The sequence below is a fragment of the Canis lupus genome, chromosome 28 (genome assembly GCF_048164855.1).
Source record: "Canis lupus baileyi chromosome 28, mCanLup2.hap1, whole genome shotgun sequence".
NCBI lineage: Eukaryota > Metazoa > Chordata > Mammalia > Carnivora > Canidae > Canis > Canis lupus.
In genome coordinates, this window is record NC_132865.1 from 17,721,891 (window position 1) to 17,793,979 (window position 72,089).

At 33.9% G+C, this 72,089-nt stretch overlaps 2 long non-coding RNA genes across 5 annotated transcripts; one reads left to right on the plus strand and one right to left on the minus strand.

Moving 5' to 3' along the window:
- Nucleotides 1–8,546: 8,546 nt before the first annotated feature.
- LOC140619965 (uncharacterized) lies at nt 8,547–13,875 on the minus strand. Its single transcript, XR_012019722.1, has 3 exons — nt 13,745–13,875; nt 13,392–13,468; nt 8,547–9,381 (listed from the first exon to the last, which is right to left on the minus strand). It is a non-coding gene; the product is annotated as an uncharacterized lncRNA (long non-coding RNA).
- Nucleotides 13,876–24,352: 10,477 nt separating this feature from the next.
- LOC140620242 (uncharacterized) lies at nt 24,353–52,363 on the plus strand. 4 transcript variants are annotated; one of them, XR_012020030.1, is made up of 7 exons: nt 24,354–24,453; nt 24,540–24,564; nt 34,772–34,901; nt 36,187–36,364; nt 40,205–40,308; nt 40,877–40,956; nt 52,047–52,363. It is a non-coding gene; the product is annotated as an uncharacterized lncRNA (long non-coding RNA). The 4 variants fall into 4 exon arrangements; XR_012020031.1 differs by lacking the exon at nt 24,540–24,564 and having other exon boundaries at nt 24,353–24,453; XR_012020033.1 differs by lacking the exon at nt 40,877–40,956.
- The last annotated feature ends 19,726 nt before the right edge of the window (nt 52,364–72,089 follow it).

Consider the following 72,089-nt stretch of genomic DNA (forward strand, 5'->3'; position numbering starts at 1 on the left):
AGAAAGGCCTTATAAGAAATCGACCCAGCCAACACTTTGATCTCAGGTTTCTAAGATCACCTAATTTCAAAGACTATGAAAATAAATTTCCAGGGACACCTGGGTGGCTCAGTAGTTAGCACCTGCCTTCGTCCTGGGCATGATCCTGGAGTCCCGGGATCGAGTTCCACATCAGGCTCCCTGCATGGAACCTGCTTCGCCCTCTGCCTGTGTCTCTGCCTCTCTCTCTCTCCCTGTGTCCCTCATGAATAAATAAATAAAATATTAAAAAAGAAAAAAAAGAAATTTCCAATGTTGGAGCCACTCATCTGCAGTACTTTGTTATGCAACTAATATACAACATAACAACATGAAACTGTGAAATGTGGAAGGTTCAAACCTCTTTTTTTATGTTAATGCATCTACCTCTAAATGTTTTAGTAATACGTTAATAATTGGACTCCATATCAAGCTATTCAAATGGTCTATTGTTCAGTTCATGAAAACTAAATTCTTATCAAGTTTATGGAATCGTGTATTCACAAACTGAGCCAAATTAGTGGAAATTATATGCATGATCTAAATCCTATAAGTATATTGGTACCCACTGATTTACATATTATTTTGACCATGTCATCTATAATATGATTAATTGGATATTAATAAATATTCACTTCATATTGTGCTAAACAAAAGCAACTTTGTCTACATATATGTAAAGACGGGTTTTTTGTGGGTTAATCTAATTTTCACCAACTTGATTTTGGTGGTTAATACAAATTAAGAAAGTAATTTGAATTAACAGCATGCCACAATCTCAACTGCTGAATAATAATTAACACTAAAAGTAACAATAGCTATCATGAATTAAGATAGAATTTATAGGGACACCTGGGTGGCTCAGTGTTTGAGCATCTGCCTTTGGCTCAGGTTGTGATCCCAGGGTCCTGGGATGAAGTCCCACATCAGGCTCCCAACATGGAGCCTGCGTCTCCCTTTGCCTATATCTCTGCTTCTCTTTCTCTGTGTCTCTCATGAATAAATAAGTAAAATCTTAAAATAAAAGATTGAATTTATCAAAGAAAAATAATTTGTATTAGACACTGAACTGAGCATAAACACATTACTCCATTTAATTCTTGCAACTGTATGACCCAGATATATGTTATCCACATTGTAAAGAAAAATAAGTTGAGACTTTGTGAAATGTAATAGCTTGTCTAAAAATCACATAACTAGTAAATATCAGAGTTTAGAATCAAATCTGAGATGGTATGATTGGAGAGTCAAGCTTCTAAACAGAATCCCTTAGTGAAGAAATGAAAATTATAGTTCATTAATTCCCTTTATAGTTCTCATGTTAAACAAATTTAGGGAAAATCCTCCTCCCTTAAATTTGTTAAATTAAATAAAGGAAGTTAAAAACTTAGGTAACCATGGGAACAATATAGTACCAAATCTACTTCAGATAGTTAAAACTTGAGGAGACAGGCAGCAATTAATCCACCAGAAGATAAGAAAAACATTTACTGTAGATTATATTGACTAGTGGTTTAGAAAGATGCACTCTTAGGGGCACCTGGGTGGCACAGTCAGTTGATTCTTGGTTTCAACTCCAGTTGTGATCTAAGGGTGGTGGGATCAAGCCCTGCAGGAAACCCCCATCTAGCCTCACATCGGGCTCTGCACTCAGCATTGAAGTCTGCTAGTTTCTCTCTCCCTCTCTCTCTGTTTCCCCAACTCTTCTCTCTCTCTGTCTCTCTCTCTCTCTCATAAATAAATAAATCTTAAAAAAAAGAAAAATGCGCTCTATTAGAAACACACTAAAAAGTATTATTCATTGAACTTGTTAGAAGTTCAGTGAAAAATGAAAAATGGAGTTTACTCATCTATTCTGTCCTGAGTGTCTTCTACTTAAGGAAATGAATTAATATATCCTTTCCTAGGAGTGGAGGTTTTGAATAAATTTCTATTTCCAGAGTAGAAGTGCCAGTAGGGTCTTCTGTTATATAAGGCAGTCAGAAATTATGAAATAGAGAATATATTTGAATCAGATACAGATTCATTTGACTGAAAGCCAAAGAATATAAGTAGAGATGGCTGAAATTATTATTTATCCATCTCATTTTAAAAGAAGCTCAAATGTAGGCAGCCCCTAAGGTGCACCTGCTCAAGGACCCAGGGTCAGTGATCCAGGCTGTATCATATTTCTGCATTGTTGGAATTTAGACATTATCTTAATGTTTCTGACTTTGTTGTAAGGTGGTATCCATGCTCTAAGCATGAAATCCAAATTTTTAAAAATTTTTATTTAAAAAATAAATAAGCCAAGGTTAAAAGTCCCAATGGTATCTCGTTACTTTTTTTTTTTTTTTTTTTTTTTTTTTTTGGTATCTCGTTACTTTTAACACATTTTCCCATAAAAACCACCTTATGGCTTGTGTTTGCAGTTCATTGTATATGTCTAACTGTAAGAAAATGTATAGCTGTAAGGGAGTCTGAGAAAGTGATATTCTCACTTTCCAGTTTGCATAATACAGGGAGTTAAGAAAGAAAGAAAGGAATATGACTCTCTTTTGGATAACTAATTCAAGTTTTCCTCAGTTGCTTATAAAATTAGCAAGTATTATAACTACTCCATTGAAAACAAATTCCCTATGTAGCTTCTTCACAGCAAAGTAAAAAAGCATTTGTGTTTGCCTTCAGAAAAATAATGGAGGAGAAAAACAAGGAGTTAAAAGTTTTTCATGCTGGAAATAGTCACAGAGTACTCAGACATTTGCAAAGTAGGCAAATGCAACAAATCCAGCCAATTGCAGGAACCTGATGAAAACAAGACAAAAATGGGTGTAGGAAGCAAACTTGGGTCTAAGAAATAAAAGTAAAGATTATTCATGAAAAAGTTTGAGTATGAATAATACATACTTTGTGGATGGATAAGTAAATGAATTATGAGGCTTGCTTGACTGATTTGAAATCTATTCATTGGCTAATTGCATTTATACTTTTAGGGATCCCTGGGTGGCACAGTGGTTTGGCACCTGCCTTTGGCCAGGGTACGATCCTGGAGACCCAGGATCAAATCCCATATCGGGCTCCCGGTGCATGGAGCCTGCTTCTCCCTCTGCCTGTGTCTCTGCCTTTCTCTCTCTCTCTGTGTGTGACTATCATAAATAAATTAAAAAAAAAAAAAACTTATACTTTTAACACTAATTTGCTTGAGCTTTGTGTATTACAAGTTTTTTTACCTGCAAAATGTAGCAAATGATATAATCCATGAAAGGCTTTTAAGGTTTTTTAAAAGAAACACATTACTGATGGTATTGAGAATGAAATTCCAATAATTTTAAGTTACAAAACTGGGATTTTTCAGACTATTAAAAAATGAGTCAAAATTGATTTCAAAATTGATGTATTCCTTGTTATTTTTAAACATTTAAATTTCTGAAAAATATTTAGGAAACTTTTCTTTTTAAAATCCTTTTGTTTAGCAATTTAAAAAATAATTTGTAAATCTTGCTTCCACTCATAAAGAAATACTGTGGTACAATTTGCTCTTCGTTGGCTAACTAGAAGGGGGGGGGAAATGAGATGAACCTTACCCTAATGCTCATTTTCTGACTGGAGGCAATTTGCCAATAGGGGCAAGAGAGTATAGAAAAGCAGAGTTTGAAGTCTCACTGAGTGAAAAAAGCAAAGCTTAGTATTTAGGGAGGCAGTTTTCTAGAATTTATAGGCCAGAGTACCAGATAGTAGGGAGCAGAACAGAGAAAGAGCTTCATTGTGGCTTCACTTGAATACCAATCTGTCACATGTGAAATTCCATGAAGCTAGCATAGAATAACTATAGGAAAAAAATAGTAAAAATCTATAAGCATAATAATTCTAGAGCTCAGGGAGATCTGGGAATAATTTAAAAACCCACCAACTAAAGTGAAGATAATATACATATGAGGCTTTTTGTAGTGACTCAGAAAAGCCTGGCTTGTGGAGTGGAGAGAAACTAGCTATACACTAATGGTATCTAGATTCACTTTGTAAAAGCTTAAAATGAGCCTGAAGCAACTCTCAGAAAAACTACCTCCCAGAATAAAGCACATTCTTTAACGAAATATAACATAATTCGGCACTCAACCTTATAGAATTCCCAACATCTGGCAAGCATTCAAAAATTTATTGAACATCTGATTAATTAAAAAAAAGTAAGGGGCACCTGGGTGGTTCAGTGGTTGAGTATCTGCCTTTGGCTCAGGTCATGATCCCAGGGTCCTGGGATCAAGTCCCACATCAGGATCCACATGGAGAGTCTTTTTCCCCCTCTGCCTATGTCTCTCCTTCTCTCTGTGTCTCTCATGAATAAATAAATAAAATATTTTTTAAAAAGTAAAACAGGGCAGCCCAGGTGGCTCAGTGGTTTAGCGCCGCCTTCAGCCCAGGGCATGATCCTGGAAACCTGGGATCGAGTCCCACATCAGGCTCCCTGCATGGAGCCTGCTTCTTCCTCTGCCTGTGTCTCTGCCTCTCTCTCTCTCTCTTCTCTGTGTATGCTCATGAATAAATAAATAAAATCTTTTAAAAAATAAATAAATAAAAAGTAAAACATATCAAGAATAAATAGTCATTAGAAACAAACATAATAAATGATAGAATTAGAAGATAGGAACTTTAAAACAGCTGTTATAAATATTATAAATGTGCTTCAGAATTTAAAGAAAAACATGTACATAACAAGGAGAGAGATATAAGATATCAAAAAGAATCAAATTAAATTCTGGAGATAAAAGATCTGGAATTAAAAGGTTTTGGAAATAAAAATGTAACATTTTGCTGTCAACAGCAGAAAAACATTGCAAAATAAAAGGTCAATAAACTTGAAGACATCACAACAGAAATGATTTTTAAAATATATCATAGAGGGGTGACTGGCTGGCTCAGTCATGTAAGCATCTGACTTTGGCTCAGGTCATGATCTTGGGGTTGGGATCAAGCTCAGAGTCCAGCTCCCTGCTCAGCAGGGAGTCTGCTTGTGTTTCTCTTCTGCCCCTTGCTTGTGCTCATGCTCTTGTGCTTTCTTTCTCTCAAATGAATAAATAGAATCTTTTTTTTTTTTAAGTGTAGCATATAGAGATAAGAGACCCAAAACTAACAATAGTCTAATGTATATGTAATTAGAAATTCAGAAAGAGATTAAGGAGAGACATAAAAAATTTGAAAAATTAACAATAGAAAATTTTCTAAATTTGGTAACTATAAATATCCAAGATATCAAGTAACTTCAAATAGAATAAACACACACAAAAAACGACTTGTTGAAAAGACATTTAATTTTTTTTAATATTTTATTTATTTATTCATGATAGACATAGAGAGACAGAGGCAGAGACACAGGCAGAGAGAGAAGCAGGCTCCATGCTGGGAGCCTGATATGGGATTCGATCCTGGGACTCCAGGATCGCACCCTGGACCAAAGGCAGGCACCAAACCCGCTGAACCACCCAGGGATTCCAGAAATTTAAATTTTTTTAAACACCCATAAAAAGAAGGCACATGCACAAGAACTGAGATCAGAAGTTCAGAGTTTTTTTCAGAAATTATGCAAACAAAACACAATGAAATATCATTTGAAAAGAGTTAAGAGAAAAATCTGACAAATTAGAATTTCTATAGCTTGTAAAAATATATATACCAATAAAGATGACAAACTGAAGGGTTGTTCTATGAGTAAGGATGATAAAGTCAGTTGCTGCTGGATGTATATTATAAGAAATGTTAAAGGAAGTTCTTTAGGTTGAGAAAAAATGACTCTAGAAAGAAACTAGAATCTACCCAAAGACTGATGAATGTTAGAAATTGTTAATGTGATAGAAGGGGATAAGAAAAAAGAATGGAAGAAAGAGGGAAAGATACTATTGTAATATTCTCAAAGTGTACATTGAAGGAATGTAATATTATTTGAACCTCAATTATGATCAATAAAAGATGTATATTTTAATCCTTTGAACAGCCACAAAAAGAAGATGGATATAGCTAATAACCCCAAAGTAATCATTAAATAAAAGCTTTAAGAAAAATTCAATTAATTCAAAAGAAGTATAATTAGAGGAGAAGAAGAATAAAGAAAATATAGGACAAAAAACAAATTTATTTAGCAAACCTAAATAAATGAAAAGGCATCTGTGTTCATAGATAAGAAAACAATATTGTTAAGCTAGCATATTAACAATATTGTTAAGATACTCAAAGTGATCTATAATCTCTATGAAATCTCTATCAAAATGCTAAAGGTCTTTTTGGTAAAAATGGAAAAGCTGTCCTCTAAGTTCACATGGAATTTCAAGGGTTCCTAAACAGCCAACACAATCTATAAAAATAAAAATTAAAAAAACTGGAGGACTCAAACTCTTCATTTTCAAAACTTTCTGTAAAACTATAGTAATCAAAACAGTGTGGGTGAATGTATAGACCAATGAAATAGATATGAGACTCTAGAAATGAACCCATGGGTTCATGGGCAACTGATTTTCAACAGAGGTGCCAAGATTACTCAATATTACTCAATGGGGAAAAGAATAGTCTCTTCAACAAATAATTTGGGGATAACTAGATATTTATATGCAAAAATATAAAGTTGGACCCTTAACTCTTATATGTCAACAGTAACTCAAAAAAGATCACAAACTAAATAAAACCATAAACTCTTAGAAGAAAACATAGGGGCAAATCTTACTGACTTTGGACTTGGCAAAGGATTCTTAGATATAAATTCAAAACATGAAGAAAAAGAATAGATAAATGAGACTTCATCAAAATTTAGAACTTTCACCCATGAGGGAACATTATCAAGACATTATCAATACAACCTACAGAGTGGCAGAAAATATTTACAAACCATATATTTGATAAGAGTTTAGTATCCCAATATATAATTAATTCTCACAACTCAATAAAAGGAAGCACATATGAAGATGCTCAACATCCTTAGTCATTAGGGAAATGGGAATAAGCCCCAATGAGATACTGCTTTGTACCTACTAAGATAAAAAGGGTGAAGGGAGGAGTGACAGGTTTTGGTGAGGATATGGAGAAATTGCACCATTTGTTTAAAAGGCTACCATTTCTCCATTGAACTACTTTTGCTCCTTTGTCAAAGATCAGTTGGCTCTATTTGTATGATTCTGTTTCTGTTCTATTGTGTTCTGTTGATCTATGTGCTTCTTCTTTCACCAATGCCACTTTGTCTTGATTACTGTAGCTTATTTTAAGTCTTTAAGTCAGGTAATGTGAGGTTTTTCTACATCAGTAATATGTTGACTCTTCTGTGTCTTTTGTTTTTCCATGTATTATTGTGTAATAACCTAGCATCCTGCAAACTGGATATATTTGTTTATTAGTTTCAGCAATTTTTGTCAATTTCCTAAGATTACAATACATAGACAGTTATCTCATCTGTGAATAATGATATTTTTCTTTCTTCCTTTCCAGTCAGTATATTTTATTTTTTTTCTTATCTTATTTCACTAACAAGGACTTCCAGTGCAATGTGAAGAAAGATAAGAGAGAACATTAAGAATATGTCCTGTTCTCAATTTAGAGAAAGACCTCCAACTAACATTAAGGTAATAGTCCATAGATATTATGTACAATGATAGCTATCGGCCTTTTGTAGATGTTCTTTATCAAGTTACAAAGGTTTTATTATTCCAAATTTGTTGAGAGTTTTTATCAGGAAGGTATGTTGGACTGTGTAATGCTTTGTCTTATCAATTGATATGATTATATGATTTTTCTTTTTTAGCCTTGTTACGTTGGATTATATTGATTGATTATCAAATGCTGAACCAACCTTGTATATTTGGAACAAATCCCCCTTAGTCACAGTATATAATTCTTATTATACGTTGTTGCTTAGCTTTTTAATTGAATATTCAATAATAGGCAGAGACCCCAAAGAATTCTTACATAATGATGTCTTACACCTTTAGTTTATGAAGTATGTCAGGTAATACACTGAATTGAAAGTTCAAGAAGAAAGTTGGATATTCTTCAAAAAATACAAGAACATTAGGATTAGTTGGGGAAAAATTATTACAAACATAAGCGTTGACAAAAAGTGATTAAAGATGGTAGGAAATATCAGAAAGGGAGACAGAACGTAAAGACTGCTAACTCTGGGAAACGAACTAGGGGTGGTGGAAGGGGAGGAGGGCGGGGGGTGGGAGTGAATGGGTGACGGGCACTGGGGGTTATTCTGTATGTTAGTAAATTGAACACCAATAAAAAATAAATTAAAAAAAATAAATAAATAAAATAAAAATAAAAAAAATAAATAAATAAAATAAAATAAGTATTATGTGCAAAAAAAAAAAAAAGATGGTAGCAATAGCAAATTGTTAGACACAAGGATTCAGGTGATAAAAATAAAAAAGAATATTCACAGCAAGATCAAAAATGAGAGCCAAATTTTGAGAAACTTAAATTTGACTGTATTGGAAAAGCATATCTCAACTCAATTATTAAAACCAGTATGCCAAGCTCACAATTTCTCTCTTAAGATTCACTTAGACCTTTTCACTTTTATTCTTTACAAAACTGTACATTCAAGAAGGAGAATAATTTTTACATTCATAGAAAATATACAAATGCTTTTATAAAATTCCTTTGGCTGGAGGAACTGCTTTTATGCAGGTATTGATTGACATTTCTTTTCAGAAGTCTTCCTTTACAGGAGGTGAGGGCTTCTTATTTGAGAAAAGATGAGATGACACAAATAGAGCTATTCTAACTTATTTTCCCCAACTCATCATTTCATGATAATTTAGAAAAGAGTCATATTATAGTTCCTTCCTTTGCAGAGTTTTGATGATGATGACGATGATGATGATCCTCATTTTGTCACTTCCCCCAGCCATCAATATATCATATACTATCGCAATTTGCTAACGGTGACCTAATGTTTCACTTGTACTTATGCCTGAAAAATAAAATGCTTTACTTCTGGTTTTAACTCTGACATGTAAAAAAGCTTAGGAGTTGTCACTCTGTCCTTACAATAAGAAAAAAGTTGAACTAACTGAAAATCAACAACTTTTCTGACACCCACCAGAGAACTAACATTGTAGGGCAAACCACCACCCAACCTAGAGAGATGGACAAGTTGAGTGCTTATCTAGATATGCTTATCTAGAGTGGAAGTACCCACTAGAAACAAGTTACTAGGAGTACTTAACTGGAAATTTTGATAAATTGCTGGAACATAGAGTAGCATCAAAGTGAGATACTTGGGGCTGTAGTCTTGGACTCCTAACCCCCCAACACACACTTTGGGGGGTTTCATCACCCAGGTACCATACCATTTAGGAACAAGGGATTCCATCTGAAGATCGAAGACAGGTGTTCTTGTGGCTGTGGCAGAGGAAGGTGAAAAATAATCATTCCAAAATATGGTCAGTACATTCCACATAATAAATGCCTACACCTAGAATAAAAGCCTTTGCCAGAGTTTATCCTACCTGGAGAAATATCATTTTTTCAGCTCTATCCCCCTCTTGCTTCCTCCATGATCTGAGGGAGCTACAAAGCTACAACAATAGAGAAACGCTTCTATAGGTCACAGTGCAAAGACAAAAGACCACAAATGATTATGATTTAATCAGAATTTTATATAAAACTTCTCCTCTTCCACATATAACCACCACATAAACAAGGTATGATAATAATGGATTACGTATAAAGAGATCCAAGTGCAAACTCTCTGAAGAAGAGTACTCAGAAAAGATAAGAGAGGAGATGGAAAGGACACTAGAACTTTTGCACTTATAGCTACAGTAAATATTAAACACAGTTCAACTCATAAGCAGATGGAAATAAATCCTCACACTAACAGTTTATTAAAATCAGTTCCTAATACCTGATACAAAATATCCATCTTTCAACAAAAAATTGCAAGTCATGCCAAATACAAAAAAGGAAGGAAAGAAAAAAAAGAAAGAAAAGAAAAGAAAAGAAAAGAAAAAAGAAAAAAGAAAAGAAAAGAAAAGAATAAAAAAGAAAAGAAAAGAAAAAAGAAGGAAACAAACAGAGGGGAAAAAAAAAAAAACAGTCTAAGGAAACAAAACACTATCATAACCAGACTCAGACATGACACAGATGACAAAATTGTCAGAGTTTAAATTAACTGATTAATGTGCTGAAGTGTCTAAAAAAAAAAGTAGAAAATACATAAGAATAAATTGGCAATGAAAGCAAAAAGATGGAAATTCTAAGAAAAGGAAATGCTTAAAATAAAAAATGCTGCAGCAAGAATGAAATATGCCCACAGATTAGACACAAATAAAAAATCGATAAGTGAATGCAGGTCATGAAAACTTCATAAATTGAAATATAATGGGAAAAAATAAGAATAGTGAACAGAATATTCAAGAACTGAAGAACAATTTCAAATGATGTAACATACATGTTATCAGAAGAAATAAGAATGGAGCTAAAGAAATATTTGAAGTAATAATGACAGAGAACTTTCCAAAATTAATGGTAGACACAAAAGCACAAATCCAGGAAGCTTAGAGATAATCTAGTAGGATAAATATCACGAATACTGCACAAGATATTAAGTATTTAAACTGCAGAAAAACAAAAAATAAAATAAAAATACAAAAATAAATAAAAAATAAACTGCAGAAAAACAAAGACAAAAGAAAATCTTAAAAGAATCCAGAGGAGGCAGCCCCGGTGGCGCAGCGGTTTAGCGCCGCCTGCAGCCCAGGGCATGATCCTGGAGACCCTGGATCGAGTCCCACGTCAGGCTCTCTGCATGGTGCCTGCTTCTCCCTCTGCCTGTGTCTCTGCCTCTCTCTCTCTGTCTCTATGAATAAATAAATACAATCTTAAAAAAAAAAAAAAAGAATCCAGAGGGAAAGAAAACTACTTCATAAAGTAATAAAAATAAGAATTACAGTACATTTGTTGCCAGAAACTATGCAGGCAACAAAACAATGGACCGAAATATTTAAACTATTCAAAGAAAAAAAAGCCTACAATTATATACCTAGAAAAATCATACTAAAAAATGAAGAAAACTTTTCTCTGACAACCAAAAACTGAGAAAATTCATTACCACCAGTTGTCCTTGCAAAACGTTAAAAGGAACTCTTCAAGCAGAAGTAAAATGATATAGGCCAAATCTCAGATCTACATAAATAAAGGAAGAGACATTGACATAATACTCCATTCAACAACAAAAAATGTACATTCTTCTCAGGCTTACATGAAGCATTTTCACCAAGATAGACTACATTTGGGGTAATAAAATTCACCTAAAGAAATGTATAAGAATGGGCAGCCCAGGTGGCTCAGCGGTTTAGCATCGCCTTCAGCCCAGGTGGCTTTAGCGGTTTAGCACCGCCTTCATATCCGGCTCCCTGCATGGAGCCTGCTTCTCCCTCTGACTGTGTCTCTGGCTCTCTCTGTCTCTGTGTCTCTCATGTATAAATAAATAAAATCTTTTAAAAAAAGAAAAGTATAAGAATAAAAATCATACAAAATATGTTCTCATATCATAATGAAATTAATCTAGATATTAATAATAGAATGAAAGCTTGGAAATCCCCAAATATTTGCAGAGTAATCCACATACTTCTAAATAACACATGAGCCAAGTAACAAGTTCCAAGAGAAATTCAAATTTTTCAATGTAAATGAAACTATAACATGTCAAATTACGTGCAGTGTAGTAAAAACGAGGTTTTGACAGAATTTTATGGTATTAAGTGTATATAGAAGAAAAAAAGAAAGATCTAAAAACCAATATCTTAACCTTCATCATTAAGAAACTAGTGAAAAAAAAAAGAGCCATTTAAGCCTAAAACAAGAAGAAGAAAATAATAAAAATTAGAGCATAAATCAGTGATATTGAAAACAAAACAGTAACAACAAAAAGAAAATCAACACAACCAAAATCTGGTTCCATGAAATAATAAATGACATAATTAATAACAAATAATTCTCTTAAAATCTCATATAAGGGTTGCTAAAATTTAAAGAAATGATAGTGAAAATGAATGGTAGAACAACCGGATCTTGTTCATTACTAGCGGAAATTAAAAATGGTATATTTACTTTGAAAGTTTGGCAATTTATCATTTAGTGATAAAATGAAGTGACCTATCATACCACAAAAAGACACGAGTGAATCTTAAGTACTCATTGCTAAGCAAAAGAAGCCAGTGTATGAAGTCTCTGTAACATATGATATTCTGCAGAAAGCAAAACTATGCACATGGTAAAAAGATCAGCGGTTATTAGGAGTTTAGGGGAGAGAGAAAAGGTTAAATAGGTAAAATGCAAATGGTTTTTTATGATGGTGAAACTATTTTTTTTTTATAATACTGTAATGGCAAATACATGACACTATGAATTTGTCAAAAACCATAGAACTTTTCAGCACAAAGAATGAATCTTAATGTATGCAAGTTTAAATAAATATCATTTTGGATATCTGGAGCTCCTAGTATGGAATAAGAATGTGACAAACAAAATAACTGTATCACAAATATGTGAAAAAAAGCTCACGGAAAAGGATAAGGTGGGGGTAGGGGGAAAGTGTTGGCCAAAGTAAATTTGGAATTCATTAGAGACTGTATGATTAAAGGTAAAGGCAACTGTACTAAACACGGTACTCTTAATTGATAAAGTTATTTCCCACAACAATATGTGTTCACTATCACTGTTATATATATCAAACTGAACAATAAGTAAACGTAAGGTTAATGATGGGAGTCAAATTATTCACTGTTGGATTGGAAGGTTACATATAAGCAGATGCTATAGGAGGCTAGAATGATCCATGGATTAGAGTTGTAATCATCAGTATGAACTCATTTTGCTTAATATGCATGCAGATGGTTACATACAGAAATTATGTGTAACATACGCACTGGTATGTGAATATACAGGGGTTGGTATACACACATGTGTTTCCTTGAACTGTCAAATCAGAATAGTTAGAAGCAACTAACTCTAAATCATAATAGTACATCTCATTATGAACACACGTAGTACTCAGATACTATTTTTATTACTATTCTCCAATGGAAAACAAAACAGAGCTCCTTGAAGAAACTCTAGAATGGAATGGGAAATATACAAGATGAGCCTAGAGCACTGGTAGTGTCAGAAAATAAGGAAGTGTAAACACACTTACACACACATAATGGTGGAAATGTGTCAAAGGGACACAGGAGCCAACTGGAAGAGTTATCAATGGCCAAAACTGAAGCAAAAAAATAAACAAAACTGTATTGGATTATAACTCTAAATATAAAATAAATCTCTGAGTACATAATATAAACAAGTGACTAAACAAATAAATGAGGGAGAATAGGCAAATCTCATACACAGAATTCTAAATAATTTACCTATGTACACATTCTTCTGTAAAGGAGATGGAGCATGACTCCTCACTCCATAAGTGTGGGCTGGGCATAGTGATTTCCTTCCAAAGAATGATATGAAAAAGAAAAAAAAAATAGTAACCTTATAATGGAGAAACCTGACAAACAATATCTCAGCTCGCGATCAAGATTAATATCCTCAGTGCTAAGTCAGATTGACAATGTGTTCCTTGATATGATAATAGTGGGTACACTGAAGTGATAAAAATGACACTTTACTTCTGTGGTCTCCCTTCCAAGAACATGTAACTTTCGTCTAATTATGAGGAAAATATCAGACAAATCTCAATGGAAGAACATTCAGCAAAATACCTTACCAATACTCCTCAAAACTGTCAAGGTCATCAAAAACAAGGAGAGTAGGGAAAACTATCACAGGCAAGAGCTGCTTAAGGAGACATGAGGACTAAATGCAATGTGGTATCCTGAACGGAATCTTAAAACAAAAAGAGACTTTGTTAGAAATCAAGGAATCTGAATTAAGTATAGGCTTTTGTTAATAGTACCATATCCATATTGCCTCATTAATTGTAACAAACGAACCATCATGTTGAATGATGGTAATAATAGGGGAAACCCAGTATGGGGACTATGAGAAATCTCTATTTTATCCTCATACTCTTTCTGCAAGTCTAAAATGTTTATAAAATGAAAACTTTAACAATGTACTTGATTTTACACTTTCCTTGAATCACTTTGTAACATATCTAAAATACTTCAGACAAATAAAAATGAAAGAAAATTTCCAGTTTTGGGGGGAATCAATTCTTCCTGAGTCTCTGTTTCTACACGTCATGTCAACAGGGGAACTGATTATCTTTTATTCCAGGCTATCTTTTCAAGGATTTTGTATAACGAACATTTTTTGAAGGTGGAGATAGTGTCTGCCTCCACAGGGAAGTGCCCACAAGTTTCCTACTCATTTTTAAAGATTTGTTTGGGGGCACCTGGGTGGCTCAGTTAGTTAAGTATCTGCGTCCGGCTCAGGTCATGATCACAGGGTCCTGGGGTCCTGGGATGGAGCCCTACCTCAGGCTCCTACTCAGTGGGGGGGGGGGGGTGGCTGCTTCTCCTTCTCCCTCTGCTGTTCCCCCTGCTTGTGCTTTCTCTCTCTCTACTCTCTCTCTCTCTCTCATTCATGAATAAATAAAATTCTTTAAAAAAAATATTTTTCTGGTCGAAATTCAGAATTCTTTTGTAATCCAGCCCACTGTGCATGCAGGCTTTAATCTGGGCCCATTGACATTGCTTAGTGTGACTTCAGGACAAGGGATACTGAAACAAATGTGCTGATGCTCCTGCTGCTTGCAGGACCATGAGTAATAATGTCTTTGTGCTTTGACCCAGTGATCACATGTCTACCATCAGCCTCCCTAAAACCATGGCAGTTTAATTTGTTAGCTTTCAAGTGGGACAAAAATCTCAAACCTTTCACAGTTCTTAAGAGTCTTTATATTTGAATATTACCATTGATTTTTTTCACTTATGAGCAAATTAAACTCTAAAACATGTAGAAATTTTGTCTTAATGTTATTCTGGCTGCAATTTTCTACTAAATATGAACTTTCTTTCATTTCCCTCTGTTTTCCATTTTATTTGACATTTTATTTTTACCACAAATTTATCAATTCACTTTTATGAACCATTTTATATATGCATTACCCCCATGTGATCATCACACTAAACAAAAGTGGCATTACTGTCTTATGCACCAATTAAATGTATATGTATTTTTAATTTGTTACTGGTTAGTTAATAGCTATAGTTCCAAAACTTTTCTCCCCAACTATTCCCACTGCTTCTGACCCCCAGGTACCTTCCCAAGATTCCCACACCACAGTCTGTTGTAGCAACTAAAAGGTTAACATTGGTTCCAGCCCAAGGTCAAGAATGACTTAAAGAGTTACTGGCTTCCTGCATCCATAAGTTCAAATTCTTCAAAAGTGATAGCTAAATGTTTAATATTACATCTGGTAATTTCCACATTGTATTGACAATAAATCTGAGGATCAGAAAGGTTGGTAACGTACCAAGTTGCTTAGCATAGATATTCTGACGCCAGGATTTAAGTGGCGAACTGATTGAATCAAAAGACCTTACCTTGTCTTCCATGTCCTTTGCCTCTGCTATTCTAAGCAGGTATGTTCTCTTTTCAGTCTTTTAAGTGAGAAATGCTTATTTGCTTTACTTTATTCATATCTGTAAATATGTCCATATTAAATGACTCAAAATTCTCATTACAAGAAAGCCCTAAATGTTAGGTCAACAGTCTATAGGCTTAATACATGATGAGGAGTGTAAGACCTTAAAATGTAAAGCAAAAAAGTACAGAGCTTGAAGTATTTCATATACCAGAAAACCTGCATTTCATCTACCATGGTTTATGGTCCTTTTTCTTAATTAATTTGGTCTAAGAAACAAATACCTAGGCAAAATGATAGCACTACTGAGACTTGATGAATAATTAAGACCTAAAAAAAAAATTTCAGCCATTTGAGCTACAACATATTTGCTACTAACTTGAAAAATTTAGTATTTTTTTAAGTCTACCTATAACAAATGTCCTTTTCCTCAAGCACTAAAATATCTTGGAAAAGATTTCACTTGAAATTATTATGGTTTTTCTTTTTTCTACTTTCCAAGGCTCTAATGGAATTTTGCATAGGTTAGCTGCAAGCAGCGTTTGGTAGAAAAGGCCTTTGATAACCTCTTCCACAACCAGATAGGCTCATGTAAATCTATGAAAATCAAATGACAGAATGAATGTTTGTGTTCTCTTTTTACTCATAGAGGGTTGGAGGGTAGATGTCTGGAGATTCAAAAAAGCAAAATTGAGTTCTAGATATAAAAGTCCAGGACACCAATTTTCAAGTAGAAATTAAGGTATTGAAAGAGGTTATTTAATCTTGAATTTGCAAAATTACACAATGAAAAGTAATGATTTCAATAAGACTGGCAAAAGAGGAGAGTAGGCAGTAAATATCTTTGGCAAATTCCCTTTAGAAATTAACTCCTGGACATAAGCCTTACCAAATAATCAGAAATACATGTATGATTTCAAAAATACTAACACTTAAAAAACAACACTTCTCATGAGGGGCAATTTGATTCTGTATTAACCAACTGTATAATTCAAATATGAGAATAAGCGTGTCACCAATTCATGGTTAAAAGACTGAACTGTAGCCCTCCCTCTAGACTCAACTAATTGGTTTATTGCTTTGAAGAGCTGGTCACAAGGAAAACAGTTGGTAGCAGGGGCTTTCAACATAGGTTGTTATATGAAATAACTAATTTAAGCCTTCTCAGACTCAATTACCAGCTGGTCAATATGAGACCACATCTTCAGATGGATAATGAGAGGAATGGTGCTCTAGTTTAGAATCAACAGCTACACTCCAACCTAACCTTTACCACCAATGTCAATAGATCTCAGGAGCTCTCTATTTCCTGTCAAAATCCTTAAATTGGTTTATATGATTTGTCCAAATATATGTACTTCCTCTTAGCAAAAACAAAAACAAAGATGATGGTATTAATATCAAATGAAGAATCTTTTCAAAGAAGATGCATCACATTATTTTTATCAGACTATATTTTTCAAAACATTTTATCATAGTTCAAATTTGGATTCACAATCTAGCTATGTCATGCAGACAGGAGATCAGAGGGTAGTGTATTTGCTGATTTTGAAGAAGCAAAGACAGTTTTTGTTCATTAGTATATTATGATTTTAGAAAATTGCTATGGCTGCTAATAAAATGCTGTTGACTTTCTAAATGTGATTAATCCAGTTGTTTTCAGGTTGTCCACCTATGACTGAACATATAAGGTTTATGACTAATAGGTAAAAGATGATCAATGATGTTTAAGTCTACAAAACCATTTCTGTGGATTCTTGACCTTCATTGCTACTGGAGCAATGCCTCATAATCTTTAAAGTGCACATGAACTGCCTAGGGACCTTGTTAGAATAGAGGTTCTGATTTAGAAGATCTGAGATGGGACCCATGATTCTGCTTTAGTTGTGATGCTGCAAATCCATGTATCACAGTGTTGGCAGCAATGCGCTAGTGAACACACCTGAAAAAACTAGCTTTCATCTGATACTCTGAACCCAGTAGGTGTCTTTTCAAACAAGAGTAAGTGATTACCCACCCCCGTGATACTAGTTTATTTTCCTGCTTGATGAGATTCTAGGAGAGCTTTCTCACAAATATTATAAATGTGCATGTGAATTCTAAAATCATTACTTGTAGCACCAAACTTAATTAGGGCTTTAAGATATATTTTAATCTTATTTTTATATGTATCTATCTCTTAAAAGTCACCAGTTCATACTAATATTCCAAAAACAAAGAGCTCATTCTCATCTTCCCCCTTTTCTTAGTGCTAACTTCCTTTCCCAACAGAGACCAGCCTGTTTCTTACTATCCAAATCTATTTACTAATTTGCTCAGTCCTGAACGTAACACAGGGTATTTCAGAATTGCTAACAATTCTGGTTTCAGAATTGCTAACACAAACTATGGTGATAAATACTTACGGATTGGAGTACATTTACAATTTGATTTGTCTTCAGTCTTCAGTTATATAGTCAACACGCTATTCCAAAATTATTTAAGTCCATTTTTCCTGAGTACCATCTTCTCATCTTTATGGAGTAAGTAATATTTACTTGAAATACACTTCGGCTTACTTGTTTCGGTTGATATTCCATATTTTTTCTTTCAAGTCCTCCAATTTTTGCTGATATTATAGATCTATTTCTTAACTATGTGAAACATATGGTTCTAAAAATCAGAACTTTATCAAATTTACACTCAGAAAAGTGTCATTTCCCATCTCTTTCACTCAATGCCCTTCCCTCCATCTTCTCTACCCTACTCCCACTTCTTCCTGTGGGGCACCAATCTCAATCATGTTGCTTATCTTGCTTGTGTTTCTTTTTGGATGAATGAGCACAATCTATGTCCCAGAGCAATTTATTAAAAATTATATCTATGAGAGGACAATTTTATCGTTTACTTAATTTCCATGTGTATCTGTTTGAGTTTTGAACTTTGTATTCTATTCCACTGATAGGTTTGTCTCACTATGTCCCAGTACCTTATGTTTTAATTACAGAGGTTTCTAGTATGCTTAGTATTTGGTAGGAATCAGCTTCTTCATAATCTTTTATGGAAAGCTAACATATTGAAGATACTATTTTGCTTTTTCCTTCCTCATTTAACTGTATATCCCAGAAATCACTCCATATAGGTTATAAGTTCTTTGTAATTTTTTTCAATGTAATAGTATTCGCATAATTCAATCAATTACTTGGTTTTATATGAGCATTTTGTTTGCTTTCCAATATTTTCAAACCAAGCCATACAGTGAATAACCATATGGAATATCCATTCCATATTTTCAGAGATGTATCTTCAGGATAAACTACTGGAAGTAAAATTACTTTGCTAAAATGTGAGTGTTTAAATAGTTTTGTTAAACATATTTTTTTATTTTTCTTTTAAAATGGTTTACCAATTTGCTTTCCTCACAGCTGTAAATGAGAGTATCTCTTCCCATACAGCCTCACCAAGGGAATGTGTTGTCGTACTTTTTAATTCTCATCAATGTGATAAATGAGAAATGGTTTGAAAGTATAGTTTCAATTCCCATTTCTCTAATTTATAAGTGAGGGTGAACATCCTTTCATGGACTTAAAATGATAATACAGACTTAAAAATCTATGAATTATCTGTTCATATATTTGCCCTCTTTTCTATTAGTTTTTTGGGCTTTTTTCTCTCATGTTTTAACAATTTGAGAAGTGCATCCATAATTCAAGGAGTTTCTAAGTGCACTCAGTATTTACTTTCTACTGTCCATGTTGGTTCTTCACTGCCCATGTGTGCCGGCTCTCTCTCCCAGCAATGAAAGAATGTCTAGAGAGCAATCAGAAGCTCCCAGAGTTCTAAAGGCCTTGGCTGGCACTGACACAGATACCTGCCACAGATGATATTCATCAAAGCAAGTCAAAGATTCAACAAAACTCAAAGTATTGGTCATAGAGAAGTATCCTTTGTTCCACCCCTGGAACAAATTTCTGTTGCAAAGCAAGCAGATACATCAAGGTCAGGGAACTGAATCACTTTTGCAATGTACCACCAGCGATCTTAAAAGAGAGGTGATGAGGGAAGGTAACAGATTGGATGATTATAATTTACATTGGAAAATAATTCAAGACATTTTCAAGGAAGAATTTTTGAAGATGAGATGTAAAATTTAAATAAGAACCACAATAATTAAGAGGATAGTAAGACCCGGGCATAGGAACCCAAGGCAGGAATGATTATAGTGCTAAAAATCTGATGAGCTAACTATAATAGAATTTACAAAAGGCCTACTTGCACACTAATCACTTGACAAACAATTCCCTGTAACATAAACCTCATAACAATCCCATGAAAAAGGATGATAACCCTTTCTTTATGAATGAGGAAATGTGTTCTTGCCTAAGATTACAAGCTTGACCCCATAATAGAATTGGAATTTTAAATCAAGTCCTTAGTTTGCTAAACCCTATATGAATCCCTCTGTATGAGGAAATATCTATTTCAAGCAATATTTCCTCCAGAGACTATCTCACAGTTCAAACATGTCTTGTGAAGTGTGTGAATGATTTTTTAAATAGCAAATTACATACTTGTTCATAGTAAAGATTGTCTTGGGTGCATAATTATATTGAAAAATCTTCTTCAACTAGCTCTCTATTTAGAGGAAGAATCCATGGGATCATAACCAGTCGTTATTTTGGTCTGGTATACTTTTCTACCAGTGGCTCTCTACCTCAGCTAAATATTTTAATCATATAGGGAGCAGTTTTAAATAATCTAGAGGGAAGGGCCAAAGTGAAACATATCAAATTAGAAATTCTAAGGTTGGAACACAGGAACTGGTATTGATTTTTCAAGCCCCCAGAATACCTACATGAGCATTCATCGTTGAGATTCTGATCTAGAATGAAACTAACCCACTGGGAAAATAACACTGATGAGCCCCCTAAAACAAAACATTAGCCTGAATTCACCATTTATAATATTCTATTCCCCAGGAAATAAGTATAATCTTCATTCCCATGCAAGCCATCATATCCCTTATTTCGGCACTTTTTTATTCATTTTATTCATATTTGTTGATTTTACATTCTTAATTCAAAAAATAATTATTATATTTATTGCAGGAGTTTTTATTGCGTATTTGATAATATTTGAGGGCCCAGTACATAAAAGGCATTGTGAGAAAATCAGTAATGAAAATTCCTCTCAAGAATTTATTGAATAGATAAAGAAAACACATACATGAAAAGAGTGCAAACATTTTCACAAAATAGAACTATATCACAAATTGGCATAAAATGCTATGAGAATTGAGATTGAGGTATATAATACTGAAGGTATTAGGGAGTTTTTGGAGGAAGTGGCTTTTAAGCAAGGCCATCAAGAATAGATAAACTTGCTGACATTATATGGATTAAAATAATCATGTTCTATATAGATCCTTACTTATAATAGCAAGGTATCTGCCATTTTGAATTGTACAGACAGCCGGAAATGTCCATGCTTCTCAACTTTCTGTAGTGGAAGTATCTAATAGTGATTTAGAAAAATCAATAGCTTTGGAAACTCTATAGCCAGCATCAGAAATTCTAAGTATTAAATGGGATGAATGAGTTTTTCCTTCTAACATGGAATATCATTTATGCTTTATTACAGTGTTATCAAACTAGAGCTTACTTTATTAAAGCAATACAAGAAAAAAATTCAGAATTAATAAAAAGTCTAAATTTTAAAAAATAGCCTTTAATTCACTTTCAATTGCTCAGTATATCAAAATACTTCATTACATGTTTCTAAGGAGTACTGTTTGGATAAAAAGATGCCTTTTGCAATTATTATATTATTTATCTGTAAATTTAAAGAAGAAAACAGTATTTGGAAAATGGTTGCTATTTTGAATGATCATCTATCCTGATCTTTTTTGCACTTCTTACTTTGTTTAAAAAATTATTTTTTATTCTTTTGTCATAGTGTGCAAAAAGGTTATCTTAATGGCTTTATATATGTTGGTTTTTAAGTATTTCTAAACACATTAGAAATACATAATTTCTTATATTTTTAGTGCTCATGGGGCTTATTCCTCACTTACCAAGAACTAAAATAAATCATATAACTGCTGAGGATGATGTTGTACAGAGAAGCTCCCTATATAAGCATAAGTTCAATTATCTTCTAAGTCATGTAAGAATTATGGAAGATCTTCCTTGGAAAGAATAGTGACCCATAGTCCATGTTAGATATTTGATTTTCTTATAAAGAGGTTTTTGAGGACCTTCAATTTATGTAATTTTACAAATAAATTGAGCAATAATATCTTAGTGAGTTTTAAGTGTATTTTCTTATTTATCTATTGAACAAACACCTAATAATCATCTACTATATGCAGGAGACTATATTAGGTTATGTTCACTATTTAGAAGAAGTTAATTCAAGATTGATAATTTTTTACAAAAAGAAAATTGGATCATCTGGTCATTTATGATTAACTGAGGCTAATATGTATGAATTGGGTCAGTAGGCAATAAAATACAGTTGGCTTAAGTTAAATCATTGATTATAGTGCTCTGAATGAAGCTAAAACACCATTTTCACTAGTTTACTTAAAATCAGCATAACCATTATATTTTACATTAAATTTTCATTCAATAAAATTACATTAAATTTATCTAAATCACAACTTAGAGAGTTAACAAACTGATGGAGATTGGCTACACTAACTTAATAAAAGAAACATGGTTTGAGACTTAATTGTTTTTAGAATAGCTACAGTTTTCTCAAGAAGGCCTAATAACCTTTTCAATCAGAATCCTATTGTCAGTTTCTTTTTCCTCTTTCCAAAGAAAAGAGCCCATCCCTAAATAAACATCTCTTACAGAAACCAGAATGCCATCTACTGGCAGCCGCCAAAATTTTAACTTTTAAACAACAACAACAAAAAAGTATTCTTAATCAGTTTAAAAAATATATATTTTAATGAAGAAATGCCTACAGTTTGAAATAAACACCTATGTTAAATGTTTGTATGTTTAAAAGTTGAGATATTTTCTACATACAAACTGCATTTATTTCCATCATAGGAAAACCACTTTCATTGAGTCATGTAAATAACATAATTATCAAACACCTAATACCATCCCAACATTCTTAATAATTGGGAGAAGTAACACTCCCTCAAAGAAAAAAGATGCTCTGAGTGGGAAAATACTGTTTGATATTTCTAGATATTATTAGTCACATATTTACCTCTTACCTTAATATTTAGTTCCAAAGAATATTGATGGAAATTGTATATAGCATAGTATTGAGAACTTTATTGAAAACTGATTTTGTGATAAAAGACTCCAGTGAAGCCACAGTGAAATTCTCCCATACTTAGTTATAGAATTAATTGACTTAATCATATTTTTTGAGGTAAGGCTTTAAAAACATATTGTTACCAAATATATAATCATTATTTTTAAATAGATAAACTTAATATTGAATTTATACTGTGATGTCATAAATGTGTCTGTACCTATATCTATATATAGTGTATATATACATGCATATATACCAGATGTTTCATTCAATTGATTCTACAATAAAAGAAGGTAATGAACATGGAAAATCAACTTTAGATTTTAAAGTACCAATAAGCTCTTTCAAAAATAATCCATGCATCATTTTAATGGTTTACTACAAGCATATTCTTATCTTTTTTATTGTTCTTTCAAGTATAATTTTGCACACTTACAAGATTTAATTCCATGAGTAGAATTCACACAGAGATTATGAAAGCTTGGAGAATGGATGCATATCATAATCTGTCTCATAAAGCACCCAGTCCCCCTATATTTTGCAGAGGACTTGTTTCCTCAGTCACGAGTAGGAAGCTTGATAAGGAAAGCCCAAAGGCAGCAGTCAAGCCAGCCTAGGAATGTGCATAATTCATGCATAACAATGCATTTCAGGAAATCTTGAAATCTTGTCATGTCTTTTTCACTTAAAGTACGAGAGGAGTACTTAAAAAGTAAGTCCTATCAGTCCAGAAAGGCATTTTTAAAAGGCCATTATAAACGAAGTTCTCAGAACTCTGGCTCCAGCGAAGACATAAAGGTTAAAAATTGCCCAGGCAGCCCCTACTCTATGATCATCTTATTTTAAATGCAGATTGTCAGCAACTTTGAACTATGCATGTTCATGAAAAAGTTTAGAGAAATGAAAAGATATGGTAGTAAGAACAAGAGCATTTTCTTGCACAGAAATTTGAGAGCATAACATACTGTATAAGCCAGCCTTGGGATTGTGATGATTCTTATACAAGACAAAGAAGATAGTATTATTAATACATTACTTTATTGCCCACATACATTAATATTGTGTATGTTTTTAATTTAAATATAAGAATTCCCAGAGAACGTATTCTTTAGTGACATACTCAAATTTTGAATGATCTATATAAAACTCTTTTATAAGAAAGTTTTATAAGCCGCTTTTAAAATTGTAAAAAAGATCCTGAAAATTAATCCATGAAGAAAATTCAAATTAACTTATGCATGTACACAGATACATGTATCACCTGTATTGCTTAAACAAAAACAAATTATAAAGAAACTAGACTATCTTGCCTTTGTAAGAGACACTGCACTGCTTTAGATCACTGAACAATTTTTAAAATGAATTAAAATGTTACATATCATCTGCTCTCCTCTCCATCCTGAAAAAATTTTGAGGTAGCCGACTGTTTTGAAATAAATTTCCCTGCAGTTGCTATAGTGATGATAATAAAGTTCTTGCTTCTATTTGTGTGACAGAGGTTCCTAGCAGAACACTTGAAAAGGTAAGCTAATCAAAATGAAGACACTGTTAGTTCTCCTCTTCAAGTCAGCCTTCTTAAAGATGATTCACAATTACAAGACTCAACCATTGTCAACAATTTTATTGTATGTACATTATCATAATCTTTCTCAACGTAGCCCTAAAAAATTATACAGCAGAGATGAGTCCTCCTTTTTTTTTATTATTATAGGTCAAAGTCATTGGACAAAGGATATGTAAGTTAATTTTGGATATTTTTGTATGAAAATTAATGATTGAATCAAAGATACTGGTCCATTAACAATTTTTGTCCATTACAAAGCTTTATTTTTCTAACAATACAATGATTGTATGATATTTTGCTTCAATAGTATACGTTGTTCAAGTCTCATTTCATCTCAGTGTTGATGCAAACCAAAGAGCTCAAAAGCAGACAGCTACTTGTCAGACTGGATGAATCATCAAAGATGTGTCATGGATAAAGCAGCATGGCTTAGATACATGTCCTACTGCATCGATGTAAAAGTCTAATAATATTTACCTTAAAACATTTGAGAAATTTAAATAGCTTTAAAAATTATTGGTTCAGAGAGAAAATATGCAAAAGAGCTCATATGAGTATAGAAGGTATTTTATGTCTTTTTGATAAATAAGCAGAAATATTTATCCTGACTCCCAAAACCCAAATAGTTAAAAATAGCAATCACAGTTCAAGGAAGTATTTTATTAAAATACTCACCATACTTCCTAATCATGGCAACATTAAAAAGATGCATAACTCTTGTGCATTAACTAGGACCTGTAGGTATTTTATTCATAAGCATGCATTCTCTTTTATATTTTCACTAACCTTTAGGAATGGTTCTCTTGCTTACAAATAAACCATATTCTAAATGGTTTATATTCATTTTCTTCATTTTCTACTACAATGTGACAATTTATCTCAAATTTAGTGACCTGAATAACAGCCTTTTGTTAATGAATCCAGGTGCAGAGTGATGGGCTCAGAAATCACCCATTGGTCCTGGTCAGAATTCACCCATTCTAAGGGTGAAATCAAAATGTTAGCCAGTCTGATTTTTCATCTGGAGTCTTCCAGGGGATCTCTTTCAGTATCAGTGTAGGGGAAGAATTCAACTTCTTGTCCTTGTAGTACTAAAGAACATGTTTCCTTGTGGACTATTATTATTTGGGGGTCCACTCTGCCCACAGAAGCTGTTTGCATTCCTTATCTTATGGCTCTCTATAACTTCACAACCAGAATTGGAGAATCTCTCTCATATAAAATCCTTCTCACACTCTGAATCTCTGACTTTTGAAAAAGCACAGTCCTTTTTAAGGGCTCAGCTGATTAGGTCAGGCTCACCTCAGATAATCTCTCTTTTTTTTAAAGTCAACTGTGGCATATAAATTAACCTAATTATGGGAATAATTAGATTATGGTATTCACAGTCCTGGGGTGTACATACTAGAGGATGGATATATATGGGGCCATCCTATAATTTTTCTATCATGTGATACGAATGTATTTGGTTATTCCATGAAACAGAGGGGATTTTTCATCTATTTTCATCTTAATAGACTCGAGATAAAACACACATAATATGTGCTAAGAAATTGACTTTAAAAATCATTTGTAAGTTCTTTCCAAGATAAAAGATAAGTACACTGATATGGGGCATTATTAGTATTCACACAGCATTATGTAAAGGGTAGGTGGTAATTAGAGCTCTCTCTTCCTTTTCAAAATTTCCAATAATAGAAGATGATAATCATAACCCAGAATCAAATTCACCGAAAGGCAACTTAAGTATTTTACAAAAGCTCAGTGGTCAAAAATTCTAACCCTAGTTCATTTTCCTAACATTTTTTCTTTACTAGCAGATATTTGATCAGAGATTATCTAAATAGCTACACCTATATATATTTATAAAAATTCAAATGAAATTTCTGTAAATATCAGAGAACACCTAAACTGAGAAAATTAATTTCGTTGTTTACACAAATGTCCTATTACATTTACTGGTGACTTTAAACCACGTGACAAACACAGTCTAAGTGATCTTAGTGATGAAAACAATTGTATGTGAATTTCTGATGATAAGGTTAATAATTTATTTTACTATGGACATTTTAAAACTGAAATTTAAATTTAAATTTAAAACAGTATTTTCCAAAGTAGTATATGCTTATAGGTCAGCAATGTAAAGCCATAACCTGACCAATGACATTCAGGTCATGAGCAAACATATGGTCTGCCACAGTGACTCAATTAACCATCCATCAATGTAATTGCATAATACATCAGAAGAGGTAGTCTCCCACCATTGACGGTCAGCATTTGTATTAAATTTAACAGTAAAAAGCATCACTTTGATGTAGTTTATTTGCCTATATCATGTGAAATCTTTTAAAATAATGTATTTGATATTGTATTTATATTATTTGTTCCTTGGAAGAAATTTTTGACAAACTTGAGTTTGGACTGCTGTTTAGGAATGATTCCTCTTATAATAAGCTGGTATAGGTGAAAAGCACAACTTACAAGACAAGTATAGGACTTTAATCAATTCTAATCATATTAATATTGTAATAAGAAGATAGGCCATTTACACATTGTGCAAATTGTGCATAAAGTTAACACAATACAAACTTCTAAGAAAATCCATGGCTAAACTGATTAATGAAACTTTCTAGACATTGAATCTTTCTAGAATACTACACATGATAAAATAATGGCAACTATTTATAAGTAATATTTTCTTTAAAAATATGTGTATAGAAATTAACCTGGAGTAGAAGCATGATAATAAAAGAGTTTGAAATTATAAGCAAATAAACAATGTATTGGGCTTATATTTCATAATTAAGATGATTTAGGAAATGCCACATTCCTATCTGACATCTTTCTCCTTAAGTTCACATCCTGAGGAATGGTTCCACCGATATTATGTGAATTTGCCCATAAGCCTTAGTGTAAAGGGGAAAAAAACTGGAAAGGATTTAAAGAGATCTTTTACTCAATTAGTAAATAGATACTATTTGCATTACCTTTGGTGAAGGGAATCATCTTGGCCAGAGCCCATTGATATATGATTCTTGCTATGGAAAAAAATTCATGTTGCTAGATTATTTTTCTATTTTTCCAGGATTTGAAATTCCTCTGGTATGATTCTATTTTTCTGACCTACAGTTGTTTAATATAAAATCTTACTAAATATCTGGTTTTCTTTATTTTTCCCTAACTGGCCTGCCATTTTAAAATAAAGTATGATATTTCACACAAGAAGTATAAAATGTTAGCGATATGTAAATTCTAACAAAACAAAAACTGTATATGGTTTCTAATTACCAGTTGTGTTAGGTATTAGTTTAAAAAAGGAAAAAAGATGATGGGTCAAGAAGAAGAAATGAACAAGGCTTCAAAAATTGTATTTGCTATAGAAACTAAACTACTGTGGCTGTCAGCACTGATGAAGATGGCTAAACTGTTTGAAAAAGAAACCAGACATTGCAATGCAAAGATAGTTTCCATTACTAAAATTAACTTGAAAAGTCAACATCTACACAGACTATTTACCCAGTTGGTCCCCAAAACGAACTATTCTCTATTTGGAAATTGTCAGCTCTTCCTATTCTTTAAATTTGCATTATCAACAAGCCTATATAGACTACTGATAATTCTTTAGGGTCAAATGTGCTCTATTTACCATATTTTTGAGATACATAGATTTAATTAAAAAATAATGTCCTTGTATACTTTGATGCTTCTGAAGAAACAAACGCTTTTTGCTGCAACTTCACTTCTTCAACAGAAAGTCATGAGGCTGCTGAGATTACTCTTTACATCAAAATCTTTGTCACGTTGTATATGTCATACTATCCAAGAGCAGTCTCTATGAAGTTTCCCTATACAAAAGATAGCCGGCAGGTTCAGTGTCAATGCCAAAGCCATTCAAAGACATTTAACTGGTAAATTTCCACTTTAAAATTGTGAACTGAAACTGGCTTGTTTTTACCATTATGGATTAGTTTGCAGGCAACCTTGGTCCATTCAATTGCACTAAAACAATGAAATCCTTGTAAAATAGCGATGTCTGATGTTACTTCACACTTCCATCCAGTAAAGAAGGAAAGGCAAAGGTTAGATAAGGATTTCCATAATAAAATAAAATCTTTCTGTTATAAAAAATAGCTTTACATTTTATTTTGAACAGATGACTCCATTTTTTACTTGATTGAATACATGAAGGTCATAGCAGTTTAATGCTTGCAACCCCCTTTATTCTATCTCCATTTATTTATAGCTTCTCTCAGCTTTTACCTCTTTCTAATTTTGAGGCCAATGGTTTTTAACATGGGGATTGGGAAGGTGCTCTTCTTAGGATTTAAGGTAGGTAGGATCAAAATCAGAACTATAACAGAAGTCCACATTATCATTGTGGAGAAACTGAGGTGTCACGTCCAAATCAAGTTATCAGGTGAGAATAATTACCATGGAGACCTTCTGCTCTGTATGAAATTGTGCTACTTTAGGTTCAATATCATTGTTTATCAGAAAAATGCAGGTTGAATAAAGAATGAGTTACTAATAGAGTAACTATAAAATAAAAATTAAAGGGAACAATTCCAAGTGCTGACAAGGATGCAGAACAACTTGAACTGCCCTACGTTGTTGGGGAAAATGCAAAATGGTATAATCACTTTGGAAAAAATTTAGTAGTCTTATATTCATACAAAACCTGTCCACACTTATTAATAGCAGCTTTATTTGTAATAGCACAAACTGGAAACAACCTGTCTCTCAGAGGAGGAATGGAAAAACAAAATGTGGTACATTCATATAAAGGGATATTACTTGACAGTGAAAAAGAACTGTTTAGTGAATCATGCAACAATGTGAGTGATCAAATGCATTAAGTGAAGGAAGTCAGTAGAAGGCTATAAATCCTACTATTCCTTTTATATGAGATTCCAAAAATGTCAAAACTATAAAAATGGAGGGCACAATATTAGTTACCAGGGGTTGAGAATGAAGGAAAGGTTTAAATACAAGGAATAGCACCAGGGAGAGAGGATCAAATTTTATCATAGCTTGATTATAGTGGTGGTTATGAGTGTATGTGTTCATCAAAATTCATAGAACTGTTCACTTAGTGGTGTGAATTTTTAATGCATGCAAGTTATAAAATTTGAATAATACATTCTTTGCAAATTTTAATTTTGAACAAGTAGGAGGGCTCGGTGATGGAAAAAGTATGGCTTTCTTCTTTAGAGCTGTAGAGCATTTAGGTGCAGGTACCAGAACATGATGACTGATGAAATTTCTTGGAAGCAGCAATTCTTGGAGGATAAAGGCTTGGTCAGGGAAAATACAACATAAGCCTGGAACATCCTGTTTTGACACAAATTTAAAAAGTGCTAAAAGAAGCTTGCCTGGGTGGTTCAGTCAGTTAAGCATCTGCCTTCAGCTCAGGTCATGATCCCAGGACCTTCGGATCAAACTCCATGGGCTCCCTGCTTGTCAGGGAGTCCCCTTTTTCCTCTCCCTCTCTATTTCCACCTTGTTCATTCCCTCTCTCTCTTTAGCTTGCTCTTTCTCAAATAAATAAATACATTCTTTAAGTAAATAAATAAATAAGATAGATGATAGATGATTGATAGATGATAGATAGATAGATAGATAGATAGATAGATAGATAGATAGAAGATAGATAGATAAATTGTGCTAAAAGAATGATGAGACATACCAAAAAGACATCAAAGTCACTTTGAAGGACTGTCCACTTACAAATTTGAGATCATTTGAACATTAAAATACATAACAATATTAATGGATTAGAACCCTTTGAATAAAATAATAATCTGAGAGACAGAAAGACAGGGAGGAAGGATGGAAGGAAGGAAGGAAGGAAGGAAGGAAGGAAGGAAGGAAGGGAGGAAAAAGGTTTTTCTTTACAACAAACACGATGCTAACAAGTACATTTAGTAGACATTATGAAATTAAAATTAGAAAATAATTATTAGGCAACTGTCATGATAAACATTAATAGATGCTAAGACTAGTGGGGTAAGACTTTATAAGTGGGATATTTAAAAAAAAACTACCCAGAAAATACTTATTAATTACAAACAGGTAAAAAAAAAAATAACTATACAATGAAAAAACTAAGCAGGCAAAACATTAATCAGGTGATTAAAGTTAGCATAACAATGAATGAGACAAATCAAAATCATATACTACCTGATAAAATGTAATAAAAGGAAGAGATCTCCTCTATAAGAAACTTGCCAGAGTATATAACATGAATTTAATATTAAGAAAAAAATCAGACAAATCTAAATTGTAGGACATTCTCCAAAGTAACTAGTTTATAATATTTAAATATATCAAGGTTATAAGTCAGAGAAAGACTGACTATTCTAGACTGAAGAAGACTGAAACAGCATGGCGCTATGTGGTCCTGGATTGGATCTTTTTGCTATAAAAAAATTATGGAGATAACTGGCAAAAAAAAATGGGTCCCCATATTGATAAAGTAATGCATCAGTATATGTATTGATGTATCAATATTACTATTGATATAGTAACATACCGGTATTTATTGCTCAATGTTGATTATTATGCTATAGTTATATAGGAGAATGTCTTTGTTCGCTAGAATGCTTATTTAAACATTTGGGGATAATAGAGTGTCATGTCAGCAAATTATTCTCAATTGATTAAAAAGTGTACTTTTCAAAAAGATTTATTTATTTATTTATTTATTTATTTATTTATTTATTTATGAGAGAGAGAGAGAGAGAGAGAGAGAGAGAGAGAATGCATGTATGCATGCAAGTGGGTGAAGGGGCAGAGGGAGAGAGAGAGAATCTCAAGCAGACTGCCTGCTGGCTGGATCTTGGGATGCTGAGATCATGACCTAGTGGAAACCAAGAGTCCAACTCTTAAGTGACTGAGCCACCCATGTGTGCCTAAAAAGTGTATTTTTTTAACTAATTTTTCAAAAAATATGAGTTTTCAAGATAGCCTCTGTTGATTGGTTGTATGAATATGGGATTCTGATAAAGCATATGAAATGGTTTTCAGGATTGTCTTTTAATGGTGTAGATAAGGAAAGTAGTTTTCTACTAACTTACTATCCTTTATTGTTTGGGTTGCCTAATGAATATCAACTCTCTTATACTTCCAACTTGCACATTATGTGGACAGAATGGGTTCTTTCTCTCTTGACACTATAAAACCAGCCAAGGAGAGGAGATTAAATGAGTACAACATGGGCATGAAATAATGTGTTATCCACCAGGAGATTACACAAAGTTGTGCTGACCCTGTCTGCACAGAGGTGGCTGGCAAGAAACAGGTGAGGTGAACTATCAGAAGTGATATGAAAGAAGTGGTCAATGTGGTACACTCCTGGCATCATTCAGATCCTTCATGCCTTCCATATTTGGCTGATATCCTATTATATGAGAGCCTGAATTTTTGGCTAAGGGGGAGGAGGTACAAGGTCAGTTCTTCACAGGGTCAGTTCAGATGTTGGCTGGACACAAGCTGCAAAGTGGTAATGCAGAAGAGTTAGTGAAAAAGCTATAGTGGCCAGAGCTACTGAAGATATTTTGAGAATATTTATTGTTTACTACTGAAGGTTATGTCCTTACTCAGGAACCCAGTCTATACTCCTACTATCCAGGCTTGCCGCATAGCAACCCTTATCCAACAGAGACACTACTAACAACTTTGGGTTGATTTGATCATAAAGCTTATGTAGCAGGGAAGATTGTGCTTTCGACTGGACTATATTTGAAACTTGCAGCTTTCTAAGTCACCTAACAAATGGATTGGATCAGTAGTTGCTTTCAAAATGTCCTGTGCCTCTTTCTAGTAGTTATGAATTGCTAAAGAAATTAGAAAAAAAAAAAAAACAAAACAAAAACAAAAAAGAAGGGGATGTATCAGGATGGATGCCTCATGTCTTTAAACACCCAAAATTTTCACATTTTTTCTGAAAGTTTAACATTCCACCCTCTCGTGCATGCCTTGTGGTTTCCTAGGGCTTCAAGCATACTTCCTAATCCTTGCTCACCTGGTGCAACTGAAATGATATTAAAATGTACTTGAACCAGTATGACAGCATGGCATCTGCACAATGTCAAGACTGCTTCTCAGAGCCTTGGTAGAACTGGTCACTACATTAGTGAATGAAATTAAAGACAGATAAGACCAACAGGTTCTGAAGTGATAATACAAATGGTGTCTAAAACAAGCCAGTAGCAAATAACAGAATCTGGAGAATGCTGCGAATGTGTTTTCTGTTGCTGTCATCCACAAAATTTAGTTGCTTAAAACAACCTCCATTTATTATTTTCTATGGTCTTTGCTTAGGACCTCCCTTAGAGTGGTTCTACGTAGCTTTGTCTCTGTCACCTCGGCCCTTTAATCTACCCTCTGACTTTTCTTCCTTTTCATAAATAATGGCACATATTTGCAACTGAGTATCCTTCTCAACTTCCTTCCTTCTCATAGAATAGACTTTTTTTTTTTTAATTATTTCAACACTTTTAATGCAAGCTGGTAGTAGTTCCTCCAATATAGCTGTCTTTAAACGATGTGATTGTATGTGGTATAGATGGAGCCCCTTCATCTAGCTTTCTGAGGCAAAACTTTAACTCTTTTTGATGTCTCAGAAAGTGTCCTTCACTCTCAGCGTCAGCTTGATGTTTACTGCGAGGTCATGTGTAACTAACTAGCAGCACTCAGACGTTGATTGTGACCTGAGCTGATTTCTAATTTTGAAAATCTTCTGCTGGGAAACCCCAGGGGTAGGAAACAATTTTGTTTTTTAACACAGCAAATCATATCTCTCTTATGTTTCCTCTACATTTTGCTTAAATTCTGAAATGCTATTTTTTTAGCTCATCTAACTTCTTTCATATTTTATGATAGGAAAATAAATATGTCTATTTGACACTTCAATATTATTTCTAGAAATCTCAGAGGCACTAATACTTTTTTGATGTTGCTGCAGATGACAATCTTACTAATTATCCTGTGGTACAAGACTACAGTCCTCTTTACTCCAGTGTCTGATAGAAATTTCCCTTATGCTCTTTAGGACTTCACCTGTTAGCTGGCCCCTAGGCATATGCCATAGAATTTACTATTTTGTTATAATAGAACCTTACTCTGGGTACAAATCTTGGTTTCAAATTATCTGTTACTGTCTAAGAAACCACCTTAAAATCTAATGGTTTAAAACATTAAGTATTTATTTGTTCATGATCCTTCAATATTGACTGAGTATGATTGGAATTGCTTGGCAGTGTCCCACACATAGTATCTACTGGGGGCTGGATGCCCATGAGAACATCTTTTTTTTTTTCACATCTCTGGTATCAGCTGGGATAGTTGAAAGAACTAGAACCAGGCTGAGTCTCCCTTTCTACCTCTCTCCATATTTTCATCTCCTTCTCCTTCTTCTTCCTGTTTCTCATTTTCAAATGATCCCTGTATTCTACAGAAAAAAAAAAATTTTTGAAGGTCTTCCAAATTTAGAGTGGACAGAGCTCCATTTCCCTACATCAACCATCCATCACTGGACACATGAGGCACTTTTTTTAACTCTATTACACATGCTCATTTGTCTATCAATGGGTTCTCTTCACTCAGAATGAAGAAATTCTACTAATTTCTAAAATCTCGACTAATCATCAGTTCCTTATTTTTTTCAACAACCCATACCTTACGCTCTCTTCTTACAGCTAAGGTTACAATATATTCTGGTTTGCTTGAAACAATCCTTGTCTACTCCTATTGGTTCAATGCAAGTATTAATAGCTTACTTTTCACTATTGAAAGTATCCTGTTTTAGAGCTAATACCCTTCTACAATTAATCAAGAGACTTCACTACTAATATATTTTAAAGAATATGTATAAGATGTATGTTTTTTCTGTTACAATGTGAACATTTGGAATACTTGCTTTATTAGTATTTATGTCTTTGGAGGCCTTTTACAATGTCAAGGCTAAAAGTGTTTCTACAGTAAACCAGAGTTTAAGAATATACAGAGTAATTAAAACCATTTCCATATTCAGTATAACTGATAATGGTAATTCCCTTGCAACTGATAACTGTATATTTGAGGCCAACCAACTCACCAGAAACAAATCATTGAATGCCAAAATTTAGTGTGAATTGGTCTTTCACTAAATTGGACATTTATCAATTTGCTTTTAGGCAAATTGGCATCCTATGAATTGATTCTTGGTAAATTTCCTAATGCTTTCTGTGTTTAATGGCCTCAAAAGAGTCAACCTGTATAATTGAAGCAGTTGATTTGGGGTGGTTTGCTTTGTAGGGAGAGCAAATTAATCTGCATAAAATTGACTCCTTTATAGTTATTTTTGTCAGGAAATAATAATTACTTTTTATTTTCTTCAGTGTTTTAGATTGAAAAAACCTGGTCAGCTTAATTAATCCTATCTTTAAAAAGGAAAGGGGAAAAAAAACCACTTTATCTTAATACCAAACCATTTTGAAAGTCATCCAGGATTTTGAGAAAGCCTACTAGGTATGTGAGCATTATACTTTGCTCCTGCCCCCACTTCTATTCAAAGCATTTCTTTTCATGTGTTAATTCAATAGAAAAGAGACTGGGCTTCAAGTCTGTCTCTCTAGTATGTACTACATACTGGGAATGTGATAAATGTATTTATTCATTTTAACCAAATTCTACCACAACAAAACAATTTAGAGGCCCCATGGAGTCCATTATAATGGGATTTTACCTGTACTTTGATTGAATTAAAGAATCCTATATAGAAATCAGCTATTTAAACATCATCCACTAGGACCTGAATCACAACGTTTTTCTCTGAAGGAGCACATTATTTACCATAGTTTTGGACAGAGGCTAATTAATCCACATTTTGGATGGTACCACTGCTGGCTTCTGACAATGTGCTCTGCATCCCACCACTCACATAATGCTCTCCATAGAAAGCCTGCATGAAATTTTCTAAGCAGGAATCTACATGAATTTCTTGGAAATAACTCAGACTTTTCATTATGCCTCTGGTGTTTATAGGAGGATTATTTTGTTCACATTAAATAATATCATTTATTTAAAATCAGAAAATTGTTTACACAATTTTATCTTATCCATTTACCTTTCTCCCCAAAATGTGTTTTAATATAGATGGTAAATACAGTATGATTACTTTATATAGTCATAACATCAACCGAAATAGGATATAATGACAAGCAATAATCACCATAAAGCCATCTCATTATGATTATTTTAGCATTTGATAGAGGTTTTGCCTAAGGCAAAGCCAGGAGCTTCATTTATTTCAAAGAGATAAAAACAAGGAAATATGCACATTTGGCATTAAATATTATTATGCAATCAAGGTCTATGAAAGGTGGAGAGGAAATTTATATTCACATGTACATTCTTTCTGACCTTTGAGACTTCCTAGTGACCACAGGGACACTGTCATCCTAGCTATTCTGCAAGTGTAACTGCAGCCCAGTCTGAAGAGCCAAGGAGGATTGTACACATCTTTGTAATAACATCAGATTTCCATGTGACAAGACATTTGCTATTATATGTTATTTTTTTAATTGCAAAGCTGATGAGTTTAAGTCAACATATTTCTTGCCTGCTCCTTCTGCTTGTCAGCTGTAGCTGGATTGATAAAATGCAAATGAACAAATCATTAACGAGTACTGGTTATGAATCTCTCAGGCAGTTCAGGACCCTATCAAATCCTGCACCTATTACTTTGTGTGATTGATGTACTATTGTAAGTGATTGTTCCTGATCTTATTAAATCTTATTGATTTTTTCCCAGTTTCTATTTTATGCAGGGCCAGGCTTGGACTATTATGAATGTTGCTGAACACTGTTAATCAAGCTTACACAGCTATTTTGATGGCAAACAATTAGAACTCTGCAGCTCTACCTTGCAATTAGCTTCAGGGATATGGACCTCAGCACCATAATAATGAAAGAGACCTCCTTCAAGCACGGTAATGAGATTTACAATTATGACCCCAAATAACCTCTGAAAAGAACCAATCTGCAAATTTAGATGTGTTTATCAATAATTTCTCCATATTTATGAAAATGAATTTGAGAATTTTTCTCAAAAATATTTCCTAGCAGAATATTCTTCTGTAATATTCTTTGATAAAGTATCACAAACAAAGCTTAAACGGTTTTAATTATATAAAATTGCTGTTTTAAATACCTTGTATGGGATAGCTGACTTAGACCTGCATATGCAGATAAAAAATAATTATTCAAATAATTTCTCAAATAATTGCATGGAATTCATATTTTCCAAATATGACAATAGAACTTGTTAAATGGAATTTAGAATATAAGTATCATTTGTTTTACTTTATTTATTTAACATATTTATTAAGCATCTACTATGTGAAGAGCCCTGCAGTTGAATCTATGCATCATACAAAGGTAATTGAACATGATCTCCTTCTAGACTGCTCTCATATAATATTACACATGTTTAAATTAATATGACAAAAGTATCCACATCAGTGTAATTGCATTTGAATATTTTGGAGAAAATCTCATGGATACATTCTGTTCTAAGCCTTTACATCCCTTAGATACAAATTCTTTTTTACTCCTCATTCCTAGCAAGACACATCATTTCCTTCTTTATTTAGAATGTAGTATCTGGTGAGATTTTTCTTCTTCACATCTTTTCCCTCTTGTCACTTAGGAAGATATGCTATTTCTTCAGCAATGATTTTACTCTCACTCCCTCTCTACTTCTTATTTGCCATTAGTTTTATGTTTCTAGTTTATACTCATTCTCTTTCCACTGTTCCTTTTTTCTTTGAAACACATGGGTTCCCCCTCCCTAGAGAAAACAACTAATTAACAAACTATCCCAACTTATATTTGATGCTGATGTTACATAACTCTACATTTTCTTTCACCTTTCTTTCAAAATTCTGCATCTAGTGTTTGATGACTGTGGTCTCCACTGTAAGGCATATGGCATTTTGAAGAACAGCTCTGTTGGCAAAGGCTAAAAATAAACCATTAAACTTCCAGAGTGTTTAATAGCAAGAAACATGTTAAGATAGACCTCTCCCATCCTGAAGCTTCACTATATGTCAGACATGGGGTGAGGTTGATACAAGGTCAGAGCTGTGATAAGAGTCAGGGATATTAGTTGTCTACAATTACTAACCCGTGCCCCATTATAGGCTGGCCTGCATGTCTCCTGGCTAAACAAACAGCCATTCTGATTTCACTTTATTTTTCTTAGGTACCTTGCCATTAGAAGTAGAAAGAGCAAGATAGTAGTTTTAAGGTCAGAAAATAGCAAATTTGGAGTCCTGTTTAAAATCACATATGAGTTACGTAACATTAGAAAAATTACCTCAAATCTTCTGAGCCTCAGTTTCCTCATTTGATATTTAGAGCCATTGTCAAGGATTAGAAATTATGTATTATAATAATGTCCTGCTCTGCACATGATCATAAATTGCCTCCCTTCCTTATGCCATCTTCCCAGAGAATACGTCTCTACTAGCCCAACTTTAAGAGAAGTAGGCTTCATAACCACTACTCATCTACCCATTGTCCATGCTAATTAGATCGGGAAAGACATGTGACCCCAGCCTGAGCCAAAGAGAAATTCTCTGTTTTTTGCTTCTGTCTCTTTCTGTCTCTCTCAGTCATTCTCACTCTCTCTCTCACTCTCTCAATCTCTATCTTTCCCATTTTAACTAACACAAGAAGTTTATCATCAGTTAAGAGTGACATTCTATACTATAAAATTAAAGTCATAGTCTTCATCAATGCAAGACAAAGCTAAATGCAAGTTGAAATTATAGGGAACCATCTGCACAGCCTGCAGGTGCACAGCAGAAAATGGTGCAGATGTGTTTACAAAAATAGGGTAAGATACCCACGAGTGCAAAGTGATGAAGAGGCAAAGATAAAGCAGGGTGGGGAAGAGAAAGAGAGAGAGAGACTGATGTAGCACACTAGCTCATCCAGACAAGCCCTGTCCTGGTTCTTGATGTTCTCCAACTACTATAAAATCTGCCTGTGTTTTAGGGGGATCAAACTTTATCATCTTAACTCTCCTTACATTTTTGTTGTTGTTGTTGTTTGTTTTATTGAGCTAATCTTAGTCAATCTATGTTCGATATATTGCAAGTGCTGCTATTTATTTGTTCGAGTTGGAGAAGGGGGTGTTCATGATGCCCTAGTCCAGGCTTAGAGAGCAATAGTGAAGAAACCAGATAAAAACACTGCCTTTTGAATCTTCACTTGAATTTCCTCTTTTTATTTTTTTATTTAAGATTTTATTTATTTATTCATGATAGTCACAGAGAGAGAGAGAGAGAGAGAAGCGGAGCGAGAAGCAGGCTCCATGCACCGGGAGCCCGACGTGGGATTCGATCCCGGGTCTCCAGTATGGGACCCTGGGCCAAAGGCAGGCACCAAACCGCTGTGCCACCCAGGGATCCCTCTTTTATAAGTCTTCTTCTCGCAAAACCTTGGAGTAATTTGCATCACTTACTATTTTAAATTCCTTATCCAGTTCACCAAAGAATCTTGGTAATTCTAACTTACAGGTATTACCTATTCTTTCCACTGACTCTGCCCTGGACCAGTGCCTGGTGAGAGCATACACCTACTGCCCAGGCCTCCTTTTTTTTTTTTTTTTTAAGATTTTAATTATTTATTTATGAGAGACATAGAGAGAGAGAGACAGACAGAGACAGAGACAGAGACAGAGACAGAGACAGAGACAGAGAAGCAGGCTCCACACAGGGAGCCCGATGTGGAATCTGATCCCGGGACTCCAGGATCACGCCCTGGGCTGAAGGCAGGCACTAAACCTCTGAGCCGCCCAGGGATTCCCCAGGCCTCCTTATCTCCTCCGTCACACACCTTTCCAGACTGTCCCACAAAGTTACAGACAAATCATAGTACCAAACTTGGACTGTGTTATTTCCCTGTTTTTAAAAAACTGATGACTAAGTGTTCTTACCATAGTAAAGTTTAAAAGAAATTGATGACATTTTACTTAGCCATAAATCCAAACTCCTTTAGCCATATATTAAAAGCTCACTAACATCAACCAATTTTTCCTGCTAGATTTTCTACCAACTTCTAAATCAATTTTTCTACATTATTAATACTATATATAATTTTATACTTGCGTCTCTTGCTTGTGCTTATATTCTATTACTTTTTTAGAGTGAAGTACTTTTCTGAACGTTTACTTCTGGAAATGTTTAGACTCTACAATAATACTTTCTGGGTTTAAATCTTGGCCTTCTCCTTTTTTCTGTTGTGTAACATTAAGGGAGGCATTTAGCCAACCTACGCCCTGATTGTTTTATCTACTTAAAATAGTACTATCTCATAAAATTTTTCACTTGATTTTTTTTAGGATTGTGGTAGACAGCCTCTAATGGGCTGCAGAGATCCTTGGCTTTCTGGTTTTCACACACTTTGTAATGCCATGCCTTTGATTATGGGACAAACTTCTTTTTATTTTTTTTAATAAAATAAAAATTTTATGTATTTATTTATTTGAGAGAGACAGAGACAGAGAGAGCAAGCATGATCAGGGAGGAGGGCTGGTGGGGAGGCAGAAGCAGATTTCCTGTTGAGCAGGGAGGTAGACACAGGACTCAATCTCAGGACCCTGAGATCATGACCTGAGCTGAAGGCAGATGCTTAGCCAGCTGAGCCACCCAGGGGCCACCCTCGGACCAAACTTCTTGACTTGATTCTAATGTATAAAATGTGGCTAAAGTGGTGGATGTCACATGTGGCTTCCATCTTGGGTGCTCTCTCTTGTTCTTCAGAATGTTCACCTTGGAGAAAGACAGCTGTCATGTTGTGAGGTAGCCCTATAGAGATGCCCACTTGAGTGAACTTATAAGATCTGCTAAGGCCTGCTAACAACCAAGTGAGTTTGGAAGTATGTACTTTAGTCCCCATTGATCCTTAAAATTACTGCTATATTGACTGAATGACAGCTTAACTGCAACCTGAGGAAACATCTGGACCCAGAGGCCCCAGTTAAGCAGCACCTGGATTCCTGCCCACAGAAATTGTGAGATAATAAATGTTTGTAGTTTTAAGCTGTTAACTTGGAGCATACTTTAATATCCAGTATAGATAACTAAAAGAAGAATTAAATAAGATAATGGTAATTCATGTAAAGAGCTTAAATGCCAAAAAAAAAAAATATATATATATATATTAACCACTAATTGTATTGCTAATACTATGGGCTACATTCACATTTCTCTCTTCTGAATTTTTTGGGATCGATACATTACTATGTATAGCAATCTTACGTTATAATTTTGGACTCTTAGATTATTAAATAAATTATATATATATATAGATAGATAGATATAGATATATAGATATGTGTGTGTGTGTGTGTGTGTCTGTGTGTGTTACTATAATATATATATACACCAACTCTGGAATATCAAAATTGTGTTTCCATCCCTAATACTTCCAAGCATTGCTGTCACCAAATTTCATCAGCCAACTATCTGCTATGGCCTGTCAAACAGAATCCACGTGCATGATCTGGATTTTGGTATGTACTTGAGAATTTCCTGGGCCAATTCCTAGGGGGTGAAGCTTATGGAATTGACAGTGTAGTTTCTCGTGGAGAGGGACTTTGGGGGGGCCTTCATGACTACCAGGTGGTTCTGCAGAAGTCACCAGTGTACATCATCAGGGGACTTGCACTGAGTTCTAGGTTGCACAAAATTTGCCATGGAATTTAGGAATTTAAAGAAACTATATATATATATATATATATATATATATATATATATATACACACACACTATATATATATGCATTTTACATATACAGATATGTATATGAATTTAAAGGAATTTAAAGAAACTATATATATATATACATACAATATATATACATTTTACATATACAGATATGGAAATATATTTGCATATGCATGTTCACATATCTGTATCCATATCTATATAGGCATTATATATATTTATATATATATAATATAGATAACTATATTTATCACACATCTATATGGATATATTTATATCTTTGAGGTCGAGACTCATTTGGCTTTATCTTTTTTCAAGTGCTGTGTTAAGCCTATACAAAATGTGAATTTATTGCATGATGAATAAATTGATGCCAGATAGAATGACACACTTTGATCCATTAGGCTTGCTTTAAGAAAACTGTGCAAGCTGCAGAACTGGTATTTCTGGAATCCATTTAGGGGTTACTGTGAATTGGGTCAAAGGGAATTAAACAGATGGAATTATCTGGTTTCATTTGAGTGAGCTGAGAAAACAGAGATAGCATAGCCTTGACCATAGTCAGCAGCATATAACTTTTCATTTAATATTGGACCAAATATAAGTAATCAAGACCAATTTATATTATCAAAATTAATTTGAAATACTAATAAATACTAAGCCTACATACCACTAATTTTGAAACCTTGTGATGTGGAGGAAGAAATTTGAATTGCATTGTGTGTGCTTTAAGTGTTGTCAAACAACTAGTTTATTTGTTTATGTGCCCTTTTTCATCACATCCATTAGTTTAAATATTACATGGTTGCACAAATTAAACTGATACAGACATTCAGTTAGAAACCTGGAGGCAAATTTCTGACCTAAAAAGCACACAGATTTGGTAGACTGACAGATCTGGGCTCAAATCCAGATTCAGTCACTTGCTAAATTTGTGCCTTTGAGCAAATTATAGAACGTTTCTTAATTTCAGTTTCTTGTTGTCTAAAATGGGGTAATAATATTTGCCTCATAGAATTATTTCAGGGATTAAATCGAGTTATATAGTATCTGGTACATGGGAATCACTAATCTTGCTCATGCTATTTTTATATGTTTATATTAATGGTACACATTTAAAAAAACTAAAACAGGAGAAACACAGAAATGTACTAGTTAGCAAATATCACAAAAACATCCAAGTTCAAAAATGATCCCTGATGTCCAACTAATTTTCATTGACTATTTCATGGTGGCAGACCTTGAGTGGCCATGTTATAGTGCCATGAACAATAGCAGCCAAGCTACTAAAAAGGACTTTCTTTGCCCATCATACTTCTATGTCTCAGAACTGTCGAATTATCCAAAGGAATTTTACAAGAGAAATTATTTTAATCATTCCTGAGGATATAAGTCACTTACATTTTCCTCTTTGCTATTAAGTTTTCCTAGGTCCAAGTATATGAATATTAATTGTCATCTATTTTTATTTCCTTGTTTTTAAATTGTTTCTCAAAATAATTTGGATACTTACTGAAGAACATATGTTAAATGATACTAAAAACATTAGATTGAACAATATTATTTTAAAGATTTTATTTATTCATGAGAGACACAGAAAGAGAGGCAGAGACATAGACAGATGGAGAAGCAGTCTCCTTGCAAGGAGCCCGATTTGGGACTCGATCCCAAAATTCCAGGATCATGACCAGAGCTAAAGGCAGATGCTTAACCACTGAGCCACCCAGGCGTCCCTAGGTTGAACAATATTAAAATAACAACTTGAAATAAAAACAATTTCTGTATAAGTTTATACTAGTATTTTGAAATGGGGATTTAAGAAAAAATCTAAATAATTGATTCTAAATAAACCGTTTTTTTTCTGCCACTTTTATAATCACTCCCTTGCAATTGGCCTTAATATTCCTACATTTCTCTCCCTCCTAGTGATTTTCTGATGAGGCCATGACACTAGATAAAAATTAAGCCCAAATATTCACTTACTTTGCACCTCACATAGGGTTGCTGACTAGGTAGGGAGAAAAATCTTCAAATGCTGAGTAACTCTACTCTATGACCATAAATAAACTGACCACCTACCTAACCTATTTGTCCTCTACTACATAAATATAACTATTTTATACCAACTTTTCTTTTCTTTCCCCAAAGATTTATTTATTTATTTTAGAGAGAGGGAGAGAGAGAGAGAGGCAGAGACAGAGTGCTGGTGGGGGGTAGGCAGAGGAAGAGGGAGAAAGAATCCTCAAGCAGACTCCATGCTGAGCACAGAGCCCGATGAGAAGCTCGATATGGTGACCTGAACCGAAACCAGGATTTGAACCCTTAACAGATTTTAAAGGTGCCACCCAGGTGCCCCTTTACTAACCTTCCTATTCAAACTTTCAATATACTCCCCCACCTTCCAGTGGCTCACCTATAATCCATAACTGCCACCACCAAACGTATAACCCAGAGACAGAGAGAGCACACAAACTGATATTCTAGGTTTAATAATACCTTCATTTTCTTCCCACAAAATCTTTCTAACACCTTCCCTTCAGTTATAATGAAAAATGTGCCCACTCAGATCCAAAGTCAAATCCTTTCCTACAGGTCTAGATTTCAGTTCCTTCTCACATTCTCAAGGATGTTACTCATATAATCATAACTTATCTCTTGAATTATTAATTTTCTTTTTTACTACTTTGTGTCCTTAATACATAGACATACTCTTGGACCTTCCACCCTGAAGATTCCACTGTTAATCTCCTATCTTATTTGTTGACTTTCATTCATTCACAGAAATTACTTCAAAAGAGTCGTTCCATATTCACTCTCTCCAAACACCATGCCATTTTCTTTCTTTGACTCGTGCATAAAGCATCAGTGCCCACTCTTTCAGTGAAATTGGTCTCATCAGAGTTGTACAATGAACTTGTGTGCTGCAAAACCTAATAGTTACTTTTTCATTCTCGGCTTCCTCCCGTTTTTAATAATTTCCGAGATAATTGATCAATCTTTTTTTCTTGAAGCATTCTCTTGGATTTTATGGCAATCAGCTATCCCTGTTCTTTCATACTCATATTGTTATTTTCAATCTCTTCTGCTGACTGTCCTCCTTTGCTCACACTGTAGGTCTTGTTGGCTCCAGGATTTCATGTAGCTCTTTTATTTTTCTCTAAATTAACTGTCTGCCTAAATAAGACTAATCCATACTAGACATTTTCATAAGTGCTCTACAAAAGTATGAAAGAGACAATAAGGATGTAATCATAAAACATATTTTTTCCAATTATTGCCTTCAACTATGAACATTGAAGATCTCATAATAGTATCTATGGCAGTGGACATATCTTTCCAGTTACTTTCAGCCATCATAGTATTCAGCCAAATTAAGTTTATAATTTAATCTCATATCCAATTCCATAATTGTTTTGTACCTGCTCCTGAAACTCCTAAGGTGAAGGATATATCTAATGGCACTCCGGTGGCTCTCAGGAAACATGGAATACACCTAGCACCTATTATTTCAACTTTGGAGCTTTAGTCATCTATCTGGACACCAGGAAAGGAAAGCCCAGGGCATCCTGCTGCACTTTATATTCAATTGCCTACCGGATATTTCCCCTTGGCTGTACAATGGGTGTCTCGAAATTATTATGGTCAAAATAGAACTCTAATTTCCCAAGCCCTCCCACAAACCTATTTCTCTGTCAGTCTTTCATATCTCATTACATGTCACTATAATCTATCAGATTGGTCGTGACCAAAACATAGTTATCTTTGATTTTTCTTTACCCTTTCCCTGCTCCTCCCCCAATCCAACAGCAAATCAATGTTTTTCAATTTAGAGTTTGGTAGTTAAAAAGTCAAGTTTAGATACAGTCTTTTTAAGAGCTATAGAAAATCATAGAAGCCAATATTTTGATGAGTTGGCCATTGTAACTATATAATAAGTCTATTTCCCCTAGTTATAGTGACAGAAGGTTGATCTGAAACTAGGACCCTGATCTCCTATTTCTTAATCACTCATTTATTTCCTGACCCTTGATTTTAAAGATTCAAATTTTTGCATAAAGTAACTACTGTTGGGTTTTTTTTGTCTTCAATTTGTTTAATTACACTGAAAGAATCCTCTATCAATACTCTAAAAAATGATACAATTGTCTCCAGCTAAGTTACAAATTATTGAAATAAACTTCAAAGCCTTGTTCACTAGGTATGAAAAAATACATAGATGCAAATAATAAAAACAAAACAAAAGTGTTTATATACTTAAAAACTATCTCAGTCAGGTTTAAAGCTGTGTTTCCCTTTTTTCTCCTATTATTCCTCTTATCAAATGTCACCTGGACATTTCGATTCTACCTGAAAAGTATCATTAATTTTTGTCTTTTTATTTCTATTAACATAGTTACAGTCCTAATTATCTTTTGCTTGAGGTTTTCCTGTAATGCCCTAAAACTAACAAAGTTGTAGAAGGTGATGTTTCTTCAGTGCTTAAGATTGACTTTGCCATGTACATCCACCATAGCTTCCTTGGAGGTCTGGAAAATTGGTGTATTAATTTGTTCAATCAATTAGCACATCTTTATTGAACTCCTATCCCTGAAATAGGCACTACCTGTGTGGAGATCAAGTTAGTATCTAGCCAAGGGGCAGATCTTAATATAGCTCGATAAGTGTTAGAAATGTAACACGTAGAAATATGGCTTCATTACTGTAAGAGCCAGAATAAAAACAAATTCTTCCCGAAGGTATTGAAGAAATTTCACTGAGACGGTGACATTTTAGGTGGATCCCAAAAAACGACTGGACACTAGACGCTTATCGAATTATAAAATGTTTGAAAGCTGCTCTGGAACTAAGGGTTTCAAGATAAAGAGTTTAAAAAATTGCTAACAGTCTAAAAAATTGTGAGAAGTTTAGAAAATTGGGAATGTAGGTTAATTGGGGAATAGAAGGTGATGCAGCTCCAACATCTAACATCGCATATATAGCCAGAAGGTTCTTTATTTTCTGGCTGACTAAACTGGTGCCTTCATCTTTCTACATAGCTCCGTGTGCATCCATCCAAAATCTAGCTTCTTGGTCAAAGGAGGTTGAAGAATGCCTGAGGAGAAGTATTGGAGGTCTGGAAAAGAAGGAGAAACAGATTAGGGAGGCTAGCTTATATTTCCTTTTCTGAGATAATTTAGGTTTCATTCTTTAGGCAATAGGAAAGCAACAAAGGTTTTAAATGGTCACGTTTATGAAGGATGAGGAGGTTTACTAGTGAAAAAGCTGAGGTTAACTAAGAGACAGATGTAGTGAGATTTTGAAGCTCATGGCATTGTGAAGCTCTAGCCTAAGGCAATGGGAAAGGAAGGATTGAAAAAAACAAAATTCAAGAGTCACTCTTCAGGCCACAGAAGATGTAGAATCTACAACTTTGTCTACTGAATGAGGAAGCAGAATCTAAGATCAAAACAGGTTTTATAGATGATAAGCCCTTGGGTTGATAGAAAAAAGAAATTTAGAGAATAAGAACACAGGAAGTGAAAGAAAATGATTTACTTTGAAGACTGCGGGAAGGAGATGGATAATAGGATACATTTTTAGACAAGTATTTGTAGATTAACGTGGGATAAATTAGATGTTTTTTAATAGGTAGGATTAAAAAACCATCAGGAAACCTATTTTTCATTAAAAATAATATTTAAACATTATCAGAACCATTAATAGTATATACAAAATATTAGGACAGTACTAAACATGAAATTAAGTTTAAGCCAAGTTTAAATAAAATTGTCAATCAACTTAGCTTTATTATTGTTCTAAACTTTTTGAAAATTGTATCACTAGTTTGAATGAATTCTGTAAATTCATTCTTGTGACTCCTACTTGCATTCTGAATTCATGCTTCTTGGACTCCCTTCCCTCCCCCACCCCATACACACAAAGTCCTTGGAATATGCACACCAAGTAACTACTGAATTTTAGTGAATCTTCACTGATCAGTATGAATTTGTAACTGCCTTCTGTTAAGATGGTAAAATTTAGTTATTTGGACTAAGTAACTTCAAGCTCAAAATAACCTTGGGGCTTGAAGCTATTTCTAAGTAATATCTTAAGTGACCCTAACAGCTATGTTTAGTTCATTCTGACTCAAGTTTGCTTGAGATTGACATATAGCAAAAATAGATATTTCTGTCTTTTTTTTTCTCTCCAATGTCAAGTTAGGGTGGAAAAAAGCTATTAGAATCACAGGCATCTTGCTTTTTAAAAAAGTGCTCTCACAATAATTCTTTATACAAACTATTACTTGATGATTATCTACTATTCTAAAAATGACTGGAAAGTCCATGGCCCACAGAAGTTACAAAACATCAAGGCAATTTCACCCTTTCAAAAGCTTTCTAACACAACTTTATGAAATTTATCATTCTCTATTTGGGGAAAATATACAATGGGACAAGCTGAAGTCCCAAAAATAAGAAATAAATCTTTTATGGTAACATTAACAGGCCACTTCCAAAAATCACCAAAATTACTCTTAGATGTGGGCACTCCTGAATTTCTGTTAGCTATTATTTTGCACCATGGAATGAGGGGGTTACATAGACAATGCCTGAAAATCTCAACTGCAGGCACAATGTTGCTTCTGAGCCAGGATCTGCTGATAAATTGTGGCTACTTGTTAAAATTAGTCCCAATCTAGCTCTGAATTTCCTTTCCTCCAGGTGCTCAACAGCATAATCATCTATTCTGCAAAGAATGCCATGTTAACAGTTTTAAATATATGTGTGTGTGTGTATATATAAAATTTATATATTTATTAAAATGTATATGTATAATTTATATATTTATTAAATATATATATATATACATCTTAACATCACAATAAAAAAAGAGAATCCAAGTAGAACAAAGAGACACGATAGCTATTCTTGAGACACTTATTATCTAGTTGTAAAGAGAGGGTAAAAAAACCAATATAGAATAGCTTAGAAGTTGTGGTTATAAATAAAAAGTGATCAAATTGGACTCCTCTCCCCCCCAACATATACACAAAGTCCTTAGGTAGGACAGAGTAATCAGTCTATTTAATTAATAAATATTTAAAAATTAAGAAAAAATGTCAAAGTTGATATTTTTTAGAGTACCATGCAATATTTTAACCAGCTTAAAACTTTTTCATTCTTTTTTTGCAGCCAATGTAGAAAATATTAGAAAATAGAAAAAAATAAACAAAAGTCATTTACAATCCTACTAACTAGAGATAATAAGCATATATCTTGTGTTTCTTTGCAGCTCTTGCCCCTATAATTATCTATTTTACAAATTTACTTCTCTTCATCTCTGAGTGGGTACTGTGGTGTGCCACCCAGATGCCCCTCCAACCCTGAGGCATTCATGTCTCCACCGCTAGGAATATTGAAATTGTGGATCCTGAGCTGATGAGTCTTTGAGAGTCACCTGAAGAGATCCTTGTGAGCCCAACTCCCTTGTCCCAACTACCTGGTAGTTCAACTCCTTTCTACTCAGTCCTGCTTCATTTCCTTGAAAGTGTTGATCCCAAGCCCAAGGACAGTCCTTATAAAACTTCCTGCAAGCAGATATCTCTCTTAGAGTTTGTTTCCCAGGAAACCTCACTCAAAATCCTCTGCAAAAGATTTTTGAATCCGTTTATCCCCACTTGAAAATATGCATTATCAATTCAGCATTACCAATTGAAACCTACGTGTAAAATATTTTCAGGGACTCCATGGCCTTTTATTCTATGAGCATCATTTACTTAACAATTCCCTATTATTAAACATTTAAGACAAGGAATTCAGGAGATACAGGAGAGCTACAAGAAAGGAAGCATTGGACATAAGGAACTGGGAGGTAACATGAGCAAGTGTAGGAAAGAAATGTATACTTACCTTAACAAGAGCAGAGAGTCTCAAGAACAAAAATAATAAGAAATGCAATTGACAATGGAACTCTGAAAGCAAAGATAGAGGTGCCTGGGTGGCACAGTGGTTGGGCATCTGCCTTTGGCTCAGGTCAGGATCCCTGGGTCCTGGAATTGAGCCCCTCATCGGGCTCCCCATGGGAGCCTACTTCTCCTTCTGTCTGTGTCTCTGCCTCTCTGTGACTTTCATGAATAAATAAATAAATAAATAAATAAATAAATAAATAAAATCTTTTTTTTTTAAATGAAAGTAAAGGTAAAAAGGTAGAATTAAAATAATGAAAGGTAAGCAGATTACTTGATTAAGAAAATTGGGAAGGAGAGTTATTTTAGAGTATACATGGGAATTAAGTACAGTGGAGAGCACCTGGATGCAAGGAAGTGAGTAGGTTTCTAGCACTCCTCTTCATGTGGAGGGGAGACCCCAATGCCTGGGATTAAGTGTTGGCTATTCAATTGGAAAGGGAGCCTCAAGAAACATAATAGGCTCCTCCCCCAAATGTCAAGGTTTAATAATGGGTTAGATCTAGTGAGGAAAAAGGAAAGGGAAAATGATGATAAGACGTTTAGCCTGGGGGACAGGAAGAAGATGAAGCTTTTAATGGTGGCAGCAAAATTCAGAAAGGGTGATTCTTGGTAGGGGAAGATGAGATGATTAACTTACCATTTGTTAGGTTAAATTCTTGGTGTTAGGATTTGCAACGAAAGACGATGTGTGGGGACAGGTTCAATATATTTTTTTCCTTCTCTGTGCAAGATATGTCAAAAATTAAGAAAGTTTTTAATTGTAGCAAGAGAGAAAACAAAGCCATGTCACAGGAACTAGTACATTTAGGTATATGCAACACTGGGGTCATCTCAAAGAAGCAATTAGCATATTAACAGGAAGAAGCCTTTCCTACCTACAAATTGTGTGTATATGTGTGTGTGTGTGTATGTGTGTGTATACACATATATTCTTTAAGAATGTTATAATTGTACATTTCTTTTATAGCCTTGAAAACTAAGTTCTTAGTATAAAATTTCTTGGGACAATAAGTACATCTCATATTTGTAGAAAAATAAGTATATTATTTAAATCAATACTAAATTTCATTTCTCATCATAACAAAAGCATAACTGGAATAGTTTATAACTGGAATAGTTTCGCCACGTTTGGACGTAATTCATAACATATACCTGATGTTAAATATGAGATGATAAGGATGATTTGATGAGTGAAAAACGTTAAAGTGGTTTTGAAAGATTAGTTTGGAATGTTAAATTCTTGCTACAGTCTATTTAAGAATTATTCATTTTGACAAAAAAACCATTTTGACAAAAAAGCACAAGTGTTAACTGGTAGTTTATTAATACAATCCACTTATCACTGATTCTCACCCCAGCTTGCCCACATAGTCTGTTCATTCCTTACCTTCATACCCAACATCTTAAAGTTATTTCAAGGAACCCTTAGGGGAACTTCCATGCTCTTGTATGCACTTAGTTCTGGCCTTCCAGACTGATGTTAGTGGCCTAAGAAGCCATTTAAGAGTCCCTGTGTTCTTTCCTTGCTTCCAAAACCCATTCAGATAAGGGTACCATTTAAGTGCCAAGGGTGCAATCTTTCAGTGTTTCAAAAGTCACAGGTCAAATGTCAAAGTTGTACCAGTTTTTCTGCAGCCTCAGTGAGCCTAAGGAAATAGAAGAAACCATTTCATAGGCTTCCTTACATTTTGTCACTTTGCTTCTTAAAGCCTCTCCTTCCCCCCACACAATCATACCCCATAAATAAATTTCTTTGTATTTTTTTTTTCATTTAGAACTCTTTTCCATCAAGCCCTGAGAGAAGTTCATGCTATCTGAGACAATTACTATGTTATCAAGCCCATGATTTCCTTCCTCTTGTATGGAGCTCTTAACTCTTTGCTCCCCAATGTCCTTAATAAAAAGCAATGTTGGTGAAGAAGACATCCCTCCTCATATCCCCTCTCAGCAACAATTTGGCATCCGTTCATGGACAAAGTGCCTTTATGGGAGCTTTTTTTTCCCATCAAGTAATTTGCTTACCCTTCATTATTCTATGTCCAACCATTTTATTCTTACATTTAATAGAGGTTACAAAAGGGTTATATGATGCCCAGGAAATTCAGGGGCCCATGAACTAGCTGCATACATTTTCTTAGAATATGATATTTATGATAATTTTTCTCAGTCTGCATACACATGAAGCTAATCCTCAGAATAATCGAGAAAGCCCATATAGCAATAATTTGTGCTATGCACAGAAAGCCTAGATGGTAAAGGCACACAGAGCACAAGGGAGGAGAGAAGAATGCTTCTCTTCTTTATGTCAGCTAAGTGAATGTCTTAACCTGACTGTAAGAACCAGGCTAGCCTTCAGAGTTAATCTAAGTTAGGACAACTTTGAGACAAGTGGCCCTTTCTCTTCACTCCCTCTTATACATTTTTGCTCGTACTTGTGTATATGTTATTTGCCAAAAGTTCCCTTTTGGGGTAATAACCAGGACACTATAATTTCAGGAACAAAGGACAAGATACAAAGTGACTGAGGCTTATCTTCCAGAGCCCACAATTTGGACTACAAAGCTGGTTCTATCTCTTTGACAAGTTGGGCAAGGAATCTTGGCTGAGAGATGCTCTTTATACACATTTGTATTTGGGCTTCTTTGGTGCCACGGTTTAAAAAAGCAAAGGCATCCTGACTTTGCTTATTCTTTCCATTTTAATATAGAATGAATGATCCCTGAGACTTCTTAGAAAATATAGTGTAGCTGAATCAGAACTTCCTTTAGAAATATTTAGAATTCTCACTCAAGGTATCATGTCTAAAACAATTATTTAATAATGCTATTTCTACTATTTTATAGCTGCTGTGTTATTACATTTATGGCCATTATTATCACACTAATATGTGTTGATTTTTATTTATTTTTATTTTTTATTGAACTATAGTTGACACACAAGCTTGTCTTCATCCATCCTCCATGCTAGAAGACATTAAAGAACACTGCTGGTTAAGTGACCTGCAACCCCTTATTGGAATCTCTGGGACAGAGGACTTGCTGCCTCTTGAGGAAATAAACCTATAGAGAAAAAAAGACATGTTTTATGAGTAAGGGTCTCACTATTTTGTGAAAGAACTAAAAAAGAAAGTGGATATTTGTATCACATGGAAAAAAAAGAAAGTGTACTAAATTCCTAACAATCACCTTCTTGTCAAAAGATGTAAGAAAAATTAAAATGTAAACATCTGTACTTTCAAAATTAAAGCAACTCAAACTTGAACAAGGATACATTTTTTACTTAAACCATAGGGGTAATTTTATTTATTTATTTATTTATTTATTTATTTATTTAGATTTATTTATTTGAGAGAGAGAGAGCATGGGATGGGGAGGGGTAAGGGGAGAGGGAACAGAGCACAGAGCCCAAAAGGGAGTGAAAATATTCAATAAATTCACAATTTCAGGAGATATTTCTACTCTGAAAAGCAGTAATAAATTACAGAGTCTAAATGTTACTTTGTATATTATGGGTTACCTAATAAATAGTTGTTGTCTTAACTCTGACAGTGGCTAGATAGTTAACAGTAATGATTTAAAAAGATATGACATGTAAAATAATATTAATAATATTTCTTTTTTCTCCTATTCAAAAAATCAGTGATTATCATATACAGCATCTGTCTTTCAAAACTATCAAGGTACAATAAAAAAAGTGGGTTTTTTTACTTACATTTTCCAGTAAATTTTGATAATACATGTATATGAATAAATATAATACATATGCAGATTGTATAAGATAAACAGTAAAACACTAATGTCCAACTTTTACAATATGCAACATAGTAATTGATGATTAATATAGAGGAATAAACAAACCCATATTGCATAGTATTTGTAAATAGCTTGTAATTTGCTATACTATAATAATAGTATAATTTGTAATAGTAGTTTGTAATCATGTATCAGTATCTATGCTACTCTTAGTTAATGATATTTATTTTTATATTAAGGACTTAATTTGCCTCAAAGAATCTATTGTTTTTCTTATAATATCTGGAAATCAAAGAATCCCTTCGGGTACAAGAACGGGCTCCTTCCTAACATAGATAAACGTAGCTTTTGTATTTATTAGGCTTATACTCAGTTAAAAAAAATTAAACAACTGGAAATGTGCAAAGAAAGCCTATTTTTACTTTAATCATTAACAACAAAAGAAATTAGCTATTCATTTCAAGCCTTCATTTTAGCTGTGTCTAGCATTTTATGTACATTTTTTCATATAATTATCACAACAGCCTTATAAGAAATACATGTTAACGGCCAATGCTGCAAATAATGGAAATGAGTTGCGGTAAGATGAAACTTGTCCAAGGACTTGGGGTCCTTAGGACTCAAACCTAAGTGTACCTAATTCCATAGCCAGTGCATCTAGCTTCTGCACATTGGCTCACTCTGCAATTCTACCTTTCTGTCTGAATTCTGCATCATAAATCTTGCCTGTGAGATTTCATAAATCTCCTGCCACTGTTCTCTAGACACCTGAACTGAACTAGCAATACATACCATCTAGCCTAAATAATCATGTTACAATATAAAATAAAGTTTCTACAACAATATGGGGAGTACCTTCTTCATATCCTCACACTCCTGTTTTTTCTTCTCCAATGCACAGCTTAGCACCCTCCTTTCTCTGGGGAGATAGCATTGATGCTATGGGCGCGGAAGACACTGATTTTCTTCCTCCTAAGGAAGGAATGCCACAAAATATACTGTGTTGATAGGTCTGAATAAACAACCTATCGTGTAACTGAAATACAGCTTGTTTTTACAGGAAGGACTATTTTCAAATTTGGGAGAGGTAAAAATATATGATGAGAATGTGGCAATAACAGGAGAAAGAAAAATTGGAAAAGATTTGGTCTAACTTGCTTCCTCCTCTTTGCAATCACCTTTATTAATTTTCAATAATTGCCACAGTAGCTGCTTTAATAGTTATTATTTGGTATACAAGCAGTAGTAACTTGTCTCATTGACATCTTCAGGACAGAAAACTTTAACTCATCAAACCCAAGAAATTCTGCATTTCCCATTATGCAGGTTAACTCTTGAATAACGGTATATCATCCACCAACCATGCTCCTAAAGACACAGGTATCAAAGTACCCATGCCACATAGGAAATGTTGTTAATGCTTGAGATTGATACTTATTCCTTATATTTTGGTTTTGTTTTCAAAAGAAGTTGTGTATGTGTGTGTGTTTCCTTCATTTTCCCTTTGCATAAAGAGCAATTTCTTGTAGAGTAAGAGTAATATTTCAATAGTTTTGCTGATTCTATATGAGCAGAATCCAAGTAATATATAGTATACAAAGTTTAGTACGCATTAGTATATATGTTTAGTATACATACATATATAATAGTATAAATATAGTATGCATATATATGGTATAGATATGTGGTTATATATATATATGGTTATGCATTAAGTGAAATAAAATCACCCAATCATGAGTGATTTCATGTGTAATATTAGATATTCTGTGACTTTGAATTGTTTTCAATCCAGTTTGCAGGGCACAGTGAATTGAAGGGAATCAGTGTGATACCTCAAGAAAGTCTTCTTTCTTTCAGGAGGGGACTTGACATTTCGGTAAATTAGAAAGTAGAGGGTGCTGGTGCCTTTCACAAGATGTAAAACGCTTCACTTGGTACTAATGTACGTAAAGCAATTAGTTACTTGTCATGCTGGGCATTCCCTAAGGCAGTACACTTTCTCCATTAGTATTTATATCTACATGCCATTATACATTGGGTAGCACTAAATAGATGAGATAGGTTCAGAGAATTACTCAAGTCTTGTGCCATCAAGAAAAGAGATATTAGCAAACACTATTAGCATACAGGTGGAGTTGGATCACTTAGTTTCCAGTGAGATATTTATTTTTAAATGCTTGCTGAGAATGCAACCATTTAAAACTGATTAATTAACCCTTAGAGAAGTTATTTCTTTATTGATCGGTAAATATTTTTGGCTAGTGAACATGATCATGACAGTTTTGTTAGAAGTCATCTCCTCTCCCTTACCCTTCCTTGAATATACGGCCTTCTCAGCTTGAAAATTCTAAGCCTTCTTGTATTGGGGAAATATTACATTTATGAAGAGAAACTCAATTAAGGGATCTTAAAAATAAAGCCAATCATGTCCCATCACATATTAGGCTTAGGGTATATAGCCAAAATGAAAGCAAGTTTACGCTATTTCATGTTATCTCCCTCTAAATACATTCTTTCTCTCCCCCACCCCACCCCCATTTCTCTCTCTCTCTTTCTCTACCCAAAGATGTTGAATATTCATTTGTCTTAAAAGATAATCTATTTTCAATTTGGCTCTTTTCAAATATATGTTCTATTTAAAAAGCTATTAAGTTTTGATTCATCAGCTTTTTCAGTGAAATTATTAAAGCATCATCTGCCTCATTCACCAGACTTGCAGAAAATATTTATGAGTGTCTCATCTATTCAAAGTACTGAAAATGATCAGAGAGTCTGTCCTCTGGGTTAGCTCCCATAGGGTTCATATTTTGTTTAGAGCTTGCCACACCATATGACACTTACCTCTATGTGGGTTTCTCTCTCATAACTGTTCACAATGCATTTTCAGGCCAAATAGAATAAACTTGATAAATATTACTGAAACACTGAAATGCTGAAGCCCTATATCAGAGTTACTATTGATATTCATCTCAAGAATTTGAAAACATTCTTAGTTATAATTCATTTAAAAAGCAGGGCTGTTTCCCAAGTAAGTTCCCATGCTCCATTAGTGGGGAAGTAGCTAAGATAATCGATTCATAGTCTTATAAATATCAGACTTGTTTTTGTACAAATATGTTTAATTATCAAAATTAAGTATTTTATATTGCTGTTGATTGGTAGTATTACCACTTACACCAATTCTTTGTTTTATTGCATATTTAGAAATCCAAACGTTATGCAGAGAAGGTAGTGCAAATAAAAGCTTTCAGATATACAGAAGTTATGAATTTTAAAGGATTTATTGTATCACCACCCACCTACCATAATTTGGGGATCAGTACATACCTATTTGATATTTGGTAATCAAAACCCATCCGTGGCTTAAAACATATAATATTTCTTTAAATCATGCTTTCTAAACCTTGGAAATTAACTATCATAGGAACTAAGTAAAAGTCACCTTTCCTTATATTCTCATAGCCACTTGGAGATAGTAAGACAGAGGTTAATGAAAATTGGATTATAAAATATAAACATATAACTCCTAAAACAGTAAGACAAAGATGTTGCTGCATGGGCATTGGTGTTTAAATTCCTCTTCTGTGCATGGGTCCCTGCACAGTATTGTAGTTGGGGCATTCAGTACACAGAGAAAACATGCAATGTCCTTGAAGAATCTTTTCTATTGTGAATCGTGGGCAGGGAGAATTTAGCCTTGAGTATGTACTCAAGACAAAGTCTATAGAGAATGAAAAAGACTGAATAGTCTGGAAATATATCTAGATCAACATCCTTCGAAATAACTCAGAGAGAAAAATTCTTGTCAGAGAGATTTAAAATACTGCACATGATGAGCCACTCAGGACAGGATCTAAGGATTGTCAGCCTTCTCTCCAACTATAAAATCCTACACAGTCTTGTTTCACCACTGCTTTCAAAATATTAATTATACAAATGTGCTGCCAAACACTGCGCCAACCTCAAGAAAAGTCTTAAAAAATTAGCCAATGTAACAGAGTTGATTAAACAGTGAATCATGGGATCCCTGGGTGGCGCAGCGGTTTGGCGCCTGCCTTTGGCCCAGGGCGCGATCCTGGAGACCCGGGATCGAATCCCACGTCGGGCTTCCGGTGCATGGAGCCTGCTTCTCCCTCTGCCTGTGTCTCTGCCTCTCTCTCTCTCTCACTGTGTGCCTATCATAAATAAGTAAAAAATTAAAAAAAAATTTAAAAAAAAAAAAAATTAAACAGTGAATCACTACTTCCTGCTGAATATATTTTTGCTGTTTTTCTAAGGACTTCAGTCACTGTAAGCAAAATATCAACTATATCTATCAATCTCAAGGTCAATTATGAAATTACCAAACCATATTTTTCTATATGTTAGGTTATTAAACAAATCATTTTCTAAGCATTAAAAAAATCTTTTCCAACCTGTATAAAATGCTGTCAACTTTTTCATCTATGGCAACACAATGGGATAAGAGTAAATATTAAATTTATCTAAATATTATTTTTAAACTTTTCCTACGAAAATAAAGGCATTGATTGAATTAGTTGCAGGTGTTTACCTGCTGTTTTCTCAATAGAGGAGAGAAGGGAGTATGGAAATTGGCAAACAATCCATTTAACAGATATTTATTGAGCAATTACTTAGTGAAAAATACATTGTTAGGACTGACTATATAATTTGTGGGGCTCAGTGTGAAAGGAAAATTTAAGGACGCTTGCTCGAAATTTAATAATGTCAAATTGTAACAGCAGAACATTAAACAAAGCACAGGGCCCTACTAAATGTGCAGTCCAGTGTAACCACACAGGTCACATGTGAAGCTGACCCTGCTGCTGGACAACATGGAGTTCCAAAAGATGAATATGACATTTCTTCCTTGCATAGAAATGAGGAAGGGGCACCGGTATGGTTCAGTAGTTGAGTGTCTGCCTTTGGCTCAGGATGTGATCCCTAGGGTCCTGGGATGGAGTCCCGCATGGGCTCCCCACAGGGAGTCCGCTTCTCCTCCCTCTGCCTGTGTCTCTGTCTCTCTCTCTCTCTGTCTTTCATGAATAAATAAATAAAATCTTTAAAAGCAAAACAAAAACAAACAAAAAGAAATAAAGAAGGGCATAGGTGGGTTTATTGTGTCAGCCCTCACCTGGAAGCTAACCCAAACCATTGCTTTTTTCTTGAAGATTCAGGAAGGGCTTGCAAAAGAATTAGTAGCAAAACAGGATCCTGAAAGGTATGTTGGGCTTAACCTGGTGAGAATGGGGAAAATAAATTATTTTTGACAAGGGCATGTAACTGAGCAGAAACTTGGGGAAAGACCAGAGCAGGTTGTGCTGGATATAGTGTGTAGGTCAAGTTCACGTAGAGTCGACAGGAGTGAAAAAATTATAGGTTGGGATCAAAACAAGGAATTACATGAATGCTAGTATAGTGAGTTTGAATTTCACCTTGTAAGCAAATGGAAGCCTTTGAGTAACATGATCACAAACAGGCTGCAGGATGAAACGTGAGTAGAAGATGGGCAGAGATACTAGCGTCCAATGTCTAATTAGTAAGCCAGTTATACCAGTTACCAGGGCCTGGATTAGGGAGACACCTTGGATGTGGAAAGCAAGGAATAGGTAGTATCAAAAGCATTGCAAGTGAAGCACTGCTATACGGGAGAAGTGGTGGAGGATTATTTAAATGACCGTAACTCTCAAGCAACTCAGCAGAAAAGAAGAAAAAGCAAGGTTCTTGGACAATTCAGAAATCATCAGCTGAAAAACTAGATGAGTCTGTTAATAAATTTAGAAGTAGGAAATGCACGAGGCAATAAGTAGGGATCATTTGGTCATATACTAAAGGATAATAATTGTTAATGAGGATAATTATACCATTTGAGAGCATGATGATTCTGTGAGTAGGCTTAACAGTAAAGAACAAAATATTTTTATGTTGTTATCTGTTTCTGTAGCAAGACAGTCAAGGATCATGTATATGCCTCATATTGTCTGGGTTGAAAGTGTTTTCAGTGAATTAAGTAACATCTCTTTCCATATTTAGTGCTATATGGAAAGCAATAATAATGGTCTTTCTTTTTGAATCCCTGAAACCCCATATTCTTCAAATCGACAAACAGTGGAAAACACTGAGGGAAAATACAGGCAAGAGATGTCCTCAGGTAACTCAGAGTGCCATAGGGAAAACAGATGATAATACTTATTCTAATAACAGGTTGGCGCAGCCAGGGAAAAGAGAAAATAAGTCTTTTTAAGTGAAAAGAAGTCAAAGATTTCTTCACAATCATGATTCTTGCACTGAATCTTTAAAGGGGTAATTTTTCCATTCATGAATGCATATTTAATTATCTGAATACATTAAAATGTCATGGATTCTATAGCAAATTATTTTTTATGGATCTTCCAAAGATAAATATAACAAAATGAAATACTTGAGTAATAAAATATTTTCTGTTCAATGTTTGTATACCTTTTTGCCAATAAAAGTGGACAAAGTGATGTTTCAAACCTTAAAATATAGTATACTGAATGCATAAAAGCATAATACTCTTAGCTTTTTGCTGATGTGATTTTTTCATTTTATAAACTTAAATATCTCCTTTCATTTTAGCTCAAAATCTTCATTGTATACACATTTATAATGTGCTTGAGCATTGAAAATTGAGCCATGTATATTTTAGGACAAATATTGGGGGAAGTTATGTTCAATACTAATGTCTATACCATTTAAACAATGGAAGCATCAGGTAAGTAACAACATTTGGACAGCAAGTCAATATGACTATGAAAGGTCTCCAATAATGAGCAAATTCAGACCAATACACAGTTTGAGTATTTGGCCTTCTTATTGACAAAGGTTGCTTTCAATCACACTGTATCTATTACCATATCAATCATCACTCTAAATGAATACAATGTTATCATTGACAAAGACATCACTTAAGCCGAGAAAGTAAAGATTCTAAATAACAAAATAATGAAAGGTAGGTTGTTCACAGCAGGAAAATGAAAAATATACCTTAAGAATCTATTCACAGGAAAGTAAAAAAAAAAAGAAAAAAAAAAGACGACCAATATAGAAATATTAAAAAAAAAAACTTCATTGCTCAGAAGGACCTTGAAATGGAGTACAATTAATATTACATTGCTATTTGTTAAAGTTAATGCAGAGGGGCATTTTCTTTGGTATACAAATTAAGATATGGGATTGAACTGATAAAAATGATTTACATGCAGGATTAAAATATTGGCAGCTTTATAGAGTGAAATGTCACTATTTTGCTGTACCTTCAAGTTTTACATTTCCTCCTTTGAATCCCTGTCAGCCTTCATGAACAGTAGAGAGTTTAATCAATGCTTGAAGTAGCAGTAGGATAACATTGAATATTTCACTTGCTAATAATCAAAATGATGTTTAGTAAACATCATAAAGTAAACTGACACACATATAGGCTAATTATCAAATTACAAATTAAATAGGGCTCCATGTTTTAAAAAATGCTGTGCATTTAAAAGACTGTATTTCCACCAAATAAACTGTTTTATATTTGCTGGTTTTAGCCTAAGGCATTTGGCTTGCCATAAGGAATTCAAAGATCAGGAAATTCAAAATCTTTAGATCACACTTGAAACCATGTTAAAAAAAAAAAATCTGTGATGCCAAGCTCTTGTAGGATGAGACTGTGTGTGTGTGTGTGTGTGTGTGTGTGTGTGTGTGTGTGTGTGTTAATGTTCTTCAAAGGCTTGGATTTAGTTTGAAATTTTATTTCATTGTCATGAAATATCCTATTAAGATTGACTCTGATTCAGATAAAGAAAAGAAAGGATGTTATCATAACATAAAAAATGTGAGATATTTATTTAGGTTAATTTGTTAGATATCAAAACATTATTCAGGAAACAAAAGAGAGGGAAGGATGCATAAAATAATGAAGGAAATGAAGAGCAAAATTTCCAGCAGATTCAGCTGAATGAAGGGACCATGTGAAATAGCATGACACATCTGGCTATTAAGGAAAATCATACAAATGAGTGTGAGAAATGGCTGGACAATTTTATGGTGGGGGGTAGGGTGAGCGTGCAAAATGTGGAAGCATAAAGGTCACAAAGAAGGGAAATGGGAGGAAAGAGGCTTACAGCAATCTACCTTTATTAGACCAACGATTACCACTCACTTAGAATTGCTTCTCAGGCCTATAAAATAGCTGAGCTTTAAGTAAAAAGGAAATACTGTTGCTGTTTATGAATGTTTTAAATGACTGGAATGTATGTCCTCTTCAAAGGTTTTGAGAAAATATTCTAACTGGAAAATGAAACTTATTTTGTTTTCAAAATCATTCCTGTAAATTTTTTTTTTTGCTATTATAAGTGCAACAAATAAAGTCTTTAAAACTTTTGCATAATAAGGACAAATAACAAAAATTAAGAGATTTTTTTTCAAATGCAATTTTTAATACATATTTTTGCATAACACAAAGCTGGTAAACATATCTTCAACAGGTAAAGAAGATAGGACAATTATCCTTGATGATAGTTAAAACTAATCTTTTTTTCTTATACTTTCTATGTTAGAAGCACGTCTCTCATACTTAACTCATTTCAGAAATTTCATTCTTTTTCTGATTGGCATATATCCCTCACCGTACATACTAGATCCTTCTTGCATATATAGGTCTTTGCTTCCTTAAATTGAATTATACAAGGTGGATTACATTTTGACTTTAGTCCTTACGATGGCATTGCTATTTACACCTTCACTTTTGCTTCAAATTCTGACCTATTTACCCTTGATATAATTGTATCAGAAAATAGATTTTTCACATATTTTATAGACTGAATATTTAACATAGAGAAGTAGCATATTATTCCTCTAACGAGTGGGACTTAACACTGGTCTGGGCCCTTCCTTAAATCACAACTTGAGCCCTCATACAGTATCTTTCAGAGCTGAATGCAAATGAAAACTTTGGTTATTCCATGAAGCATACTGCCACAAACTTGTAAAAGCTTTATAAACACCAGAACACTATATTTAATAATTCCTTTTAGAAGAATTAATTTGTCATAAATTAAAAATAGGGGGGAAAAAGTGGAAAATAAAAAACCTGCAGTGAGATACATTTTCTCATCTTAACACAGAAGCTTTGGATGATCAGATTACCCCACCAGAGTGAAATGGGCATAACACAGACAGATTCTTATCTGATCACAATCTAGAAATAGAAACCGGGAGACACCACCAGGAGTCCTAATTAGCGTGAAGAAAGAGACCGCATGTAGAGCTATTTTAATTTCCCCAATATAAAATAAAGAATTTATGAAAGAAAAATTGGTTTAAAGAAAACATGTTGTTTAAATGTAGGGGAAAAAAATCTCTGAGAAATGAGCAAAGAGAACTAGCAAGCAGAACAACATTCTCTACTAATGGATTCAGAAAGAAATTCTAATAGGGGCACATTATAAAACCCTATGTGCCAGTGAAAAGGGAAGAGAGGAGAAAAACAGAAAAGGATTTGAGTAACTCTTCTACCTGGGTCTCAGAAATAGCATATAATCCTTAGCGAGGAGGAAAAAGTAAACTAATAGGAGAAATAAAAGGATCACTACATCTCAGTCAAGCAGCATTGTAGAGATCAAACATTATTGTTTGCAAATCTGTTTACTCATGAATGTTACAGCTGAAATATCTCAGAAGATTACTAGTTCTAGCCCAAGGCTTCAAACAAATATAGTATTTGTATTTTTATTACGTAGAAATACTTGAGGACCAGGGAGTTGCAAAAAATAATTATAGCAACAAAAATAGCTACTAAACATATAGCCGAATTAATAATAATAGCATTAAAACAATAATAACTAACACATATACCTTCATAAATACATATCTTTATTTAATGCCATTTGGCATGAGTTTTCAAAGAAAAGATATTACCAGATAATTGCTTTAGCCAGATTCTGCATCTAATTTTTGTCAAGATACTTTGGATCTCTGCTCTTTAGAAATTTTGTTAAGCCAGTTTGTAGGGGGTTAATAAGGCAGCTGCAGCTAACGACAGGTTGTCACTTGAATAATTTGTCCTAGTGTATTCTAGTTCATGTCATTCTAGTTATGTCACCCACAAAACCTCTAACAAACTAGGCACCCTGCATGGATGCTGGACAAGAGCCTATCTCTAAACTAAAAGTGATCAGCAGACTCAATTGTTTACTCCAGAAGTGTTTGTTGAAACACTCCATAAGTCCATGATCGTATGTTATGTAAACTCACAAGAACTTTGCAAATAAATGATACGCCCACTTCACAAATGAGGAAGTTTAGGCTCAGTGAAAGGCAAGAGACTTACTGTTGGTCACAAACCCAGTGAGTGGCCACTAGCTTGTGGGACATAAGAACCCTCGTTTTTTCTGCAAGCCCATGCAACCTTCCATCACCATTGCCAATCATCCTCTGGAATTCTTTCCTCTATTAGTTATCTGATGATACAATCTTATAGTAATGAAACTTTGAGCCTAACACCTTTGTCAACAGGAGTATAAAAAGAAGATATTACAGGACTTAAAAATCTATGGATTACTATAAACAATTTTAGATGCTTTAAAAATGAAGAGTAAGAAACTCAAAATGACCAAAATATAATTTTTAGATGAGTAATAGAGTGACTTAAATAACATAATGTTATCACATTGCAAATAATAATAATATACACATATATACATATATATAAACATATACATGTAAATATACATACACATACATATTCTCACACACACATATATATTTTGCTCATTCCTTAAAACCTTATATATTTTTCTTCAAGATAAGATTTTTGTTGTACACATTGGGGATGAGAAAAGAAAAAAAAACACCCATATATATATTGACTAGTATGATGCTAAAGAAAGAACCTAGATTTTAAATACCTTACTTTTCAAACTCTATACAAACTATTCAATTTCTAAAAAATGAGAAACCATCAGACAATCTCTTAACCTCTGGTAGTCTCCCTTTCCATATCCATAAAACTAAGATAATATTTAGATCTAGAAGATAATTGTGAAGCTTCTACATAGCACATAATAGGTGTTCAATAAAGAGTAGGTTTCCTTTTCCTTCTTCTTATTTTATCAGTTACCACATTGTTAAGAAGTGAACATTTTTTCTCTGCTTGTTTGGTGTAGGTCAGGAAAGGGGATCCATTCACGTTACCAGCTTAAGTCCTATCATGTTGTATTATCAGTAAAATTGACAAATAAGAAATTACCTTCTGAACTTTTGGACAAGGCCATCCAAAGTATTTTTTTTTTTTTTTAATTTATGATAGTCACACAGAGAGAGAGAGAGAGAGAGAGGCAGAGGCACAGGCAGAGGGAGAAGCAGGCTCCACGCACCGGGAGCCCGACATGGGATTCTATCCTGGGTCTCCAGGATCGCGCTATGGGCCAAAGGCAGGCGCTAAACCGCTGCGCCACCCAGGGATCCCCCATCCAAAGTATTAATTCTAAAAAGAGCAGATAGAAAACATTTGCAGGGAAGGCAGAAGGAAAGCTAAAAGAATGAGAGCCATTCTTTGCTAAAATTATGGCCAAGGCCTGAAATTAAAGGAGTCTGGCATAGCCTCTCTTTCCATGGCAAAACCAGCAGCACACAGATCAGTGGAAAATTTTTCTCAGAAAGTGGAGACACCTATACAATTTAGTCACAATTTTTGTTTGACTATTTGGTCTTATGTTTACTTACAAGCCTGAATTTTTTGTTCAAGAGGAAAAGAAAATGGAAAAGCACAATTATTTATGTATTAATTAGTTCAAAATTATGCTGAGACTGTTATGTGGTAGGTATCACAAATGATATTAAAGAGTTGGCACACACCATCTACTAATTTTCATGGAGAATCTGGGAATAATTAAAAAAGAAGAGAATCCCAAACTAAGGGAAACATTCACATATGGATGAACTTATTCTTTAATATTAGACACAACTTTTTATTTTTCTAAGAATTACATTTAAGGGATGCCTGGGTGGCTCAGCGGTTGAGCATCTGCCTTCAGCTCAAGGTGTGATCCCAGGTCCTGGGATCGAGTCCTGCATTGGGCTCCCTGAGAGGAAACTGCTTCTCCCTCTGCCAGTGTTTCTGCCTCTCTCTCTCTCTCTGTGTCTCTCATGAATAAGAAAATAAAATCTTAAAAAAAAAATTACACTTAAGCATATGTTCAGAATAAGGTTTATAGTTAATATATCATTCCCTAAATATTAATTCTTAAATCTCAATTTATAAACTCTACTCCACACATTCTCAGTTCATTTGCTTAGATTGTTAGAAACATGATTTCTATTAAGGTGAATGGAAAAAGTGTGGCTTCAAGCTCCAAACAATGCTTTGATAAATTACTCCTAAGTATTACAAGTCTTTCCAACTGCTGATATTAATATTTACCAAAAGCTAAATTTAGAAAATGTCCACAGATGTAAACAATTTTATCAGAATTTCCTTTATCTTTTTTTGTCGATCATTTGAAGAGTGTTTTCAAGTAAGTTAAATTTTTTCATAGGTCAAAAATTGCTCTTTTTTACAACTTAGCAATTTTCCTGTCCAAACAGGAAAAATATGTATACATAAAAACAATAGCAAATACTAATTTTATATAATCTAAAGACAAAAATTAAAATATATCAGAAACACATTCTCAAAAATTTATTACACTTGAAAAACTTTTCCAGAAATTGCATGGAATTTCTACATCTGAAAATAAAGACAGAAATTGTTTCGTATTCTTATGAAGATACTAGAATGTATTTTCAAGGGAGGATTTAAGGAATCGGTGCCTTCCCTTCTTAAGACGGAGATGCCTTAAAATAGGGAATTCAAGGTGATAAGTTAACATCAAGTAGGTTCCCATCATGATCGTGAATGTAGAGAATGACAAACGTTTATTGTACAATTTTAAAAGTTAATGATACGTTACTAATCCACAGTGTTTGTTCTGCTCATATCCATTTCCTCTTCAGGGCTAACCAAGTAGAACTTTTCAAGCAGACAATGGATCCCATTGTATAATTTAGTAATAGTAATGGCAACAACATTTTTTTTTTTTTGTATTTATATAGTCCATTGCCATTTACAAGCATTTTCTTTTGGTTGCAGTTTTTCAAAGAATCCTTTCAAGAACAACTCAAGTCACTGCATATGGCTGCAGTTAGGTCATGTTCAGACTCCGGGGCAAACAGTGATACCTAGAATTGCATAACCTGAAAGCTGCACTTTCAGGCCCAGCCTCACCTTCCTGCTTTGCCCAACACTTCTATGTACTTCGATGTCCTGCTTCCACTTCTGCACTTCAGTAGCCCTTACTAGTATATGATTATGAACGTTGGCTAAATTTATATCTGTCTTACCAACCACACTGTATGATTCTTGAGTCTGGGTGCCACATTTTTTTTTTAAGTATCCTATATATTTATTCTAGGAACATAGTAGACTTGAAAGTTTAGTAGAACAAATATAAATCCTTATTTTCAGGTGAGGAAATAAAGACTAACGGGGACAAAAGACCCATTTCCAATACCAATTAATTGTTAGTCCTTTAGCTCTTTGAGATGTATAGCTGGCTGCTTTTCAACATGGAATTAGGGGCTCAGGCTCAGTTGGTTAAGCATCTGCCTTTGGCTCAGGTGATGATCCTGAAGTCCCAGGATCGAGCCCCAGGATCAAGTTCTGCTTCAGGCTCTCTGCTCAATGGGGGTTCTGCTTCTCTCTCTTCCTCTGCTCCCCCTACTCCAGTTCCTGTACTCTCTGTCTTGCTCACACTCTCTCTCAAATAAATAAATAAAATCCCTAAAAAATATATGGAATTAATTTCATGTGGAAACTGGATTCTTAGGATCCAATGAACTCAAATAATGTGACAAAAGAAAACAAATGCATGAATTTTATCAAATATTTATGCTATTTACGGGTATCCAACAATTTTGCAAACTTCAACTTTACACTTACCTTAGGTCATCAACTTTGGTCATTTGTTTGCTGTGGCATGTTGTAAGCTCTAAGATCAAATTCTCTGGGGTCACAACTTGGTTTTGACATTAACTGTTGGATCTTGGACAAACTACTTAACTTCTATGTGTCCCAATTTTCTCATATATAAAATATGAAAACTAATATTATCTTCTTCCTCAGATTGTTGTGAGGATTCCTTGAATTAATACATGAAATATTATACAAAATAGTATACTTGGCAAACAGAAAACTTTCAATAAATCCTAGCTATTATACTTACCATTTTTAATTTATTTTTCTCAGTTTCAATACTTCAGATGACCTTGGATTTGAACTACATCTGACTTTTCCAATTAGCTGTTGCTAAATATTCTCAGAAAGGTAGCCAACTATATCTAATGCTGACCCTAGAGAAATTCAGTATACTTGTGCCCAGTGGCAGGATTTTCTATTCTGAACATTTTTCTTTTTGAAAACTTGCAGTACGGGCTAATTTCAATCAGAGTTTTAGGAAGTTGTGTTTCCATTATTAAAGTAGAGGTGAAGGTGGAGAACTTTCATATCATTATAGGTGAATTGTTTGTATCCATGTTTCAAACTTACATCAGTAAAATCCCATTTAGTTTTAATTTGAACTATGTCACTTTAAAAGCTCATATGGATGCTTTAAGATTGTACTCAACTTTCTCTTTGCCTTGAAATTATTTTCTCAACTGGAAAGGTAATAAATAAATTCACCTGAGTCCACATAACATCTGTAATTTGAAATGGAAAAATAAAAGTCTGTATCTCCAAAGTTGTTACTAATAGCTCACTTGATAGCCATATTTTTATTTTCTTGTATCTTTTACTTCAATTTAGTCAAGATCATCTCATTTTGAAAGATATCAATTTATGTAAGTCCTTTTTTTTTTTGCCTTTATTAGTTTGAGACAACATGCAACATTATTTAAGTCAATTTTGTCTTTAAATTGAGTGTATATTAAGTAGATCAAGGTTACCAAAAGATTCTTGGACTACACATGTTTTTACCGTAGGTTTGCATTATATTTTGGAAGACATTAGGAGAGGCCTTAATCAATTTAAATATCCTAAATAGGGCAGCCTGGGTGACTCGGTGGTTTAGCACCACCTTCAGCCCAGGGTGTGATCCTGGATACCTGGGATGGAGTCCCACATCGGGCTCCCTGCATGGAGCCTGCTTCTCTCACTGCCTGTGTCTCTGCCTCTCTCTTTCTCTCTGTGTCTCTCATGAATAAATAAATAAAATCTTAAAAAAAAATCCTAAATGAAAGGTTAAAATAAAGTCATTCATCTAGATATATGATCTATATTACATGAACCAACTGGATTGTCTAAAATACCTGGTCGACTATTGGACTTTATCACTTGTTTAGCTATTTGACTTTACATGAGCCTATTCTTAAAGGGTGTTGATCACTTGAGGATATAAAAGAAATTTATTTTCGACAGAGTAAATAAAAATACAAGTTAGACATTCCATCCAATGGAATTTGTTGTAATCATAAGACAATGAGTTAAGTGTACAAGATCCTTTAATGATGAAGGGAACAGAATGTCATTGTCTTTTTTAGTATAATGAATATTTATTCGGAACTGTCAGGAATGCTTACTACCCACTATGTCATGTTCATTAAACATGTTCTACAGCAGTCTGTCAGGGAAAGAATCAAAAGATCGGCTAGAGAAAAATATGCTTCACAAGCAACAGAGATCATCATTAATTCAAAAACAGAATACTCCATTCAAAACAATATTTTTTTTCCTGCTTCTTACCCAGCCCCCAACCTTCAAAATTCGGTAAGATGGTATCAAATATAAAATGTACAGTGGATACAATCCCAAATCTTCCCTTGATACATATTAGAAAATTGTAACAGGATGGCTACAGTCCTGATAGTTGAAGGCTTTAGTACACAAGATACACAAAAAGAAAAAATATATATATTTTATACAGTAGTGATGGCTAAAAATAACTAATAATGAGGGCATTGCCCCAATCCAGTTCTCCAAATTATATCATCATCATCATCATCATAAAATATTGACAGGAATGGAAGAAGAAGGGGAAAAAAAGGAGGAAGAAGAGGAAAAAGGCAAGGAAAAAAGAAAGTATGTACTATTAAAATCTCTACAGCAGAATATAGACTGAGTTTCCATCATCTTATGACTCAATCTGTTGAAGAATAAATAATATGAAATAACCTATTTGAAAATTGAAATAAAAAGGAGAAAGCCACTCATAAATAAGTTTACATTTTCTTTTTCTTAAGTTTTTTTTTTTTAAGTTTACATTTTCAAAGCAATTCTGTTAATCTTTAATTTTTATATCCTGAGCATGGTATATTTATAATTTACTACTTTAACCAGTTAAGTTCTATGCATACTGAAAAAGTCATTTCCTTTGCTTTCAAATTTATCTTTAATTTCTTTTTTTTTAAGATTTTATTTATTTATTTGTGTGTGTGAGAGAGAGAGCATAAGTGGGAGAAACAGACTCCTCAGTGAGCAGGGAATCCATCTCTGGTTCCATCACAGGACCCCGAGATCATGACCTGAGCCAAAGGCAAACATTTAACAGACTGAGCCACTCAGGTTCCCCAAAATTTATCTTTAACTTCTAAAAGAAAAATAAAAAAAGGTCTGTGAGATGTTCAAAAGCTATCAACCTAGGATGTTTTTAAAGTCAGAATGGGAGTAGGAAGAGGTATGAAATAATTCCTATAGACCAAAGTAAACCATTCTTAGGGCTTTTTGGGAGTCAGAGAGTTGCATTTGTGAAAAGCTATTTAATAGCAGTAAAAAAGTATTAGTAACACTTCCTCTTCTTCTTTCCCCAGGGCTCACCCACATTTGTTGATTTTTTTTTTTTTTTTCTGCCAAGAATGGCTACAATGCAGAAAATTAGAAGATGTAAGTGTTTAGGCCACTCACCAGTCATGAGGATGTGGACATTTTTTACAGAAGTTCACTTTTCTTGATCTGAAAGTGGAGACAATCGTATTTTTCCTACTCACAAAAGCTAACTTCCAGGATGTTACGTTGATATAATACATGCAAATATACAAAAAATAATCTATAATTTATATCAAAAATATGCAAGAAAAATATACTTCATAAATAAGGAAGGTCATTATCAATTCAAAACAGAATATTCCACTGGAAATAATAATTTTTTTTTCTCTCTTCCTCAACCACTCCTCTGATTATTTTTTCTTACTTTCTCTGGCATCACTCTACTCTCCCCAAACAAAAAAGAAAAAAGGAAGAAAGAAAAAAATAAGAAAGAAAAACAAAAAGAAAGAAGAAAGAACAAAAGAAAGAAAGAAAAGAAAAAAATGCTTTCCATATATGTTTTTGTTTTGTTTTTAGATTTTATTTATTTAGTTGAGAAAGAGAGAGAGAGAGCACATGAGTAGGGGAAGGGGCAGAGAGAGAAGCAGAGTTCCCACTGAGCAGGGAGCCAGACTCTGGCTTGATCCCAGGTTCCTGAGATCATGGCCTGAGCCAAAAGAAGCCATTAAATGACTGAGTCACACAGGTGCTCCTGCTTCATTTGTCTGAATAAATTTGTGATGTAACTGCTTGTTAAGATGATAATAAAAATGATGGGAGGAAAATATTTAGGAAACTGGTCTGAAAATTATAAACAGCTACCATATTTGAGCAGAAAGAAATAAAAATTCCTTCCATACAGAATTACTAACATGTAAGTTTTAATATTAAAAATAACAAGTATAAAACAAAACAAAGCAGAAGCCTCAAAAGGTGGTATATTTGTAATATCCTGCTCCAGAATAGTATTACTTAGCATTTCTGTATTGATATAGAATAATTATGATTACTGGATACAATGCTACATCAAAATCCAAGAATAATTTCATAAAATACCAAAAGAATTGTTGAATATTCTGATGTCTATATTTGAGATCATTTCATTATAGTATAATTCTATAAACACAGGCAATCTATTTTTGGCATATAGAGATCTACATCGATTATTCCCTTAATTGGTAACTGATTTTCTAGCCCTGCCAGGTGACAGTATCCTGAACTTGATTATCTGATTTGGAAATAAGAGTTATCCAAATATCAAGTGGCCATGTAGCTAATATTGGTTAATTATTGAAAGAAAAAAAAAACTCATGTAATTCCAGGAAAAGTCATCTTTATTTCTGCACCGCAGTTTGTCTAAAATTAGTCTTATTTTTCAGTTTTATCAATGTTCTTATTTCTTTCACTGTCTTTACCATTTTTTAGTTGTACATTTAAGAATTCTTGACATCACCTTGACTTTCTTTTCCTCTTCAGTTCCTGTCATTTTTCCTCTCACATATCTTTCAGATTTGCTTGCTCCACCTGTTCTCATGCCACCAGCTAATCTAGGTCCTTATCACTTCATAGCTGGATTACTATGATAGCCTCATAACTGATATGTCTGGTAAGTTTCTCTCTCCTCCAATCCATCTTGCATACTTGGACAGACTAATTTTGTAAGGGGCCAGTTTCATCATTTTACTTCCTTGGTCAAAAATTGAAAAGGGCTCCTCCTGTCTACCACATTGAGTCCAAATTCTTCTGCCTGCCTTTCTGTTTGTTTTATTATCTGACTCTTTCTTCCCCTTGCAAACTTATTTCATGTTATTATGCGAGAAAATCTGTCAAAAGTGTCTCCTCTTTGCCTTTTCCAAATCCAGTGATTAGTCTGTAAACTTGCCATGTCCCCCTACTCCCAAATCACATTCAGTAAAGAGGTTTTCTTGGCCTCTTTCATATCCAAATGCTAGTCATTTTTAAAGTCCAATCATTTCACACACTTCCTAGAATCCATTAGTTTATATTGATTTCTTATTCCTTTATTTGAAGTATTTATTGTCAGTTTCAATGCAGTCAGTATTTCACACATTAATAATTAATTTTTATTTCTGAAATTTTTTCCTTGGCCAAACACTATGCTTAATATTTTACAGACATAAACACATTCAATTTCACAGGTCTAGGAAGGAGAGACCCATAATGCCTAGTTTTGTGATTAGAGCCTGAAGGTTTCAGAAACAAGTGACCATGAAGATCCAATATTCTCATTATAAGAAATTTTTTTTGTGCCTACTTTAGGATTGACATATTTAGTAAATAAAAGTACAGTAGGAAACACATAAGTAGACTTTTATTTCTATTAAAAAATCAAATCAAATATTTTTTGTATAAGTA